The sequence below is a fragment of the Nanorana parkeri genome, unplaced genomic scaffold (assembly GCF_000935625.1).
Source record: "Nanorana parkeri isolate BGI_ZX_2015 unplaced genomic scaffold, ASM93562v1 scaffold1643, whole genome shotgun sequence".
Taxonomy (NCBI): Eukaryota; Metazoa; Chordata; class Amphibia; order Anura; family Dicroglossidae; genus Nanorana; species Nanorana parkeri.
Genome location: NW_017307911.1, coordinates 67040 through 120286, shown reverse-complemented (window position 1 = coordinate 120286; position 53247 = coordinate 67040). Strand labels below are relative to the sequence as shown.

Here is a 53247-nt window from a genome sequence, read left to right as displayed (position 1 = left end):
TATATATATATATACACACATACACACACACACACACACATATATACATTATACATTTCTATAGCTGGAGTTCAGCTTTAAATATACATACATATATACACACACACACCTCTGTATATTCCATTCCATCCTCCGGTTTGAATTACACCATCTTTGACCTCTATGTGTCCTCCATGATCTGATGCAAAATAAACCAAAGTACTGTTTTTCAGACCTGCATTATCAATAGCATCGATAACCGCACCTGAAATACAAACGCCCATAAAACAAAATCATTAATAATATTTAACAAGTAGATGGGACAATAAAATGCTGATGCTTTGACTTATCTCCACTGCAAGACTCATGAGTGCCTCTATACCTTCCTTCGAGATGTAGAATATCTTTGCAGATAACATGCTGACAAGACTCAAACTGGAAAGGCGCACTACTGAATATATTTGTTACTTACCAACCATAAAGTCCATCTCCTCAACATTATCCCCATAAATTCCATGTTTGCTTCTGCCAGTAAATGATTTGGTTGTAACCAAAGGTGTGTGAACGTGAAGAAACCCAATGACAAGCAGAAAAGGGTCATCTTTATGTCTGCAAAAGAAATTGATTTTTTAGCTCCAAGGTGCCCAACTTTTCAGTGTAGTGGCTTTGGCATCCTAAATTTTGGGACTCTGAATTTCAATTATTTTGGTGCCCTAAATTAGATTATTTTTTTTTGAAAGAACATCATGTCTAATAATTTGGTGGCTCTAAAGATGTATTGTGGGACGCAGTTAACATTCCTTGTCTACTCTCTACAAATCTTAAATCTAAGTTGTACATATTTGTGTTCTACAGTACCTCTATTTAGATGACATACTTAGGGGTGTATTTATGAGGTAGCAGTGACGGCTGGCTCCACCCAACTGTTTCCTATTGGCCGGAACCTGCTAGAGCAGTGATGGCGAACCTTGGCACTCCAGCTGTTTTGGAACTACAAGTCCCATGAGGCATTGCAAGGCTCTGACAGCCACAGACATAACTCCCAGAGGCAGATGCATCTTGGGATTTGTAGTTTTGGCACAGCTGGAGTGCCAAGGTTCGCCACCACTGTGCTAGAGTCTTCTAGCAGGTCCCGACCAACTGGGCAGAGCCGGCCATGACATCACGGCCATCTCCACCCAGTTGTTATTGTTTAATGACAGATCAGCATCCCCGGGTCATTTGGGGACGCTGATCTGTCATTACAACTGGGCAGAGAGAGACGCGAGATCACAGCTGGCTGCGCCCAGCTGTAATTTGTGGGGCGAATGGGTGGCCTTAAGCTGGCCGTTCTCCCCACTTTGGCTATCACTTCGGCTCCAACCCGTACAGCAGCCCTTCGGTTCCAGTCGAAGGATCAGCCGAAGCTACGACTGGGTTCAGCGGCTCTTAGTGAATAACCCCCTTATTTTTTCACTGCATTAACTCCACTAGATGGAGCCGAGAAGTAATTCCTGTGCTTTTCAGCTCCATCTAGTAATCATAATGCTGTTTGTTCTGCGTACATATGACTAAGATTCAAACACCTCTGCAAATGTTTTATAAAAACACCCCTTAGTGTTCTTCCCCAAAGTGCATTTGGAAAGGAAAGACCATATCTCAGGCTGACTTTTTTTGTTTTTGTTTACTTCATTAAGGTTCCACTCTTCTGAACAATTTTTTGCATACTCTCAAAAGAATAGTTCCACTTTTGCAAGCATATTTGAGAAAACCAATCTATTTGATTGGTTGTGTTCAGATTCACACAAAGAAAAAAAATCTAAATTATACATACATAATAATTGAGCCCCTAGACCAAAACAAACAAAGTGGAACTTGGGGATTTTAAACAGCTACACTGCAAGAACTAACTGATTTTGTCTAGGGAGTAAAAATATAAAATAAATCTTCACCCTGGTCCCTGCAGCCTCTTAAAGTCCCATGATGTCATCACATCCAGTACAGGTCTATTGGATGTGTAGATGCTGAGGTACATACCACAGCTGGAGTGTAGGGGGACAGAGGCGAGCCGTCACTGCCGCAGTACCAAGGATCAGGTGAGAAAAGCGAGCGTCTACCCCTTGCAGTGCGGGGGAAGCCCCACTGCAAGGGTTCATGAGTTCTACTTTAGATGTTTAAATGTTCCAAACAGGTCTGGGAGCATTTTTGGGGTTCAGCATTCTAGATCACAATAATGTGTACAAAGCATGTGTTGCTTAATAAAACACATTTCACAAAGTAGACATTAAGCCAATGTAAATTGACATTTCAACAAACATGATACACAGCAAACACACTGAAATGCAGAGTTTTGTCTGTACATACAAACTCTCAGATTTCACATAACACTATTTGTGCAAGGCTAAAGGATGGGCCAACAATGCCCTATAATGACGGACGTATTTCACATACCTTTCTATAAACTGCTTTGCCTCCCTTAGTATGCCAGCAGATGCTCTATGTATATTTATCGGTTGCTCCATGATTTCATGGTCCTTCATGAGTATGCAGCTCCAGTACTGGATGAAACCATATTTTATGTACCAAGCCATAAAAAACAAGATGCCAAACAATACACAGCCGAACACCACTTTCCCACTGATTGCCAGCAGATTGGTATATTTAGCAATCATTACTGTAAGCACAGAATAGCCGATAAGCTGCGTGAAAAACATCAGTTGGGCCCTAAATGGAACATCTATTTCCAGCAGGTGTCCAGGCTCACATTCATTTATCAGGCTAAGAGGTACTCCATAAAAATAGTTGAATCCATGGTTTAGAGGATGGTGACAGTAATCATTAAGGGATTCACAGTTCAGTCCTTGGTGCCATTTTCCTAAAACACAGAGCAAAATATTTTCCATTATTAATAGTAAAGACCATAACTATGTAAATACAAGAATTGGTGTCGGTGTGGGTTTCCATAGATTGCTGTGATCTACAGAGAAGTAATGACCAACATGACCATCCTCAACGTCTCCAAAGGCTTCCATATTTATTACCTGGAAGCTCTACCGGAACCTCTCTCTTTTCAACTTTTATTAGTAGAGTAGAGTTGGTCCCCTGTAACTGTTGTCCATCCCTCTACAACATTCAGGGTTCTACTGTGAACTAGACATCCAGAGGTGGATTAGCCGCTCGGATGGCCCCTATGCATGTTAAGAGAAGAGTTCCGGGGTGTGTGCCAGGTGATAGGTTAAGGGACAGGAAAAAAAGTCATTTTAGGGGGGACTGAAATGGAAGTGGTTAAGTATGATTATGACAAAATGCCTATCTCAATAGATCACTTGTAATATATATGTTATTTTGCTATTGCTCGTTTTCCTTACTCAAAATAGTTGCTTAAGCAACAACCCCCTCCCATCCGAAGTACGCACTAGAAATAGGAACCAAGATGGCGCCTCCTCTTCAGGACAACACCCAAGACGAAAGTCAAACATCCTGGAAGGAAGTTATGCATGAATGGATCTAACCAATTATAAGCTAGAACGCTTTTTGCAATGCTACTATTAAAACATACAAAACATACACGTGCAGCTGCCTATAAAAGACTGTTAAGCGGAAGAATAAAAGAAGAAGTATCTTACTCTGAACTAACGGTGTCTCAGCGTGGTTTCTTCTCTGAGTGTACACTCTATATATAATCAGGCCAGGCGGCAGATATAAGTACGGAACCTTTAATCCGGTCCAAATTTGTGATCAGGTCCAAAACACTTGTCCCTCTCTAAGTGGTGCATTCACCATTTTTGACCCCAGGTTCATTATTATGAAATGCAGCATTAAAGTTAAACACTAGCCAATACTTTTTTTTTGTTTTTGGATTAAGTTGTCAAAGTTAAGAACCACTTTCAAGTTTTATTTCTGTCTGTCCCTTTGCCTGGGAGACTCACCCTAACTAGTAGTTCTGGAGACCTGTGTCAGTAGGGAAGAAAATGAGGGGAGATGCCAAATATTAAATCGGAATGCCAGGATTTTGAAAAGTAAACCCTTGCAGTGAGGCTACACCTGCACCTGCGGAAATAAAGAAATGCACATCTTCGGTCCCATCTGGCTGCTAGACCGGTCCCTGTAGCTTTTTCTTCCCTGGGCTCAGGCAGTCTAAGGACCCCGTGATGTCATCAAATCCAATATCATACCAGAGCAGAGGGGGAGAGAGGTGATCGGTCACTGCCATAGCATTCAAACCTTGCAGTGTGGGGGTTGCCCCACCTTAATGGTAAACTTTTCAAAACCCTTTTTAAAATTACTATCATCATCAATAATTTAAAAACACTCAAACTGAAATTTTTGTCTGAACACAGAAACATGGCAGTAGTCGACTGAAACCTCAGTGTTGTTACAAACAGATCACAGTTGCGGAAGTCCTACATCTATGGTTAATTGCAAGAATGAGAGAATTTCATTAACTTTCAGATATAATGTGAAGCTTCCAGAATAGATACTAATATATATATATTCCACAGTCTAGGCTGGAGCTGGAATCATAGTAAGTGAAAGGCTAATGTATATTAAATGCTGGTAGGCTGTATTCCTTCATACATCCACTTCTTAGAATGGAATCCATCAACAAAAAATGTGCAGCTTATGAGTTGAACAAATGAGTATTGCCTTCACTGGGATCATTTATATTTACTTAAAGTGCAAGATTCTGTACAGCACTGGTATCTATAGTACTTTAGTTGACATCATATAACATTTTGATAACAAAAAGGATGAGAAGGCTCCTGGGTACTGTACCTAGAATGCCAGTGTAATAGCCTTGCTTCTGTAATATTTTAGCGAATGTGGTCTCATTAGGAGGAAGTCCACCGGATACACCGAGCCACTTTAGAGCACGACCTCCTCCATTTGTATCCATGCCTAGGAAAATGTATTGTTGTAATCATTTAATGTCATATTAGAGAATGTAACCTAAACAAAGATGTGCAGAATCACAACATTGTGAATAAATACAAAACATTAGTTTTCTTCTGAAACTCCAGGCTGAGCATTCTTGGCTCTCGGCCACCTTTAAAAAATAAATAAATGCACACCCATTATATGAAAAAGAATGTGTGGTTATTCATTTTTAGGATTGGAGCCTGCAAGGCACTGCAACTGCTATCAGTGGATCATGGGTGCAATGCAGACTTTTTCCCCAACCCTGTATGGAGCTATGGACCTTCAGTTATGGGATAGGAGGAAATAGTCAGTAGACTAAAAGAGCAGTAACATCACCACACATGCACTCCATTAAGGTCTACAAAACATGAAACATGGTCCAAAAGAAGGCGTATGATTTTAAAGAATAAATTGCAGAACTCCAGAAGAAAACCTTACTATAAACACTGAACAATGTTTTAAAAAAGTCCACCCAAAATCAATTACATGGTTTAAAGTGGACTTTGGCCACCAATATTACCCACCAAGCTTTTAACCAGCACTTGTGGTTAACAAGTAAAAGCATTGAAAGGACCACTAATGATATACAGTGACATGTTCTGTGAATTTACCATATTTGGTGTAATCCACCACAGAACAGGCACACCTATGTCTATATGGCATCAATAGTAGGAGTGAAGCTAGTGCCAAGTAACATCCTTTCTTACTGCTACCCGCATCACCAACCACATTCAAACCTTTTTTCTACTGCGAGTAAACAGATTTACAATCTATATGTGATCACCATGGCTGGCTGCCACATTGATCACCTGATCAGGAACTATGCTGATTAGGGATGCACAGATACTTTGAGTACCAGTGCAGATACTTGGCATTTTCATGAGAACTACCAGGGTTGCAGCGGTTGCAGCTGGGACCTGGTTGTGGCGATCCACCACTGTCCTGAAATCATTAGTCTGTATTGTTTTAGAAAAACTGTCACATGACAAACAAAAATGTATCAATACTCGTACTTGTAAGTACTCAAGTACCAGTACTCGCAAAACTGGTATCTGTGCATCCCATTTATATTTATAAAAACAAAATCATACATTAAAACAGAGATGTACAGATCCCAGGAGCTCCATGTGCTCCTTACAAATGACAGCAGTCTCCTAACTTTTAAATTTTTCTCTAGTGTAGTCTTGAAGCTCAAAAAGTATCGGTACATGTATTCGTACCGAGTACTGTACTTGGTATCTGTGCAACCCTACTCCTGATCATTAGTATAAGCCCTGTGGCTATCAATGACAGCAGAGTCTTTGAGCTAGACGAAATGTTATTTAACATTTTCTCTGCACAGGGAAACCCAAGAATGTTCATATTCAGAATGTAGTCACCAAGATCATAAACAAGGACAGTTATTACCTCCTCCATCAGGCATTTTTCCCCCATTCTGCACATACTTCAGCAAATAGACTTACACTTTACCATTTGTGTTCAGAAGGGTACTTTAAGTGGTTTGTGAAGAGTTATCAAAACTATGGAATATGTATAAATGTTTTACCTACCAGATCTGAAGGCATATCTTCCCGTCAAAAAAGCAGCTCTGCTCGGTGTACATATTGGTGCTGCTGCAATGTGTTGCGTTAATTTGACACCCTCTTTGGCAAGCCTGTCTATATTAGGTGTTCTGAAAAAGAATGCAACATTCTATACAGTGTTTTTTAAATTTAAACTCTTTATAAATAATAAAGAATAACTTTGGGAGGTCAACTCTTATTCAGAAGTTAAGTAGATGAGTAATTGCTTCAATTGTTCTAGATACTTTTTAGTGAAAGCAGACAGAATTTCCCAAGCAGGAGTTTGATGTTGATTTTGTTTCATCTCAGTATAGGTGATCTGCTGCAGCCTCTTTGCAACCACTTTATGTGTACATGCATGTGCTCCAGCAGTGGCTGCACATCATTGCTAAGGGCAAGTTTCCTGACATATATATGTGTTTAGAAATGAATTTTGGATTCAAATAAATGCATGTGTTCAATTTCCCAGGTGAATGAGGCCTTTTTAGATGCTGCTCCCTCAATGTCACTGGCTGGGAATAAAGAGGTGGCCTAGTTTTGTTACTGAATTGCCGTATAGAAAAGCCAGGTCTCACCAAGCTGATAGGCAAGCATCATTGGTTAATATGGTGTAGGTGGCTGAGCAAAAACAGCTGATCTGCATTGAGGATGAAGTGTCCAGTTGGCCTCATTGGCTGGTTGGGCTGTCAGGAATAAATGGACAGAAATATAAAATAATTTGGGAAGTAAAACAGCTCCCATATATGTATTATGAATGAGGATTTAGTGGTTTGCCTGGAATTCAGCTTCAAAGCAGGACACTAAAAAGTGTCCTAGAAGACTACACCAACCACAATCTGGCAATCTGCAAGAGAATAAAGCCAACTAGAATATGTTTGGTTATTACACGTTGCAGCTGAATTGAAAACTTTTATTTAAATAATTCCTTAATAGCCACTAAGGTTATAATCTACTAAACATCCAATGCCTTTGCAAACCCAATTATTACCTAGTAAAATGGCAGTGAAATCATCACTGCACTACACAAAATCTGTGCAGAGAGCAGAGCTGTGGGAGGGCCAGAAGGCTCCACCCACTACAGGCTGCCTGCAGAGAACTATAGGAAAGGGCGGAGACCAATCACTTTGCAGAAGGAGAGAGAACAGCAGTGACCGGTCTTTATTACATGAAGCGCCTGCACAACGCTAAATTCCAGGCTGTATTACTGCACAGATCTGAAAGAAACACACAAAGCCCATCAAGATTCAAGTATGATTACATATGGATCTTGTATGTAAACAATATTTGTCATCTTTGACACTTTAGTAAATGTTTGTATTTATATACAGACCAAAATGTTTTTCTTGCTTTCAAAACTCATAGCAGCATTGGAATGAAAGGAGGCCTTTTACAACAATGGAAGTCTTACCTTATTGTGTCATTCCCATAACAGCCAAGGTCACCGATGCCAAGATCATCAGCCAACATCAGCACATAGTTGGGTTTAGAATGTGTTGCCGTTATAAATATGTAACTGGATGACTGTAAGATTAACAGGAAAATCCTGCAACAGTGAAAACTCTGGTTATAGCAAATAATGGCAGCAAAGAAAACCTTTTTATTTTGCAGAAGTACATACATTTGTCTCTTGGATGCATGGCATAAATATTCATTATATACTGAATTAGAATAAATGTACCATGAGTGGAAATTTCCTGAACAAATAACTGAATACCTAGGGAGGTTCATCCTTCTACCAGGCACCACACATAGGTACTGGTAAAAATGAATGTACCTAAAAAAAAAAAAAAAAAAAGAAGAAGAAGGAGAACTCATGTCCCTTTTGAAATACAACACCGGGCAAATAAAATCTTAACCCTTGCAGTGGGGCTACCCCCACACTGCAAGGGTTAAGTGCTCATTTTGACTAGGGAGCTAAAATAATTAAAAAAAAGTTGTAGGGGAGGGGAGGCCAATAAGTTCTTACCTTTACCATGATCTAGGTGTGCTAGGGATCTGACATTTTGCAGGTTTATAGGTGGATATCTTAGTAATATGCATGCCAATTATTGTTTTTGTTGGTCGTGGTGAATTATAGTTAGAGCCAAGAGAAATGGAGTAGGTGTCATGCCAGACAAAGTTGAATATCGAGCCGTGTGTTGCTGCTAGCTGCACATCGAGCTGCAGAAACTGTCACTTTGGTTCGCGATTGTGGCTATGAATCTCTGCCCCATCCACCTTACTCACTTGACCCTGGCACCTTCAGACTTCTTCCGGTTTCCAAATCTGAAGAAACATTTATGGAGAAGACGTTTCCACAATGATGAGGCAATCATTACTGAAGTTGATAGCTGGTTTTCCTCCAAATCTGCATACTTCTACACAGATGGTATGAAAGGTCTGTTCCACAGATGTGAGTATGTAACCATAGGAGGTGGATATGTAGAGAAGGAAGTCAGTGGACTAAATTTCAGATCCCTAGCACATCTGGATCATGGTGAGGATAAGAACTTATTGGTCTCCCCTTGTACTTACCCAAACCTTGATCCTGGCTTGCTCATAGACTGTTGCGTTCAGCCGCGCTCACCCTCCGCTTCAGTGGTCTAAAGTCCTGTGAGTCATCACATTCTATATAGTGTATAGGGATGTAAGGATGCCAAGGGACATTCCATCACTGGAGTAGAATAGGAAACATGCTGCAGGAAGTGGTGTAGGAGCCAGCCGGGATTGTGGTTTGGGTGAGTATAACTTTGTTATTTTAACTCCCTAGACAAAATGAGCACGTAAAACTTGCAGTGTAGGGGTACTCCCACTTCAAGGGCCAAGATTTGTTTTTGCCCAGATTTCTGCCTTAGAAAATAAAACTGCAATACTAATAATACTATGGTATAACGAAGTGTACAGCGCTAAATGCCATTCAGGAAATTAGATAACTGTAGGGATCAGATGATGTCGCCTCCGTGTCAAGCAATCGTGAAAAAGTGTATATATAATAAATATTTGTGTAAATAATACTATACTTTGAGACCTGACAAGAGTAGTCAGTGGAGGGTCAGAACTCCTAATCTGCAGATTTGTTCCACGTCAGAGAGACTAAAGCTGGCCATATACTAAGCAAATTTCGGCCAATTTTTTGTTTAGCTTTAAATCCATCATTGTATAGCCATCTTTAGAATATACTGAAGCCATCGGATCAGTATGAGAGCCAGGGAACTGCTGTAGTTAGGGTCCCAAAATGATAAGAGTCCATAAACTAAGCACATCTGATCTTCCCCATGGGGCAGGGAATGTTTAGCAATAGTACAAGCCATGAGCCAATAGGTGGTCTCCCATGGAGTGAGTTATTCAATGCTCACTGCAGTCTCCAGATACTAATAACCAATGGCAAGGTGTAGGAGCGTAAGACCAAAGTGCGAGACTTATAGATTTAAAGCCGACCTTTAGTCCACAAAACCACTTTTCCTCCTAGAAGGAGCAGGGACAGATCGGGGTAGCGTAGGGCGGCGTACAACCACGTACTCCCATAGCGAGTGACAGGCTGCTGCGTACAAATCACACGCAGCACCTGTCCTAACCGGGAGTGGCCCGACACGGCCGTGCATGCAGCACGGATCTGTAGGGGCCGGCCGTTTCACGTGTGAATGAGCCTTAAGGGCAAAACATAGTAAACCTTATTTTTGGCAGGTTGACTAAGTGAAGTAAAAATATTTGGAAAGAAAGAACAGTAGTTAATTAGAAGGGACAGATATGTGGATGCTGCTGCAAGACTTATCTAGTTAGTGGCACCAGTGGATGTCAAGGATTTTCAGGACAAACAAGGAGATTGGTGGTTCTTGAGTTAACAAGCATATTTTTGAGATGTTGCATTGATGGCGAGATTTAGGGACATTTTCAAGATTTAGGGAGATTTAGACCACACGCCTTTGCACAATCCAAATATGTTCTCATTGAAACAGCTACAAAAACCAAACCACTGACACATTTTGGACAAAAGTCCTTAGTCATATCTATTTATAATAAAAACAATGTATGTGATGTCCTATTTTCACCCTGTGTCCGGTTTATGAATCATACCAGAATCCCAGAGAGGAACAGAAACAGTGAACATTGCAGTTAGGAAAAAGAAAACATATCTTTTGTTTGGCTCTAGACCCAGAACTATTATTTCACACAATGGTTTATTTTGCTGCCATCTAGTGTACATTTATTTAGTTTTTTATGTAATGCCATAATGGTAATGTCCATTGTTTGGAAATAAAAATAAAATGCACACTTCATAACAAGAAATTACAAGAAATGTACATTATTTTTTGCACTGGAGCCATTAAAGCATTGCAACTGTGATCAGTGGATCATGGATGCAATGCTTTGGCTCCTGCTGTTTTATCCTCCCATCCATGCAGAGCCGGTGCTAGGATCCTTGCCTACATAGGCAAGGTGCATTTTTGCGCCCCCCCCCACCCCCACCCCCTGTAAAAACAGGGCATTTTGACAAGTACTTGTCAAAATGCCCCGATATTTGCGCTATGTTTCTTTTTTTTTTTTCACTTACCTTCGGTACGGGAGAGCAGCGGCGAGTCAGCGCTGGTCCAGTGGGAGGAGCTCCAAGTGGGGTCCTAATTTAGCTGGCCGGTGACTGCCTGAGGTGCCGCGCGTGTTGGGATCCTCTGGCAGTAAAACAGTAGAAAGGCATCATGGCACACTCAAACCAGCATGTAAAACAAAAACATAGTGCAAACATCGGGGCATTTTGACAAGTACTTGTCAAAATGCCGTTTATTCCGCCCTCACCCCGCAGCGCCGTAAGGCAGCCGCCTGACTTGCCTTGCGGTAGCGCCGGGCCTGCATCCATGTCCCTACTGAGGTATTGACATTAAGTAGATATGAACAGGAGGAAGAATAAATGGACTACGTGTGGGTTGATGTCACCGCACTGGTCAGAACTACAAGTCCTCCTGCTGTGGTGGCTAATAGAACGTGTAGTTCTTCCATTCAGGTATCCTAGCAAAAGATCTGTGTATGGATATAGTGGCTTTGTGGGTAAAGCCATGTACAGCTGTGCCAAATTCAAAAGTCTACAAGTGCCTGCGGGAAAAAAACCTTGCAATGTATACAAGTGTGTGTAGGGAAGGGTTGCCATGTGACCATGTTTCCTGTTAGACCCCAAACATGAAACATGGTCCAAAAAGTAAACTAAGCCTTTAACACATGTTGCCATTTGTGTTGACTTGATGTGAATATGACTGATTTGTAATTCAGATTTTAGCTTTGATTATGTATTGACTGATACCAGTACAAAAACACTGCCTGTGTTAGCTTAGTATCTGCTGACATTATGAAATTAAGGCATATCTGGATTGAAGAATGTATTGCCGACTTTCTTTGAACCAATATTGAGCACACTAATGGAATTATCTAGCCGTTTATTGTCAGGTGAGCTCTGGGAGTGGGCAAATTATAAAGTGAAAAACCGATTGCTTTTTGCTTCAGAACTTAGAGATGTTAGAGAACCTTAATTGTTCTCAATGCTTAAAGTGGCACTAAACTCGAGTTAAATCTTAAAAATGCATTCAAGTACCTTAGCCATTAACATAAATTTATCTTATCTGTGTATAACTCAGCTGTAGATCCTCAAATAATATTTGAATTGGTGTTGTTTTTAAGTTGCATTAGTGAAATAAATGAACTTTTGCACGATATTCTAATTATTTGAGTTTCACCTGTATATGTTGTAAAGTAGTCACCGTTCCAAGCTCATGCCTGTGATGGACTACAATCTCACATTTAGTTTACTAATTTGTATTGAGATTGTAGTCCAGACCCCTAAAATTTTTCCCTTTTGAAAAAGGAAACGATTGAGCACAGAGTCCTCAATCTCCTTCTCTGCAGCCCCAGCAATCAGTGAACAGGAAGCATTCAGTACAGAGGCTTCCTGTTCATTCACAAACTGAGGAGATGGTAAGTATTTATTATGTCCCCAGTCATGAATGAACAGGAAGTGATGTGTAGTGCTTGTTGTTCATTCATAACTGGGGACATAAATAATTACCATCTCCTCAGTTTATGAACAAACACTGGAGTTATATACAAACACTTGGGACAGGGGGCTTTGATTTACAATATATAGCTGTTATTAGTGACTTAGCTGCTGGTGACAGCTATGCATTTGCAGACAGCAGTCAGGGGGACTCTTCTACTATAAGCTTATGGTTAGCTGAAGAGACCATGAGCTTATAGCAGAAGGGTGAACGCAGCCAACATAAGTCATACCGAACTGGCAATCTGAGAACATTTGTTCTGCCATATGCCTTACAATGGTGGCAGGAACGGGTTGAAGCAGAGAAGTTTTGAGGCAGGGAGATTGATGATCCTATTTGCAGTTAGAGCTGTCAGGGAGTTTTTTGAAAAGTTAAGAGGGAAAATGTTTAGCTTTGTCTTATTCAGGTAAGATTTACTGTAGGTATTTAGGTATATACGAGATGCATGCAAACAAAAATAAGGGGCAATGGGAAATATATTTACAGGGTATGACCGGAAGGCCTGGGTACCAACTGCTTGCATGTGGTGTTGGAGGCTAAAAGAAAAAAGAGGCGTTTACTACGAGTGATAATAAAAGGAGACAAGAACAAGATTGAGGCCAAAGCCCTAGGATACTTTGGCAGAGAAGGGTATGGGGAAGAAAGAGACATCACTGATGGGGAATATTCCCAAAAGGCAAAGAGTATGCAAGGTTTGGAGTGTCAGACGATGGCCAGCAATGTCAGATCAAGAGGGAAAGTCCACGATGGCCTGTTTTGAGTACAGTCAAAAAGGTATTTAAAGCAAAACCTTTTTTTTTTGTAGTTTTGGATATAGTAAAAAGGGTTAGTACCTCTGTCATGTATTTTTAGTGTGGTCCGTGTTCTGATCACCAATTTCACGGGACGAGAAGTGAGAGATATCAACTTCCCCCTCATTTTAGAGAGATTTCCTTTTACTTCCTGTTTTGTCTACAGAACAACTCCCCAGGGGAGAAAAAACACCTAATAAGGGTTTTAAAGAAGGATGCACCGATACTGAAGTCTTCCCTGCTAATAGAGAAAGCCGGGTGGTGAATCTTTACATGCCGCCTGGCTTCCCGGCTAATCAAGAAGCCAGGCGGCATTGGAGAGTACCAGAAAAAAAAAATATCGGTACTCGATACCGAAAAAACTGTATGGGTGCATCCCTAGTTTTAACCATTCCCTTATCTATGCAAAATAAAAAATTGTGGCATTAGATATACTTTCAGTCAGGGATTGTTAACCTTTTTGCAATTACTGACCACTAATGGATTGCCCAATGTAGCCCCCAGACTCTCAAAACCATCATCATCACTAATGTAGAGCCAAAGGAAATCTTACCGCTCCAATTCCTTAGCTGCCATCAGGACTCCCCAGGTGCTGGTCTAATAGACGAGTCTCCACCTTGGAATATAGTAGTATACGAACAGACTGCACTATCCAGAGAATTCCAATACTTCAGACTTTATTGAAATTCACAGCAAATCCAGTGTAACAGTAAATAAAAAAGTGTATAAAGCAGCAAATACCAGCACCGCAAACCCCCAACCAGCTACAACCTCTCACATGTTTCACCCGTAGACTTATTCATAGAGGTAGGCTTAGTCATAGAGGTAATTCACCTCTATGACTAAGCCTACGGGCCAAACATGTGAGAAGTTGTAACTGGTTGGGGGTGTGCGGTGTTGGTATTTGTTGCTTTATACACTTTTATTCACTGCTATACTGGATTTGCTGTGAATTTCAATAAATCCTACAGTATTGGAATTCTCTGGATAGTGCGGTCTGTTCGTATACTACCACATCATCACTAGTCATATTAGGTACCAGAATGGCTTCAAAAGATGTTAAAAGCTTAGTTTTACTTTACATATTAGATAGCTAGGTACATAACTATTGGAAGAAAAAAAGTGTGGAACTCATTAAGCTCTTTCACAAACACCTCTATAGTACTATAGTATCTGCTTTACAGCTACTGCTTTGGTTACATTGATGATGGTGAGCCAGCTTGTGTAGGAGTAGTGGGAAGCTTTACAAGAGTGACTACTCTCTGCCTGTACAGCCCTAAAGATGTCACAAACAAGATGGTGCTGCCCAGAAACAGTTGGACATCAGTTTCGAAGAAGAAGAATGCATGAAGACCTGTAAAGACACTCTCCTACCTAAACTAAAGTAAGTATGTCAACATAGGAGTCACAAGAACATAGTGGTGGCAGGATTTCTTCAAGCTGAATGAATAGGACAATGATCAGACTAAAGAAGGTGAAAAAGTGAGTTAGATGTGAGAATAGGCTGGTATGTTTAGAACACTAACAATCGCTTGTGGAATATGAAAGTACTTACCAGTGCTGTGTTATTAATGACATTATTAATGCTGAAATAAAGAAAAACATGTGTTATAACAATGTTCGTGTTAAGGCGCAACCTTGTTTTTTATTTTCGGATATGCAGGCTTTGAACCTCTGTCATGTACATTGTATTTATTGTTTGGGTCCACACTGGTGAACATTTCTCCTAAAGGTTATTAAACCTTCAAATACAAAATTGTTATGTTTAAGCATAATTCTCATATTTCTGATGGGTTTTTCTGTGCATCCTTTTTTTAAGCAGAATGACCCATCCACATTGAGGCTCTTCTTCCTGCCATTTGCGGTCTCCCTGGAGCCCTAGCTTAGCCACTCTAATGTGCATGCACCTGGCCAGGCTCACGCATGAGCAGCACCCAGGCCCTTGCTCTAAAGCTGCCCATACACGTTACAACCATCGCACGACTTTCGTTGTGCGATGGTTGTAAGATGATTAAAATTTCGTACAATCTGCCCATCTTGGACAGACAGATTGTACTTGCGATCATCGCAAGCCCTCCCTGCTGAGAGAGAGATAACAAAGCATCTGGATACTGCTAAAGAAATAAGTATGAGGGTCTAATTCTACTTGAAACTTTTGGGACACTTTTTCACACCCTGGCACACTCCTTCTCATTCTACTAAGCAAGTAATTTTTATTGCTATTTGTGTCGGCATCTGAGAGGGGTTTCCTAATAGTGATGTGCCCAAGTCTGTGCAAAACTGTCATTGACACACCCTCTCCTGGCCCAATCAGTTGGGTCAGGATCATTCCTGTTGTGAGCAAAGTGGGAATTCCCCTGTCACAACTGATTGGGCTAGGAGAGGAAAGTGTCAGTGCCAGTTTTGCTCCAAGCCCTCGGACATTGCTATTGCCTAACATACTGCTCTGGTACAAGCAAAAAGCTCCAGAGCAGGGACACAGACCGTAATCGAAAACAAAAAATAAAAACTGGCAGAGGTTCTAATCTTACTATACTCCATTTTAAAAATAAAAAATGTAATTGCCTGCAACTGGTTGCAAAACTGAACTGCAGTCAGATATCAGGCTGGGTTCACACCATTCTCCGGTCCAGATCTGGAACATAGTGCATTGCATTTCTACAGAGATTTTGCCACAATTGGAATTCTTTTTAAGCTTAAAATGGTTTTACAGGTGCGTTCCAGTGCGTTCCATACAGTGTTGATGCATTCCAGACCAGACAAAACTGGACAAGCAGTATTTTTCTGGTCTGGAGCAGACTGCGCTGGTGGGAACAGAGGCCAGAAATAGCATAGGGATGCATTTTGGGTCCGGAAACAGTCTGGTCTGGAGGTAAATCTGGATGTGGTGTGAATGGGCCCAAAGGGCAGGGAATCCCCCTGCCAGATATGATTTGGCTAGGGGGTGTCCATCACAATTTTGCATGGGCTTGGGTGAACTCAGACAAACTTGGGCTTGCACCAAGCCCCTGCACATCATTAGTGTTTATGTGCATGTAACCATGTTTTTGTAAAAACAAAAAACACAAAAGGTTCACTTCACAAAGCCAACACAACAGCACAAGGGTCCTTTTTCTTTTTTAACACAAGAAAGATACTTTTAGCCACATTTCAAAGACAGTCACATTTCTGAAAATCAAGATACTCAGAAGCCATTCACACTGAGCTACATCAGCTGATTTGAGCTGAGCGACATTGAGCTACAGTGCACATTTTGTCGCACTACGAAGCGCTTCTTTTGGCAGTCTATCAAAGCTTATTAGGGCCAAATCGCACAAAATCAGCTGGAAAAATAGGTCATGTTCGAGCGACAAGCTTGAGCTACAAAGCTACAGGCAACATTGAGCTGTCATATGTGAACAGCTCTATTGAAATGCATTGGTCGAGCTACATAGTGCTACAGTGTGCAATATTTGAGCGGAAATCGTGCTACAAATCGCTCAGTGTGAATGGGGTCTTATTCTTGTGTTAAACTTTGTGACCTGGCCATAGTCATAAAAAATGTAGGTTTCATAACTTTGACAACAATTCACATACAATCCAAGCATGCTGAATTAGAGCTCTGTGAATGTTTATGTGTTATAATGCTTGCTAAAGTAGATGCACACTGTTGTTTTTCTATCCTGAGAACAGCAGAAAAATCTGTGAACTCTTCTATCCATCTGGCACTCTTCTACAACAAATAGTAACTTTACATACGTATGCATCCATAGCGTGTTTGCTCTGCAGCTGAGTCTTTGCTTCCTGGATTCACAGTTTCAGGGATTTTATTGGTTCACACACCATTACCAGCTGACCAAAGTTCTGTGCTGAATACTTTCACTTTGCACTCTGAGTTTTCCACTCCCTTCACACCACTCAGCAAACCTTAGCTGTCTTTAGTACATTAGTGACATTTTAACCACTTCGGGACCAGAGCCATTTTTTTTGTTCATTTTCACACACATTTTAAAATCTAAATATATGGATAGAAATTACATTAATCCCCCAAACAATTTATATTTTCTGAAAGCAGAGACTCTGTACAATAAAAAAAATGGTATCTGCAGTTTTTTATGTTGGACAATATTCTCTCAAATATTTAACAAATCAATATTTTTAGGACAAAAATAATTTTAGTGTGCACAAACACAATATAATACATTTTTTTGGGGGCACAATATAAAAGATGGAGTCACGTTGAATAAATAGATACCAAACAAGCCTTAAAGTATAATTAAACCCTTTTTTGCATATATCTATTGCTTGCTAGCAATAGATATATGCAAAAACATAAAGAGAAAAAAAGTTACCAAAAGGGTTTTACTTAACTCTGTCCCCGCCGCTCGCTCCTGTCCACAGATCTGAAGATTCTCGAGAAGCCAAGCAACATTTATGGGGTGGGCGTTGCGCAGTAGAGATCTTCGACCGGGAGATAAGGAGCAACTTAGTGTAAGTCAATGCACATAGCCCGACAGCGTGCATGCGGACAGACTCCGTTGGACACAAAATACACGTTAAAGAAGAACTCCGCGCAAAAGAAACCTTAACCCAGACAGTGGGGCTACCCCTGCACTAACAGGGTTAAGTGCTCATTTTGGTCTAGGGTCTAAACAAACAAATAAATACTCACCCAAACCTCTGTCCCACATGGCTGCTAGACCAGTCCCCACAGCCTCTTCTCCCCTTCCACTCTGTCTTTGTTATTGTAGACCCTAGATGAAAATGAGCACTTAACCCTTGCAGTGTGCGGGGGTAGTCCTGCTGCAACGGTTACGTCTTTTACTTCTTTACAATCAAAATTTTTGGATAGAAAATTACTGGAAATCCCCAAACAATTATATGTCTTCTGAAAGCAGAGGCCCTGTAGAATAAAAATGATAGCTGCAATTTCTTTGTGTCAGACAAAGTTTGAGCAAATGTTTGTCAAATTGATATTTTTAGGAGAAGATACACTAAAATGAGTTTCAGCGCACATAAACACAATATAATACCCATTCATAGTCATCTCATGTAAATAGATTCCATGCTAAGCCTTAAAGTGAAATTAAAATCAGGAGTTAGGGCCCTGTCACACCATCAAGAGTGTGTTCCAGTGTGTTCGGTCTCTGGAACGCAATCCAGCTGGCTCACTTTGTTCACCCAGCTGGCTCATTTTGTTGGTCGCACCGCGGGTGGGGGGCATGGCTGTGGTGCCATTGAGTTCAATGCAGTTCAACGCCCCTTTCTGCCCCACAACAAAGTGAGCCGGCCAGGTTGTGTTCCAGTGCGTTTCAGAGGCCGAACGCACTCCTGATGGTGTGAATAGGCCCTTAAATCTTAAAAATACATTCAAGTACATTAACTATCAACAAAATGTATCTTATTTGTGTATCACTCGGCTGTAGATCCTCAAATCATCTCTGAATTCATGCTGACACTGTCCTTCCTTCTGGAGGGTGGCTACTTTTGTTCTCCCTGTGTGTGTTGTAGAGTAGCCACCTCTCCAAGCTCGCTCCTGTGATGGACTACAATCTCAGAACGAATTAGTAAACTAATCGAGCTTGGAGCAGTGGGTACTCTACAACATACATAGGGACCATGGGGAACAAAAATTGCCACCCTCCAGAAGGAAGGACAGTGTCAGCACCAATTCAGAAATTATTTGAGTTGAGTGATATATGAATAAGAAACATTTTTGTTTTTCCACTCTAACATAAAGGGCGATATCTAACATGGGTGGCACAATCACTGTTTACATACATGTGCATGCCCTACGTACGTGTTTATATTTGCATGTGTGTGTGTGTGTGTGTGTGTGTGGGTGGGTGACAGTGTTACAATGAATTTTTGTACATAGTATTTGAGGTAGAAAAAAGAAACAGGTCCATCAAGTTCAACCTTTGTGTGTGTGTGTTTGTATACACATCCCTGTGTGGTCAAGTATTTACGTGTACCTGCACACCTGTACGTTACGGTCTCTTAGGACAGTATCTAATTGATTTTTTAATGAATCAATATTCTTTGCAGATACCACTGCTTGTGGCTGAGAGTTCCAAAATGTAACAGCTCTAACTGAAAATAAGCACCTACACCCTTTGTGGATAAATCTTTTCTCCACCAGTTTTAGGTGGTGGCCTCTAGTCCTTGTCACAGAGTTTACAGTAAAATTTTAGTGCCGATGTTGCCATCACCACTGAACATTTTGTACAACAAAATCATATCCCCTCTTAATCTCCTCATTTCCTGCATGAACAAGTTTGAATTTAGCAACCTTGTCTCGTAGTCTTGATCCTTTAGCCCCCTTAATTAGCTTGCTTGCTCTTCTTTGGACCTTCTACAGCTCAGGGACATCCTTTCTGTAGACTGGTGACCAAACTGAACCGCATATTCAGGATGAGGCTGAACCAGCGATCTATAAAGTGTCAAAATTATTGCTTTGTACATTCCTTTATTGCAACAGTACATTCCCTTTTTTTTTTTTACTTTTCAAAGTCTTTTATTGGTTTTTAAGTTTTTTTTTTCACAAAAGAAAAATATAACATTGGTGCATATAGAGTTACATACATATACAATGGTAACATACAAGCGTATGGAGCATCGTGACAGAGTTAGCTGTCCCCGATCGTCCGTCTTCTTTATTGGCCGTGGAACATTTTTACATACAAAGTATAATCTGGAAGACCTTCCTCCAAAAGGCGGCTACAACTGGGCACGACCACCACATATGAAAATATGTACCACTGTCACCACACCCCTGGTACAAAGTCCGTCACTTTCCGGCACAAAGTGTACTGCCTGCGTGGGCACTATGTACCATCGAAGAAGTACTTTATAATTAGCCTCAAGAGTCAAGGCATTTCTGGAGCATGCTTTCGTGCTTTCCCATATTTGGGACCATGTGTCTTCGTCTATTGTGGTTTGGAGGTCTGTGTGCCAACGGTCCATATATAAGTGTTGGGGTGGACCCGTTCCAGTCAGCAATGAGGAGTATAATTGCGAAATTAAGCCTGGAGTGTGGGGGTCTTGACTACACACTCTCTCATATGATGTCATGCGTGAGGAGGCTGTGGAGAATGTTATTTGTGTTTGGATGAAGTGCTTAATTTGGAGGTATCTAAATAGTTCACGGGAAGGGAAGTTAAATTTAGATTGTATATCAGGGTATTGGATAACTCCGTTGGTATTGGTAAGTTCATTCAGGCGTGTCACGTACATTCCCTTTTTAATACAAGACAATACTCCGCTCTCTTTGTTTGCTGCTGCCTGGCATTACAAGCTATTATTCAATTTGCGGTCAATTATGACCCCCAAATGTGGAGTACCCAATAAGGTGTATTCCTCTTGCCTATTTTTAACCCCAAAATGCATTACTTTACATTTCATGACATTAAGCCTCATCTGCCATGTAGTTGCCCACTCCCCTATCTTATCCAGCTCCTCCTGTAATGTTATAATTTCTAAGCTCATATCTATTACCCTCCCAATTTTAGTATTATCTGCAAACACAGAAACATGGTTATTAACACCTTCCCCAATATCATTAATAAACAGGTTAAACAGTATTGGGCCTAGCACAGAACCCCACTCTCAACCTTGGACCAATGTGGAAAAGAGTCATTTATCAATACTCCCTGGACATGTTCCTGAAGCCAGTTCTCTATTCATGTACACACCATTTCATCTATTTCCATCAATTTAAGCTTGTGTATTAAGCATTTATGTGGTACGTTGTCAAATGCTTTTGCAAAATCCAGATACACAACATCCACTTATTTCATTTGTATTTAATTATTTTTTACTTTTTAAAAAAAACGTTGTTTCACTTAACTGTTTTGCTCCCTATGTGATAGCATAGCATTGGCAGATGACAGATTCTCTTTATGGAGACATCAGGGGTTTATTAGACTCCTAATTTCTCCCCTGCCCTGCACTGCAGCCAATCAAGCACAGGCTTGTGCTTGATCACCTGTTTACCTGGCATTTCAGCCAGGCTTTCGACAGCTCTGAAGCAGGAAATGCTGAGAGCACAGCTCTTCATACTTCAGTGTTTCACAGAGCAGGTCAGAGTATAGATGTTCCCTGATCTGCTTCCATTATTCATGCTGACTCCATTTGCCATGACCCCAGAGGGGCAAAAGAGCGTGGAAACCATGGCGGGGGGCAAGTGATCTACAGCTGCCCAGAATACTTGTACTCAAAAATTCTCCACATGCTCTAAAAAATGATACCATGCATAAGTAGCCATGATCCTGGTGTAACCACATAAGGTCCAGAATGTTTAGGTACATGCTATGGTCCTTAAAGAAGTCTCACCTTGTATTATTTTTCACAGCTCAGTCACCTAACTCCCTCGGTGTATGTTGCTCCTGTCACCCATCTTCATTCCCAACATGCTCTGTAAAGGAGACAATGTTTGATTGTTCCATGTTACACCCTGAATATGGGTATAACATGGAATGCGGTATGGAAGGTGGAATTAGTCTCCAGCTAAACTAATTTTCCATTTAACTAGCTTGCATGTAATCACTAACTGGTTTGTATTTTGATGAGGAATGTGAATGGGCACAGATTGGACAAACCAGGTATGGTCCTGTAATTATACCACAGCTTATTAACTATTATTTGGACTTGAAACTGGACTCTTGACTGCGGATTCCTGTGTTTAACTAGCTCCTATCTGGATTAAGACTAGACTACAGCATGCCTTGAGTTTATGATCTTCAGTTGTACTTTACACTGTATTATAAATGTGTTTGTAAAAGACAGCTTGTATATAGTTAAATCTGAGCTGCAGTCAAACAGCTAACTACAGATGAAATACATAATGAGCAACTATTTTACCTACCAAAGCATTTGTGTCTCTGTCCATTCAGTGCTGAGAGTAAAGAAGGAAAGGAAGGCAATAAAAAAAAAATACAACAATGAATTCAGATGGAATGAAAATGAGATACATGAGAAGGTAACCCAGTGGAAACCTAAGTAATATGATATCCAACAACTTAGTACAGGATAATGTAGCACCTCAGTTATGGCATATTGCAGGATTGCGTCCCACTTTTGCATGTGTCCTAGGGGCAGAAAGCGTTTCAGCAGACTAATAATGAGAAAAAATTCCCCGAAACAAATTTGGCCCCTAGGACACATATGCATAAGTGGGAGGTACAATTTAAAGCTCAGTATGTACTGCGGTTTGGACTGTTACTCCATAATGGACTGCTACTCCATACGTTTCCATTTCTAGATATTGGTGTTTTTCCCAACTTTATCACTTGCCACTGGTCACAAGAGTGAGTAGAGGAATGGGGATCAGTACATATCCAATAAGCTCCACATGCTTTTAGCTATGTCAGTGTAATATTTTTTTAAAATATATATATATATGTTAATTACTAAATTAGGCTGGTGCTCTTCTCTTATGTCTCCTCAGTACTAGGTAAAATCTTGGCATGAGAAGCTACAAAGCTTGATCTGTGTAACATCAATCTTCAAGGGGTTCGTTTATGGTTTTGACAGGTTTATTTGAGTACACAATTGGTCTTGTTTTATAAATGTATTCTTAGTTTAGCACTTTATTAGTATGTTTTGTGACACCAAAAGGAAGGTGTTTGTTGTTGACCAGTATAATGTTCAATAAATGCTGCTAGGCCATTATTTTTGTGAAGGAAAGTGTAAACAACTGTTGGAGCCAGCATTAACCTGAATCTGCTGCTTACCCTTGCATGGGAACCACATGTTCAGTTTAGTGTTGAAATCAGTCTAGGTATTTTCACATAACTTCAGCTGGGCAAAACCAGGAAATCCTGTGTTAGCAGAAGCCTTTTGTAAGGGGTTCAATAGAAATAGATCAGTTTGATTGTTTACAGCTTGGGTAATTTAGAATTGAAGATCTGGTTGTGTGGTTAGCCTCCGCGTAGGGATGGAAAGTTGTGGCAACAGAAGGAGTTTTGTGGAAGAGAGTAAAACCTGTATATAGGGGGCTAACAAGAGGAGCAGTTGGTGATTGTTCTAGACCAGAGAGAGAATGAGTTGTTGGGCAGCTGTGAAGTGTTGTGAGAGAAGAGGCCAGAGAGTACAGGCAGGACAAAGAGTGAGAGTGTGGAAAGACACTAACATCAGGAGCGACTGTAACACAGTGACAATGTGAAGATACCAGAAGAAACTTCTGCAGGTGCTGAGCTGAGAGGAGGCAACACATGGGAAGAAAATTCCAGCAGAGGAAGTGATGACATCAGAGAAAAGGTAGACAGTTGCAGTACTGGCTGTGTCTGTTGGACTAACAAGACATCTGGTGGATGGAATGTGCTGGAACTGACGCCTCAGAGGTAAAGGGACATTGTTAGACGGACTGCACAACATATATCCTCACCTCTCGCACCCATAGGGAAGCCTCTAAAACATAAGGGCAAATGAAAGAGACTGATAAGTGTAATTCTCTGCTGCAAAGACGTATTAACCACTGTATTGTGATTGGACTGATGGCTTGAGTTGTTTGCAAGATTAATTTGGTTAATTGGCTAAAATCTTTAACAAAATAATAATTTATTATATTGTGAGTGTTGAACTAATTGTTACCTGCCAAACCTCGGTTACACTATGAGAGAGCTATAGGGTTAGGATTGTGTTCTGTCAATAGCTGTTCTATTCCCACTGCTTTGTGTTATGCCATGTTATTAGGCAAAACACATTTTTAAACAATTCCAAACAATTTATAAAGGTGTCAAACACCACTCAAGCAATAATTTAAAAAAAACTATGGAATACAAATATTAAAGAAAGAAACACTTTAAAATTATATTTTTTCCAGTGGTTACACATTTAATATAAAATGTAGTTTATTCTGACCTTTTTGTCACCAAATTCATAATAAATTGGTCCCATTTTAAAATAATTTCTGCTGTTATATGACACAAGACTTGATATTTTTCACCAACATAGCAGAACATGAAACAACAACATATGACATAAACAGGAAAATACAAAAAAAGATCAAATACATATCACAGTTTTACACAAGTTATTGTTGCACCAGTTATGTAAATTACAGTGAGTATATTATTTTCGTAGCCAAGGAAATGACTTTATTCTAGATCTAACTACTACTTTCTTTGTTGCACCAACAGAATGGAAATGTCCTACAGCACAGTTGCAGCCTGGGGTCCCAAAGGTTTTTTGTCCAGTAGAGCTGTTGAGGCACTGGATGCAGTGTTGAGTTATGATGTGCTAAAGCCAGCTGAATTTTCTGTAACACTTCCTTATAGAACACTGAGTCATTGGGCAGAGGATTTGCTTCAAAAGGATCATTGGAAAGGTTGAAAAGTAATGGAGGAAGGTAGTATAGAGCATTCCCTCCACTGCAAGCACAAAGCTTTGAACCGTAACATGCATTTGCTCCTTCTGAGAATTTTGGAGACATATAGTGGACTTTCCAAGTAGTATTACCTGATGACAAACACAAAGAAACATTATACTGTATTGCACAGTAAATACAACATCACCAAATCAACCTAATTCTCCATGAAAGCTTTCCAAGTCCTTTGCAGCAGTTTGCTGTACACACTGCTTTTATTCAAGCCACAAGGCCTTACACAATTTCTATGTCATTAATATTGATCTCTTGGCCCCTCTGCAGCCCCTCTTCTCACCCCCCTTGCAGCCCAGAAAAAAAAATAGATTCCATTTTTATTTACAGAAAGCTGTAGTCACGTGGTGCACTAGTCCTGGGTCTTCTCTTCCATTTACAGGAGATGGGGTCCTCCTTCGGGTGTCTATGTCACGGCCTGTGACATGGACACTTTCTATTGATTAGCCATTGACAGAGTCCTCTTAGAATCCAGAAGAGGTGATGTCAGTTGAGGTAAAATATCAGGAACTGGCTAACACATGGACACATCTGCAGTGCTGGATTAGAGGTTCCACAAGCCCACAAATTACATGAGCGAGGAACCTAGACAGCAGACTTAGGTGAGTATATCACGTTTCACAAGGTTAAAAATGTAAAACAAAATGCAAGATGGGTTAGAGGGGGCTGGGAGGGGGAGATAATACTCAGGGGTTAAATCTTGAAAATATGTTCAAGTCCCCAACTTTTAAAATGTTTATGTTATTTGTGTATCACTTAGTTGTAGATTCTCAAATCATCTCTGAATTCATGTTGACACTGTCCTTCCTTCTGGAGGGTGGCTACTTGTAGACTGATGGACTACAATCTTAATTTTAGTTTACTAACTTGTATTGAGAATATGGTCTATTACTGGAGCGAGCCTGGAGCAGTGGATATTTTACAAAATGCACACATGATGCTCATTTGATGACATTAAATAATACTATTTTTATAATATTATTATTTTGTGTATTACTAAAATTGATTGAATCTAGTCATGTGTTAAAGTTGTACTAGTAATGTCTGGCAAAACACATTTGTTAGGTCGAGATAATTTGGATGTGGTACTGGGACCAACCGTTTAATATACAGGTGAAACTCGAATAATTAGAATATCGTGCAAAGTTCATTTATTTCACTAATGCAACTTAAAAGGTGAAACTAATATATGAGATAGACTCATTACATGCAAAGCAAGATAATTCAAGCCATGATTTGTCATAATTGTGATGATTATGGCTTACAGCTCATGAAAACCCCAAGAACCCCAAACCCACAACCTCAAAAAAGTAGATTATTACATGCAATCAATAAAACAAGGATTGTACATAGAACAATATCGGACCTCTGAAAAGTACAAGCATGCATATGTACTCAGTACTTGGTTTGGGCCCCTTTTGCAGCACTTACTGCAATTACTTTTGCACGATATTCTAATTATTCGAGTTTCACCTGTACACCTAATTATTGTGCCTATCATACACTTTTCACTTTCCCTTGCATAGCTATCACAAATTCATGCTTACTGCCAAATTGTTTTTGTTCTGTTATATCTCCTGTGTATCACATTGGACGCTCACTTGGATGTATACACAATTTACCAGAACCTACACATGGGTGCTACTCTCTTTTGTTTGGCTGCTAACAACTTGGGCTCCCCAAACCTTGGAGCCATTCTACTGCTGGATAACATTTTTAATAAGGCATTCTCCAAGAGACTATTAGTTATGTAAACATTTAGAGTTTGTGATGGAGTCAGTTAGATCTGCTCCTCTAGATTAATCAACATTTAGCACACACCTCTTTCTCTTCAATTTTATAGGTCAATTTGATAACCTCCAAACAATTCCTGCATCACATTTTTTATTAAAATGTTGTTAACCTGCTGTTAACACCATCCATAACCTGTCCAGTGAACCTTACATCACTGCCACCAGCACTTGATGGTCTGTTATTGTAGGGTTGTAGCACACAATGGTCTGTTATCTATCTATATCCCTCCAATAGGGCCAAACTGCTAAGTGTGATGAGTCCTGTAATACACATGCTTTCTACACTTGGCGCTTTCTCATGCCATGACCATGTGCACACCCCAAGAAAAAAGCTTAAAGAGTTTTGGTGCTGAAATGAGATCCATTCCAGCTCCTAAACTCCAAGAGCATTGATCCTGCATGCATTTACAGGACATGAGCCATAGGGTGGAGGGTACTTGAAGCTCCTCCTACTTGGCATAAGGGGGTAAAAATAAAACACTCTCCAGTGTGTAAGTTTGTAAAATAACAATTGCACTTTTTTAAACTTACTTCTTGTGTCTTGCCATCGCACTGCATGCAAATACTCCTCACAATAATGAAACATGAACTCATGTTCAGAATTAGATACAGTTCCTTGCACAAGAGGCATTAGATCCTTTCCATCAATGATCCTAGAACCAAGGAAACAATAACTCACTACACAAATGCTAAAAATTAGCAAGCACTGCCATAAATGAGATCATGACCTTAATGAGAGGCCTGGTCCCTTCCCCCCCCCCCCTTTTTTTACGCCCTCTGAGCTTTTGTGCAGCATTATCCTTAATTCACATATTCACCTGGCCAGCGAATCCAGCACTGTCCTACTGCAATTCGTTGTTCAGGTGATACAGCTCGAGTCCCACACTGCTATCTTGGTGCTCTTCAGTCATTAGGAGCTGGCTGCCTATTCCAGGTGATGGGGATATCCCAGGAGGCTGCGGGAGTAGGGCATGTCATTCTTGCCTAGGCGAGAATGGTGGCAGGGAGTGGGCGGCTTGGAAAAAAAATGTAAAACAGGAAAAAAAATAACATTCCTTTTCAAAAAAGTGACGGGGGAGGATTGCAGTGGGTTGTAGTAGCATTTCAGAGCGAATTTCAGATCAGGCTTTACGTAGAACCTCAACTTCTGTCTAAGTTGAGATTAAGCCTTCCCCCCCAATGCTAAGCCCCAACTCCATCCCCCCCCATAATTCGCCTGTCAAATGTCAGAACTTCAGTAAGGGCAGTAAAGACTCTGACAGATGAATAGCAAGGACAGAGTCCAGGGGGCTCTACAGGGACTAAGGAAATAATGTAAATAACACCACTTGTTGTAGGTTTTACAATATGCTGCACCTGAGCACTTTTGTTTTCTTAAAAATATTTTAGGTAGATCAGGTTCATATATGGTTTAAGATTTTGGAATGGAAGTGCAAAAATATGTTGCCAACAAAAAGATTGTTTATCAAAATTGTAATATTTTCTATCTTATCCTAAACTGTTGTAATGATATGTGGTTTTCCACTAAGACAGCATAAATCTTCAGCAACATTGTACTAAATACATATGCATTATCACTACTGAAGTGTAATAGTATTAAAAAAAGTTTATTGAAAAATCATACCTGTCATGAGGCAGAGTGCCTCCTCCAAGCTTGATTACAGTGGTGAATATATCCATTAGACTGGTCAGTTTATCAACAGAGGTATTTGCAGGAAGAATACCTGGCCAGCGAAGTATTCCTGGTACTCGTATTCCACCCTCCAGTCCACCCATACCTTTACCACCTGGAGTGTACAAATTAAAATAAGAGGTATAAAATATACATGGTAAATAAAAATATAGCTGTAGACAAAGTTGTCTTTTAGGGATGTTCAGATACTGTTTTCCTTGATGGAGAGAAACACGTAGCTGACGACCTGCAGTTCAAGAGTCTCCCAGCTTCTGTTTCATTCACTCTGTGCTTTTTGTATCTCTCTTGCTAATTCTATGTCATTATTCATCCTGTAAGGGGTCTTTAAGAGATATGTTTCTTCTCCCTAGGATATGCATAGCAATAGTCTTTGATTTGAGGAAAATGATCCTCGAAAAAGGGAGAAGGGGCATAGGACTGGGGGTCAGAGTGCTGCTGCAGAGCCTATGGGGGAAACAAGGATCAAAACCCACCCTGTGAGAGAAATTGTGATGACATTTCTGTGTCCTGGATGAACATGGCAATGCTGGCTGTGTTCCCCTAAGGCCAGTTGAGATTCTGCAGAGGCAGAGAAGGAAATAAGACGCTATATCAAACTCCCTCTTAAGGCCAAGTACAACTGAACAAGTGAGGGTGGACCTGGCTGCAAAGAGCTGGATGTGTCTGCCAAAGGTTCTGAGTGCTGATGGGGGGGAGCATGTTTGGCCTCCAAAAAGCATTGACTGTTGCATATCATTGTGAACTCTTTCACCATGAATTTGGCACTTGTCGTGTATGTACTTTTTTTATGGTTCTGAAGGACAACCCTCCCTCTGAAGGACAAACTTGTCATGTGAGCAGCCCTAGCAGATGTTGAAATCCTAGCACCATTTTGATTTGATTCTTAACATTTCTGTTAGAGACACACTATGAGAGCTGCTAAGTTATTGCTGCACATCCAATTTACAGTAATGGGTACATATTGTTTTGCTCATTTTGGAAATCTGATCTGATCAGGGCTGCTGTTATGTTAATGCATTACAAGAGTTCCAGTATATTTCTTTATCCATGATTTCCATGTCACCATAAATTGTGGGTACCTGTCCTTGGATCGGGCTACTTACTGTTCAACCCTTCGTAAAAAATTAATTTCTTTGACCCAATCTTTAATTTGAGGTGTATCTTGAGACCTCCAATAGCTATTACAGTTCTTGCAGCAAATTAAAAAAAAATCAGTAAAATGTTTATTGCATCCAGACATGGAAATGTATCCTGGTACTCCAGGTGCACTATCAGTAAAGAACCTGAGCATTGAGAGACTGTGTATGTTGGTAGAACAGCGTGAGGTGCGGGGGCGTATCTGCCGCGAGGCAAACAAGGTGTTTGCCTCGGGTGGGAAGATTCCGGCGGGGCGGCAAATGTACCGGCCCGCGGGCCAATTGCGGCCCACGAGCCGGTACTTTGTGGCCCGCAGCCAGCTCACAAGTCAGCTCTGTCAGATGCAGACCGTGTAGCCGAGTCTGCGCCGGCACCGGATCCTTTCGGCCAGCGCTCTTTCAGTGAACGCTGGCCGAAAGGATTGTGCAGGATCGATTGGTGAGGTCACCAATCGACCACCGATCACCGGGATCTTATTTTATATGCACAGGGGTTGTATTTTTTTTACGTGTACGGGGGGGAGTAGAAGTGTATTAGGCTACATTCACACCTCTATCTTTAGGCGCAATTAGGGATTTATGCGTGTAGGAACTTGCATTTTCCTGCAGCAGAAATCCCTAAATTGGCGTTTAAAAGTGGCAGCTGTCACCTAAGTTAATGATGTAATGTAAACGCCTGCACACCGCATGTAATGGTACGTGACATGATTACATTTCGGTTAGGAATCAATCACTCTCCCTGGGCGCAATGATTGTGCATTCAGAGAGAGTGTTTTCTAACCGCATGTAATCATATCACATACCATTACATGCGGTGTGCAGGCGTTTACATGGAGCTGCTGTCACCTAATCATTAACTTGAATAGGTGACAGCTGCCACTTGTAAATGCCAGATTAGGGATTCCTGATGCAGTAATTCGCAAGTTTCTGATGCAGGAATCCCTAATCGCACCTAAACCTACAGATATGAAAGGGGCCTTATTGTCAGTGTATATTAGTGTCTCAAGTACCAAACCGGATATAGTTACATTTTATTTTAAAGTATGAAATTTGGCAAGCGGCCCCCAAGAGAGAAAAAAATTTGTCGAGTGGCCCCTGAGACGAAAGATGTGGGAGGCTAAGATGGAGCTTCAGTCGGGCGGCGAAGATGACAAGGAGGCCGTGTCGGGCGCCAAGGATCTGGAGGCCGTGTTCCAAAGAGGTCAGGCCGTGCAAGGTAAGAGGACTGTGCTGTCAGAGTCCAGCATAGATTTTGCACAGCCCACCAAAGAGTCTCAGTTGTGTTGTGCAATACCCTTTGGTGGGCTCTGCAGGATCCGTAGGGGGCTCTGCAGTCTGCAAAGCTCACCACAGATCCTGCACAACCCGTCTGAGATCCTGCGGACTGCAGGGTGTCAGGGGGTCTCTGCAGGGTATGTGGGGGGGCTTTGCCAGGTCTCAGGGGGGCTTTGCAGGATCCATAGGGGGCTCTGCAGCCGGCAAAGCCCACCACAGATCCTGCACAACCCGTCTGAGATCCTGCGGACTGCAGGGTGTCAGGGGGTCTCTGCAGGGTATGTGGGGGGGCTTTGCCAGGTCTCAGGGGGGCTTTGCAGGATCCATAGGGGGCTCTGCAGCCGGCAAAGCCCACCACAGATCCTGCACAACCCCCCTGAGATGCTGCAGGATCTGTGGGGGGCTTTGTCAGGTCTCCGGGGGCTTTGCAGGATCTGTGGGGGGCTTTGCCGGGTCTCGGGGGATTTGCAGGATTCATAGGGGGCTCTGCAGCCTGCAAAGCCCACCACAGATCCTGCAGAGCCCCCTAAATTCCTGCAGGGTTTCCTGAGATCCTGCAGGGTCTCAGGGGGTCTCTGCAGGATCTGCGGGGGCCTTTGCTGGGTCCCAAGGGGGCTTTGCGTCACATAATAATGGTCACACCAAGAAAGGTTGATGTGTCTTCTGCCCCTGCATCTGCCTTGTGGGTACAGGAGTCTGAAGGGACTGGACTCTGGGATGGGGGTGCAGATGTGATTTGCCATCCAGAGTGAGCCTAGAGACTGAAAGGTGAATGTTGGTTTATCATGTTTTTCATGTGTCTTCTGGAGGGGGGAAGCTTTATTATGCTCAGAGAGCCCAAGTGTTGTATGTGTTGCTTGGGCAGACTGAATTGTGTGACCCTGGAGGCTTCAAGTGATGTTAAGTGTCTCAGCTCTGAAATGAAAGCAATGCCTCTAATTGCTCTGTAGTCACCACTGCTTACAAACAAGTCATCATTTTTGGTCACAGATTCCACCGTTCAAATCGTCTTTAATAGTGTATAGTAAATAGAAATATATTATAGATATAGGCCTGAATAGTTACAAGCTTTATCGTTACTTGGTAGTTTTAGTATCCTATTCAATACCAAAAAATAAATAAATAATGAAAATTATTATTCATGATGGTAAATGAGTCATTACCTCTGTAAACTCCATTGTAGCCTCTCAGATGAGGACTTCCATGCATTCCTTCCAAATATGCCCCATTGTCTGATCCAAAGTAGGTCAACGTATTATTCACTAAGTTTTCTTTATCAATGGCTTCTAGTATTTCCCCTTAAGTGAAAAAAAAAGGTTTATGGCGTTTGTATCCATATTTAGCTATTCAAGCCCCAAAACAACAATGTAATACAATGCAGCTTACCAGTCCTCACCAGATGTGGTGGCTGCTTTATTTTTTCTAGCTTGTTATCTTGCCTTTCATTTGCTGCTTCTGACGGTAACACATTTTCTGTCCTAGGGTGACAATGCTCACTTATCGTACTGTATCTATGGAGGAGCAGCATTGTCAGCTTAGGACAGGAAGTGTGTTAGGTCTACAGTGCGCTTTCCCATCTCCGTAAGACTGTGGAGGTCTTCTATAGTCCACAGAGAGACCTGGCAACAATGCTAACTAATAACAGTGCAGAATATACAGAGTGCACAGGGAGTTATCAGCTCATTTGGATCAATGTGTATTATTGTTTCACTTTTGCAGATATAAAAAAATGCTATGATATAATTCATAGACCAAAAGTTAGCAAATAAGAGAAGTTCACTGTTAGGGTTTTTACATAAGTATACTTCCTAAATCCTCATTTATGTTTGGAAGTGTAAAAACATACCTGCAAATTTGGATGTGAATGATTTTAATGTCCAAATAGGTCATGAAGTGAGTTGATAAATGGGATGACCCTAAACAGGTCTCTGACACAAAGGTTCAGGGGAAAGCAGCCAAACCAGTTTTAGTGCAGTTCTGAATAAAGCTTTAAGGTGGCCATACACTGTACAACCATCGCAAGACCTTAGTCTTGCGATGGTTGTAAAGTACTTAAAAAAACATACGATCTGCCCATCTTGGACAGGCAGATCGTACTCTCGATCATCGCAAGCCCTCCCCGCTGAGGGAGAGACAACAAAGCTTCTGGATACTGCTAAAGCAATAAGTATGAGGGCCTAATTCTACTTGAAACTTTTGGGAAACTTTTTCACACCCTGGCACACTCTTCTCATTCTACTAAGCTTACGATGACTGCAAATGGGCAATGTGCGCACACCGGTCCGTTCGGCAGTTGTCGAACCAGCAGGCCACTAACTCGCCGAGAATCGTACGATTCCCGGCGGGTTTTCTAGCATGCTGGTTCGACGGAAGACGTGCGACCGTACAGTAGAAACGGTTGCACGCCTTCCATACACTGCACGATTCTCGTACGATCGCGGGATTTCCCGCGATTCTCGTACGAGAATCGTGCAGTGTATGGGCACCTTTAGACTGGTCACAAAAAGACCTTCCATAACATCATGTGTGATGTACTGAATTACTTAAGCAGCAGCCTGCAAAATATGTAGCTTAGAGTGCCCAATCAGATTTCATATTTTAAAGATATGAAGTGTTGCTTACTATGCCATTTTACACCTTGTATAATATACCTAGAGATAAAACAAGCACAATCCGGTAAAGCCAGATTTTGATAATGTTCAGTTTTCTCTGATCATCACTGTTCTTTACACTGATTTATTCAGCATATCCTATAGTCCAATTATAGAAATGAATTATACTCAGTAATAATGATCTACATAGCAAGTTATAGTCAGGAGAGGACTGGGATCCTTGGGCCAGGGGAAGACCAAGACAAGTGGGTCTTTCATTGTAATCGATAATATAAAATCACCTGCACTCCATACAGCGTACAGACCTTGTTGAAAGGTTGGTGTTTTGAGTGACAACACGGATGGCGCTGTGTCGGATACAGTCCATAACAGAAGTCACCAGCACTCGATTATATGTGCAAGAAGTTAAGAACTTTTTATTACGTTGCCACAAGCGTCATACAGCCTATGTTTCGGGGCCAGGTGGGGTCACTATGGCGCCCAGAAGAAGGGACCCTGCGTGGCCCTGAAACATTGGCTGTATGACGCATGTGACAATTTAATAAAAAGTGCTTTACTTCTTGCACACATCATCGAGTGCTGGTGACTTATATTATGGTCTTTCACTGTAGGAATAGATTTCACTGGTCTACAAAAAGTGTTTCACAAAAAGGGTGCAATACTGCCATAGTGACTGGAGAGCATGGTGAATCATGGATGTTCCTAAGGCCTTGTTCACACCAAGCGCGGAGCAGGTGCAGAGCAGATCAGTTGCAGACTGGATACAAAACTGAGTCCAATGTATTCCAATGGTATTTTTTGCTCCAGTTCACATCGCAGCATGCAGTTCCAGAGCAGTTTCAGAGCAGGTGAAAAAACTGCAGCAGGCCCTATTTTACCTGCTCTGGATCTGCAAACGCATCAAAAACGCATGCAAATGCCTGGAACGCACTGAAAGCCCATTTTAAACTTACTTTTTTTTTTAGCCAAAAATGTGTCAAAAAACGCATCAAAAACGCATCTAAAAGACTAGCGTGCGTGTGCAGAAACCTGACCGTATCTGCTCTGCATTTGGTGAGAACAAAAGAACTAAGCTAAAGGAAATGGTTTATTGTGACACAACATTTCACATTTTCCAATATCAGCTTCATTACAGAGCCTCAAAGAAGATTGTTGCTGAAAGACTTTCATCTGCCAAAAGTTATGACCACAGATCTGAACAAGAAGCAGGCAGATATAAAATGCCCACAACGTGTGTCAATGAGTGCAGGTTCTGCTCTGATTGATATCTAAATGGTGAAGTATCTCTATTCAGGGCCACCAGCCCAACGTGTCTTATTAGTACTGGCTTCCCAGCCCAGTCTTACCCCAATGTAAGCTATGAGGGTGCATTGTAAGATGGAGCAGTAAAGCACACCCAAAGCACAGCCATTGTAGCAGAGCCACCAGCCCAACATGTCTTATTAGTACTGGCCTCCCAGCCCAGCCTTACCCCAATGTAAGCTATGAGGGTGCATTGTAAGATGGAGCAGTAAAGCACACCCAAGGCACAGCCATTGTAGCAGAGCCTGCATATGAAATAATAAAATATGACTGTCCCCATACCGAACATACAGAATGAAAAAGTATACATAGAAACATTGAGGGGAATCTATCAAAACTGGAGCAGACAAAATCTGGAGCAGCTGCGCATGGCAACCAATCAGTTTCTCTCTTTATTTTCCAATCTTAAATGAACAAACTGAAGAGAGAAGCCCTTGGCAACTGCTCCAGATTTTGTCTGCTCTAGTTTTGATAAGCAAGAAGGCTGGCTATTGGTCAGCCTGAATTTGTTGGAAAAGTCTGGCCGGTAAATATGGCTTCGGTTTCGTTATGCAGGGTTATGCATGATCATGTCTAGACTCTGACCACAAATTCCCTTCAATTTTTTTTTTCATTAACATATATTGATAACACTATTTAAATTATTTGGATTTATTTTATATGTCTATCTAAAAACACTAAAAATTGTATAAATTCACTTTATACAGTGCAAGAATTAACTTACCAACCATCCAGTCCATTTCCTCTATATTGTCTCCATACAAATCATGTTTGCTCCTTCCTCTAAACCTCTTAGTAGTATAAAAAGGGGTGTGGATATGCAGGAAAGATACAAATAGCAGAAAGGGCCCATTTTTATTCCTAAAAAGCAATTTAATTCCCAATTAAATTCGTCTATTTTACTTTTTGGACTTAAAGTGTACCTAAAGTAAACATGTGCAATTCGTTTTGTTCCGAATTGAAATTCGTACGAATGTCTGCAAATTCGGACATTCGGATGCATCTGAATTTCTGAATGACAGAAATAGCAAGGGGAGGCAGGTGAGGCAGAGCCTCACCTAGTATTCTGGAGGAAAAAAGGTGTCAGTTTCAATCCTGAAGCTGACAACTTCTTCTTCATTCAGACCAGCTTCTAACAGTTTACACAGAAGGGAAAGCCTCCCCGCTGTGTAACCTGTCATGGATGCAGCACTGCCTGTTAATTACACAACAACAATCTAAGGCCAGCAGACTGAGAGTGATCATCACTGGGGTGGATTAACTCCACAGTTAACCCTTAAACACCCAAACAATAGCAGTGTCTTAACAGGAACATGCGCCGTTCTCACAAATGCTGTGACAATTAAAAAAATGTAAACAATGCCTGCAATGCCACTATCTCTTCAGATAGACAAGGATACTTCTTATTTAGAGAGTAGAGATAATCTTAACAATTTTAAAAGATCATTTTTAATAAAAGGGATGGTGCAGACAATGTAACAGAAGAAAGATCTGGATGGGGCTCTTCCTCAAGTAAGGCTTGCAAAGGTTCCTTCAGGACGTTAAAGGGGAGCTCTTCTTTGATGATACACAAGACTCTTCTTTTCATGTTGCAACGAGAGCTTCTGTCTGCCTTGCAAAGCTTTTTTTGAGTTCTCTAGGAGGTTTCCCTGAGCCGGCCCCTAGTCCAATCAGCAAGACTCAGCAAGGTGAGCAGGAGGTCCGAGGCGTTTATGATCTGCTCTCCAGCCCCTCCCAACCCGTCAACTTTATATTAATACCCATCTGTCCATAGTTTCATAGTTTGCTATCAGATAAACCACAAATCACTGTGTATTGGGAAATTATATAAGCCTTTGTGCTTATATAAATCTCACTATCATCCTATTTTTCTAATTACTGTGATATTTCACATAATGCTGGCCCCTGGATATCTTACTTTCACCCCCACATCCAGTTCTCTCATTCCTCTGGCAGCAGCAAAAATCCACTCTAATTTTTATTTCCTTGGTTTCAAGAACCAGCTCCCCCTTCTTATCTGCTATCTAGAATGCCCACTCTGTCTGTAACAAGCTCACCTGTGAGCTTGAGTTTTTAAACTCCATGAGTTTTGTTTATCTCCAACTCCTTTAAAAGATAACTCTGGCCCAACCTTTTTTTGCCATAGTTTCCTTTAGGGTCACAGGAAGACATGTACTAATGTCGTCCTGTTACCTGCTATTGCCCGCTCTATGCTGATAGCGCAGAGCCTTGCTGCAGCCGGGATGGATCCTGACAATTTTGTTGGTATCCACCCGGCTACCTCTCTAGAGGCAAAGCCAGCTGTGCCCGCCCCATCCCCTGTCTGTCCCCCCCAGCCAGCGCTGGAGAAACAGAGAGGGGAGGGGGAATCCCTGTGGAGAGCGGTGACTGACAGTCACTGCTCTCTGCATGGAGATGATTGGGAACTGAGTGACCGGTGGCATATCATCGCTCAGTTCTCGATCAATATAGCCAATGTGTGATAGCTTCAGTGTTACACATCAGCTATAATTATGGGGATGAGTGTATCTCACTCTCTTAATAATTCTCCTTTAACTTATTTGCTGTTACTGACACTTGGCTTCAGGCATCTGATTCCTCTCTAGTTGCCTTCTCCCATGGTGGTCTCCACTAGACTTACTAACCCAGACCCAGTAGATGAAAGGAAGGTAAAGTTGGAATCCTTCCACTGTTCTACCAAACAGACCTATTTCATCACTCTCATCAATTCTTTTATACCCCTAACTCTACTTTGAACCTCAATGCCTCACCCACTAGCTCCTTCATTGCCCAGGAAATTGCCAATCATTTAAAAAACAAGATAGAGGCAGTTTGTGACAAGATCTCCACTGTCCAGATTTCTCTTCCACTTAATATACTACCACCACATTTAGTGCTTTTCTCTTTTGACCCTGTTACTACATAGGAGGTTACAAATCTTTTATCTGACATCCACCTAACCACCTGGACCCTGTGTTCCCTCACAACTACTCCGGTCACCATCTTCCTTTATTATACACTCTCTAATTTACATCTTTAATTGTTCTTTCTCTACTGACACCTGCCCTTCCCCTCTAACACTTGCACCAGTCTGAATAACTTAAGACCCATCTCCTTGTTCCCATTTTCCTACCAACCTTTGGAATGCCTAGTCTACAACCATCTGAGATAATAATAACAAACCTCCTGACCCCTTTCCATTTGTCTTTCACCCGAAACTGCCCTACTAAAACTCACTAAGGACCTACTGACTGCGAAACCCAGTGGCCGATACTCCATACTCATACTATTAGACCTTATCCTCTTGTATTGAATTGTATTGTAACTGTTACTTTCTCCCTTATATTGTTAAGCCCTGTTCACACTTTTGCTGAAAAATAAATCCTGTAAAATATTAATAATAACAATAATAATAATATTATTATTAATAAACAGGGCTAATGCTTTCTAACTCATAGCAGTTGAATAGAGCATGGGAAAGAAAGAAGCAAAAAGAAAAGGTATACTTGCAACCTGCATAAAGAAAACACAGGTTTGCTTTAAATATAAACCTATATACTGTTACAATATTATAAATATTAAATATTTATATCATATATTCTTACCTAATAATAAATGCCTTGGCCTCCTCAACTATCTGGCTAACTTTTAACTCCAGATCCATTGGTTGTTCGAAAATGTCAAAGTTTCTCATTAATATGCAGTTCCAGTGTGGTAAAAATGCAAGGGCTACATACCAATAAAGGAAGAAAATTGTGGCAAAAAGTGCAAAAACAAATATTTTCCAGGGAATAGCGATTAAATGTAATAGTTTGATAACTAGTAGTGTAAGCACAGTGACAACAAATACCTGTGCATAAAAAATCAATTCTTTCTTGGTATTCAGTAGGATTTCACTTGGTCTTGAGGCTTCACAATCATTAAAAAGAGAGAAAGGAATACCAAAAAAATAATCAAAGCCGTGGTTTAATGGATGGTGGCAAAAGTCATTCCTTGATTCACAATTTACACCTAAGTGCCATTTTCCTGTAAAACAAAAAAAGGACAAAACAAAAAAAAATTTAATGGTTGTTCAGGTAAAATAAATAATTATTAAAAAAAGAACAGGATACATCCCATACAGATATGTCCTGTTGCACTCCTTACCGAGTGAAAGAATAGACCTGTAAATCAGGCGGGTGCTTGAAATGACCACGGATGGCATCGTGAATATCACAAAGTCGAAAAAACGTCACCAGCACACCATTTAAATGTGAAGCAAATCCATTTAATTACACACTTGTCATTCAAATACCATTGACATACCATGTTTGAATGACAAGCATGTGTCATTAAATGGATTTGCTTCACATGTAAATGGTGTGCTGGTGACGTTTTTGGACTTCAGGATACATCCCAGACACCAGTGTGCCTCAAAATACTGCTGGGTCTAATGTTTGAAAACAATATATTTTCATGTTAGGATTAAAAGCAGTAGACTGCGAAAAATAAGTTGCCATTTGGGATGAGCAGAATGATTTTAGTAAAACGGCTGTCACAGAGAAATTAATGCCATGGGTAACATTTAGCAAAAGTAACAATTCTCATTTTTACTAACTAGTTGCTTGGGTGAAATATGCATAAAAACATTTATTTAGAGTGTTTTCGGGAGGTGCATTTTTGATTATTTGTGTACTATCAATTTAATTTTTAATCAATCAATTACATTTTTTATTTGACTTTTTTCCACTTTTTTCTTCGGTGAAAAAAAACATAAAGAAGAAACCTCAGCACTCTGGTTCAGAAATAGATGCACTTCATGGGTCTTCCATAACACATAATGCTCCCTGACATTAGAGAATCCCTCTCACGTGTTTCACTCATAACGTGTGAGAGGGATTCTCTTATGATGGGGAGCATTATGTTGTATATACCGGTTTGTGGATTACAATAAAGCTTGGAAATGTTATGGAAGACCCATGGAGTGCATCTATTTTTGATCTGGAGTAATTGCAGGGGAAGACGCACTTTTCAGCCAGCACCTGAGGGATCTCCACCACAGGAATCCAACCACAGAAATGAAGCAGTGAGAGTTTTTGTATTTATCATTTAAACAAACCTCAGTAGCTATTTAACTATTGTGTTGCTGCCAACATAATTATTACAACCACTATAGAAGGTTGGAATTCTTTTTACATTTTGTTTCTGTAAACTGCTGGCATTTTGAAGATAAGACTGCTGGGAAGGTGCCCCTTCCACTTTAACCCACGCCATGTGTCCCGGCCATACCTGTCCCTCTTGGTGCCGTGGACATTCATGGCAGGTGTCAGGATAGAGAGCGGTGGAAGATCAGTGAACATCTTTTTCCTGGTTTCCTCTGTGAAATATGACCCTGGAAGCACCCAGCTCTGACCACCTCAGGGTTCAGAGCTGACAAATCCCAGTGGCTCTGGCTGGGGAAGAAGCTGATCTGTACTTTATTGGCTTTAGTAGAGTGCATGGGTGACTTCAGGGGGTGGAAAAGACCCCAATGGCTCCTTAAAGAGGGCCTGCCACGTGCACTATGCTATCATATACTGTAATTATCAGCTCCCTTGTGATAGCAATAAAGTTAAGTTAAACAAATAAAGTTTAATAAAAGAAACACCAAAAAACACTTTTGAGAGTCCCCACCACCATGTACAGTAAATGAGTGCAAAAACAAGTGTTGGGTGTGCAGCTCTATGAAAACGAAGATTGCACAACACATATTAGTTATCGCTGTACATGCCAGAGTGAGAGCAATAATCCTAGTGCCATCATCCATGGTTAACCCTTAAATTCTGATCTGTAAAGGCTTCTTAAGTACCACCTTTGAACAGTTTTGGTTAGTCTTTTGCCATTTCACAGATGCAATTTTGAGCCTTTACATAAGTGGCAACTACTTGACTCATTGGGGAGATTTCCTTTCACTTTTTTTAAAAACAGGTAGTCATGAGACATAAACCTAGTGGGACTGCAATAAGAAAAACACTTATTTTCAGTAAAATATAAAGGGTTAGAAAAACCTCTATCAGCGTGTTACAATTTGCTGGCCCCATGAAAAAGTCTTACCTCATTTGTTATCCTGTTAGGATAGGTATAAAAAGTGATGTGAAATGCCCTCCCAAAAAGTCATCAATAAAAACATTAGTCTTAAAAATATGTTTGTCTGGAGTTAGGCATACATAAGCCCACTACCAATGTATTCCAATGTAATCTGCCGATTACTGTCTATAATTTATTATGATTATTTTCTGATTGCTTCTGTTAAAGGGATCATTTGGGTAAAACATGATTCTGGTGGGATGATTTCCCTGAAGTATATGAACCCAGTAAATAATTCACTCTGCTAGCTATATTCTATATACATGACTAAATTATGTGTGTCAATTTCCACATTAAAAGAACAGACAGTGTCTTCACATCAATCTCTCTCATTTAATTCGACTACAGATGTTAGATGAAGCAAGGCGGGCACTCTGAAATATTACATAGATGAAATATGAATACATCCCAGCAATACTCACCAAAAATTCCTGTGGAATAACCCTGTTGCTTTAATATCTTTGCAAATGTTGTTTCATTACTGGGCAGTCCACCAGATGCAGCATTCCACATCAAAACCTTATAACCACTGTTCCCTGTCATACCTAATAAAATAGAACATAAAAGAATAGGGAAAATAGAACAAGGAAGATAAGCATCATTGTTTATACTATAATAAATGTACAACTCTAATTACATTTAAAAAAGTTACATAGAGTACAAAACAGGGTGGATAAAACTTTTATGCAAACAGATAATTCTTTTTCACAACACCTTGCAACATCAATAGACGAAACTCCTGAATTGAAATTTCCACTTTATGTTTTAGACACATAGCCAATCAGAGAAGGAGCTAGGGGAGAGAATGCCTCAAAAAGTAGCTTTCGGAAAGAGTACTGGTTTGTCCAAAATAAAGGTAGAATTATTTTAAAACCTGTAACTATTCTAAAAAATGGTAATAGCAAATTTACAAAAAATAAACTATTGGGTAGACATCAGAGCATGTGAGGGGCCACATCTCAGGCCCCCTATATTTAGCAAGCGGACCCCTTTTGCCCTGGTGGATTCTTCAAAGGAATATATGAACTTAAGCAAGGGGGACAAAATTTTATTTCTCATGAGTGTTCTAATAACTGTACTGTGTTCCTTCCTTAAATCAAAGGTACCATCTGTCCGCTGCAGCTCAAACTTTTAATTGAGTATCAAATCAAAATAAAATCCCACTCCACATTCAATGACCACCAGCATGCAGGGGCGATCAGCGGCTCTTCAGGACTACACACAGGTAGGTCACATAGCACTAGCAGTATGTAGAAGCTCCTAATGAAGCCTGTATAGGACACAAAATGTTCAGCATTTACAAGTGGTACGCATTTATAGGACATTTTAATCAATGGTTTTTAAAAAATAGATTTTTATCTTATATGTGAATTGCTCTACGTACACCCCTGTGGAGGTGAAAGTAAGGAGTCTGTGAAGGTTCTCATTCATCCTTGTCATGGTATATCTGTAAAAAACATAAATCAAGGCAACTGGACTTGCTGTATTTTTCTAAAAGATGTTTCACTGATCATCCAAACAGCTTTCTCAATTCAGAATGACTTGTATGAAAATTCTCTGGGAATTAATATGGTGAATGAATGTTGCTGTAATCAACATAATCTGTTAATTATAACCAGCATAAGGTTAGAGACCTTTTTTTTGCTATAGCAGAAACTATCAAAAATAAAAAATCTTTCTTTTTTTTTTTTTTCTTTATTTAAACATGGGTTTTGTCATTTCTGATTTCTGAGCTGTCATTCACAGTGTCCATGGAAGAAGCCATGATCTGTACTTGATCAGCTTCATTAAGGTCCTAAAGGAAGGTTAGGGGTACGTCTACATATGAAAACAATGATTGGGCCGCATATCTTGGGTATTGTCACGTACACTGGAGTCAGGGCAATAATTCTAGGGCCATTGGTCATGGTTAACCCTAAAGCCTGTATAGGCTTTAGCATCACCTATGGACAACTTGGGTAGCCAAAGTTTATCACCATTTCACAAGCACACGCAATTTTGAGGCTTGACATGTTTGGTATCTATTCCATACTACCCCATCTTTTACATTTTAACAGAAAATGGGTATTATATTGCTTGTGAGAACAAAAATTAATTTTAATGCATTATATGCTGAAAATTTAGGTTGATAAGCTGTTAATATCTAATACCGCGTGACAAAAAAATTGCAACTGGCACAATTTTATTCTCTGATTTCAGAAAGTATATAATTTTGGGGGCTTGAAGCAATTTTCAGGCCTGAAATGGGCATCTTAACATGTGTGTAAAAAGGCAAAAACTGCACTGGCAGCATGTCATTTAAATATTGATTTACTTCCTACATGGCAGCGCCCAGCTCCCCTTCCCCATTTTTGACAATTCCCTTCCTATTAGCCTTGCAAACAGCCAGAATCCGCCCCCATAGAGTTCACAGGGATTTGGTTTCAAGCTCCCAATTTATGGACTTCACACTGGATTGAATGAATCCCTTGTGAACCAAACTCGGCTGCATTTACTGATCCTGATGTTTGTAGAAGACAAGGAAACATTATGAAAACTGCACTAGCATGTTTTCGTAATGTTTCCCACTGCATTCGCCTATTCTCTCCAATTTCACTGAGGATTGCTGTTATCTACCGGCCACCAGGACCATTATCTCGCTTTCTGGATGACTTCTCTGCCTGGCTACCCTACTTTCTCTCCTCAGAAATACCCACTATCATTCTTGGTGACTTTAACATTGCTAATAAAATTAACACCCCGGTTTCCACTCAATTTCTTAACCTAACCTCTTCTTTTGATCTAACACAATGGTCAAACACTCCTACTCAATCTGATGGTAACATACTAGATCTTGTTTTCTCCCACCTATGCACTCCTTTCAACCTCTCCAACACCCCTTTTCCCCTCTCAGACCACAACCTTGTCAGTTTCAACCTCATCCTATCCCCAACCCTGAATCCACCTACATGGCACACTGTCACCCGGAGAAACCTTCGCCACCTCGACACTTCTCTACTCTGCTACTGACTACCTCTATGACAAAATCTCACCCCTGTCCTGCCCTGACCTGGCTATTTCTGTCTTCAACAGCTCACTTTCATTCTCCCTAGACACCTTGGCTCCCCTCACCACACGCAGACTTAGACCACGTCCACTACAACCATGGAAAACAAAAGAAACCAGACATCTAAAAAGATATAGTCGCGCTCTTGAATGACTGCGGCGAAAAACTAGGCTTCTGCAAGATTTCACCTTGTATAAAGCTGCCCTCCTAAAATATAATTCCTTCCTCCTTGCTGCCAAACAGACTTATTTTGTTACTCTCATTAACACACTCTCATCCAAACCTCGTCAACTCTTTTCCACTTTTAACTCTCTACTATGTCCCCTACCGCCACCACCCACTAACTCACTCACTGCCCAGGACATTGCCACTCATCTCAAAAACAAAATAGATACAATTCGGAATCAGATCGCCACTGTGCAGTCATCTTCCCCTATTCATGTTCCAGACCCACCATCACACTTGTTACTCTCCTCTTTTGACCCGGTCACCACAGAGGAGGTTACAAAGCTTCTCTCTGACACCCACCTCACCACTTGCCCCCTGGATCCTGTTCCCTCACCACTACTTCAGTCACCCTCTTACTCTATGCTACACTCTCTTACTCAAATTTTCAATCTCTCACTCTCTACTGGAATCTTTACCTCCCCTCTAAAGCATGCCCTGGTCACCCCAATACCCCAAAAAACATCAATGGACCCTACCGACCTTAACAATCTCAGACCAATCTCCTTACTCCCATTCACCTCCAAACCCATAGAACGCCTTATCTACAACCGCTTGAGCCGCCAACCCCGCTGATAAATGCCCAAAGGATAAAATCCAAAATATTAACAACCGCTTACAAAGCCATCCACAACTCGAGCCCCGGCTATATCTCCAACCTGGTCTCAAAGTATTACCCTAACTGTCACCTACGCTCTTCACAAGACCGCCTGCTTTCCAGCTCCCTCATCAACTCCTCCCATGTTCGCCTCCAGGACTTCACTATAGTCTCTCCCATCCTATGGAACTCTCTACCCCAACCTGTCCGTCTATCTCCCACACTGACTGCATTTCGGCGATCCCTTAAGACTCATCTCTTCAGGGAAGCCTATCCCACCTCAACCTAACCACTGAACAATTACTTTCTCAAACAATCATCCCCGCACAGCTACCTCCTCATGTATCACTTGCCCCTCCCTTTTAGATTGTAAGCCCTCACGGGCAGGGCCCTCCTCACCATCTTGTCTTGAATTGTATTGCGACTGTAATGTCTTCCTTATACTGTAAAGCGCTGTGCAAACTATTGGCGCTATATAAATCCTGTATAATAATAATAATAATAATAATGTTTTAACAAGGTTCTTAATATGATATGCAGATCATTTCAATCTGCCATATTTACAGTTGGAGAAGGCTGTGGTTAAGGATAACCTCAAAACTGACAGTGGATGAAGAAGGAGGGATCTGTGAAAACAAACAGAGAAAGAGCAGCAACTGAAGCAAGAAAGTAAGAACAGTGTTGGTAGATAAGAGAGGCTGTCTGTGGATAAAGAAGTGGTTCAGCTTTAGCGGGTGCAACATGTGATGGGCCCGAGTGGACACATTGATGTACAGGCAAATAACATCCTTTTGTATTTAGAAATAATAAGATGACACATTTTCTGTCCAGTGTAATATGGTTCAGCCTCCCATGGCTTCCAATACCATCTTTATGCTGATGATACCCAAATCCATCTTTCCGCTCCTCAGCTCACCCCTCTGTCTCTTTACATATCACTAATCTAGTCACTGACATCTCAACATGGATGTCACACCACTACCTCAAACTTAATCTGTCCAAAACTGAGCTTATAATATTTCCTCCTCTCAGTGTTCCCTCCCTGTCTTCTCCATCACAATCAACAGCACTACAATCAACCCCCCCATCAAGCCAGGGTGCTCGGTATAATGCTAGATTCTGAACTCTCCTTTCAGCCCCACATCCAATCACTATCTAATCTTGCCGACTCAATCTCCGTAACAATTCTAAAATTTGCTTCTTTTTAACAAATGACAACGCAAAACTTCTAGATCACTCCCTTGTAATCTCTTGCCTCGACTACTGTAAATCCCTCCTTGTTGGCCTACCACTAAACAGGCTATCCTGAATGCTGCTGCCAGACTCATCCACCTTACCAACCGTTCAGTGTCTGCCGCCCCTCTCTGTCAATCTCTCCACTGGCTCCCAATTGCTCAACAAATAAAATAAAAAATACTAACAATAACATACAAAGCCATCTACAACTCTGCCCCCAACTACATCTCTAACCTCATCACAAAACATCACCCTAATCGTCCTCTCTGCTCCACTCAAGAACTTCTGCTCTCTATATCCGTGGAAGGTTATCATTTATCCAGGTCATTGTATACATGTCAAAAATAAATCAAGGCAACTGGACTTGCTGTATTTTTCTTGAAGAAGTCTTCAAGAAAAATACAGCAAGTCCAGTTGCCTTGATTTATTTTTTACAGATACTCCTGCTCTTTAGCTCTCTTCTCGCCTCCTCCCATGCTTGCCTTCAGGACTTTTCAAGAGTGTCTCCCATCCTCTGGAACTCCCTAACCCAATCGATCCACTTATCTCCAATGCTGTCCACCTTTAGGCAATCCTTAAAAACTCATCTCATCAGGGAAGCCTATCCCACTTCAACATAACTGCCCTTTTACATCTTCCACTAACTCAGTCTAAACAATTATTACCTTTTGTAACACTTGCCCCTCCTACTAGATTGTAAGCTCTCACGAGCAGGGCCCTCCTAACCCTATTGTACTGAAATTGTATTGTAACTGTACTGTGTCTCCTATTATGTAAACCGCTGCACAAACTGTTGGTGCTATATAAATCCTGAATAATAATAGTAATTATATATATATATATTACCGGTCCTTATAGGATATCGACCAGTCAGAAAGGCTGATCTACTTGGAGTGCATAAAGAAGCTGCAGAAATATGATGTGTAAGTTTCACACCTTCCTTTGCTAATCTGTCAATGTTAGGAGTCCTGAAAAAGATAATGCTTGAGAGTTAGTAAACAGATATCTGAAAATAAAAAAAGAAGGCACTTAAAGTGAACATGTGTTTGGCAGGTTTTCTTAAATGAGCTGCTTATTCTAATCTAACTTACTTTCCTGCTGTTCTGTTACCTAAGAGGGTGTAGAGCAGAAATGCAGTGTTAGCTCTGAAATGCTCTGGTTGGCGATTACACAGTGCTAAGGGCTTTTTCCCAACCCCCATACATCAGCCTTTGGGCCTGGCAAATGTCTGCTCAGGGACTCAGTCTTGTATTGTTGGAGGAAAAGGAGAGAGTCACATGATTCCTATACGAGTACTGGTATATAGTACTGGTATACAAGTATTTATTTTCACCAGAGGTATGTGGAGCAAAGAGATAGTGAGGGAAAACAAAAATAGTATATGTGGCCATTGAAGTGAGCCTGTTGATTTGCCCTGCATAGGCTATGCACAGCTTAGGTGCTAACAAATGTGCAGCATCTGAAAGCGGAAGCACAGAGTTGCAGGCTCTTAACACTGACCAGTTTCGGGAAGGCCACATTAGTGAGATGGGTGTTCTTGAGCATCTCAGTTCTATATTTACATTTCATTTTCTGAGGGCTAGAGGTGGGTTATGGGGGTGTAGTTACCCATGTGCCTATAACCTAAACAGGTTTAAAAGCATTTTTTTAGGTGCAATAATAGAAATTTGGTAGTATGCCCAAAAAATGGTATTTCCTTCTACATGAGAAAAAAAACAACATCACCATCCTAATAAATGCCCCAAAACGAATACCTTATTGTATTATTCCCAAAGCATCCAACATCTCCAATTCCAAGATCATCAGCCATGATCAGTAATATGTTTGGCTTCTGACCGTTTGTTGAACATGAACAAATAAGCAAAAGTAGAATCGTCAAAATGTCCATAATATTCCTGAAATAGAATACAAATTGCAAGTGTTACTCTATCACTGAGTTACTTAAAAGTGGGAGTCTAGGGGTGAGGGGTCTCGTCCATTCAGAGGTGGCTTGTGCATTGCATGTTAATGAACCTTATCAGATAAACACAACCCTCACATTTCACTTTCAAGACTTTCCATTGAGACAGGCCACTGTTGAAGGCCTAAGAAAAATCTGGAATCAGCCATCTTGCCTGATTTAACAAAACATCTAGGTAAGGTAAGATTTTTTTTTTTTTTTAAGTTATTTTTTAGTATGCTGTGTTAATAGCAACAAATAACAAACATGTTTTTTTTTCTAAATTTGCATGCAAAAGTGGAAATACATTTTAAGAATTGCTCCTTTCTAAAAACCTTAAGGAAAACCTGTCAGGTCAAAAAAAAAATGTGATCGCTGACATTACTGACTTTTTTTGAAGAAGCCAGCTCTGGAGATGTCAAATTGATCCTTCCTTCACTACTTTTATGAATCATTGACCCAGAACTAGTATGTGAATGTCACGTGTCCTGACATTTTATTGGTTCATGCTGCTTCTAGTTTAGTGACCTGTGAGTGGTAGCCGTACACACTTAAATTTCCCCAGTTGATTTCCCAATCCATGATAAACAGCAGAGATTGAGGAATCTTCTCTTTTGGCTATTATATTGAGACAGCCGGCACCTGCCAGTGTCTGTCTACTCAAACAGTGACTACATAGCATTTGTTTGACTGACAAATCTCTACCTGGCTCAAAGTGTGTTGGGCTGGGTTGTTTTCTTCTGGCCTAAGAGTCTTTCTAGGAGTCAGTTGTAGGACATCCATCCTACATGACATTTATGTGTCCTTCAACCAGTGCAATTCATAAATTAAATGATTTCACATCAGAGAGTATTGAAAAACTTAAAGGAGAACTATGAGGTGAGTGAAAATCCCTCATCCTCATAGTTTGAGCCGAAGTGTGACAATGAAACTGTCATACGTCGGCTCAATAGATCGGGAAGTGAGCGAACAAATATTGTCAGTGTTAAGAGCCTGCAACTCTGTGCTTCCGCTTTCAGATGCTTCCCGCTCCGATCCTTAAGTGCTGACTGGAGGAATGGACGGGGGAGGGGGCGGGTGCAGTTGGCTTTGCCTCTAGATAGGCAGAGCCAGCTGTCATTCACGCAGCTGGGTGGATCTTGCCAGCATTGTCGGGATCCGTCCCGGCTGCGCCGTTCCCAGTGTACCGCGAGCAGTAGCTCGCGATATACTGAGCTTTGGGTCATGGGAGGACGCTAGTATATGTCCTCCCATGACCCTTAAGACAACAATGGGGAAAACACTTACCCCATAGTTCTCTTTTAAATGCAACATGTCTTATCTTTACTTTACTACTTAAGGTAGCCATATACGGCTAGAATTTCGGCTAGTTCAGCAGGAATTATGCAATTCGACTACCTCCATACCCAGGACCACTGCAGGCCTTTAGGCCTGCCTGACATTTTGGGTATATTTGTGGCTATATCCCTTTTTTGTTGGATACTATTGTGATAGATGTTGCAGAGAATGAGTGGTGATAGTGTGAAGTGTTTTTGGTGCACACTGTCAACACTTTGTTTTTTTTGGGGCTTTTAAAATGATGTAGTAAGCAGCAATGAAAAAAGACCGCTCATAAAAGGACATTTAGGAACAAGTGCCTACGGTGCCTTAATTGCCCTAGTCTTAAAAGAAAACAAAAGTATCCTAATACCACAAATGACCCAATGAAAACCAAAACCAAAAAAGCAGTTCCAGAGCAAGCAATTACCGGTACTCACTGTTTTTCTGACATATATCAGCCCCTTAAAGCGGAACCAAAGTATTTTGTATAGGAAAAATTGCTAGTAGGTAAGTTTTTATGTCAGAAGAGACTTTGTATGTCTTTTTTACAATGTCTTCCTTGCCTGCTAGCATTTTTCTTCAAATTGTACGCTTAGTCACGCATTTGCAGCACAGTGTAGAAACTTACTCTTGAGTGAGGGGTGTTGCGAGGTCATCGATGAGGAGTAAGGACAGATGGTGCCACTTCTTCAGGAAAATCCTGACTCCCCATCACCTTCAATCAATAGAACTACAGACAAAAAGACTCTCTTAACAAAGATTCGCAGTCAGGATTTTCCTGAAGAAGTGGCACCATCTGTCCTTACTCCTCATCGATGACCTCGCAACACCCCTCACTCAAGAGTAAGTTTCTACATTTTTTTCTTTGATGATTTTTTTCTTTGATTTATTTCACACCGTATCCTCACCGTCGCAATTTATATTCATGTTCCCTGGGGATCATCTGAACAAATTGGATCGACCGCCGAACATATCACTCGGCCACAGAAATTAAGACTGCTCCTCCCAACCTTTTCCCATTCCCTCCTCTTATTTCCCTCCCTCCCCCTAAACCCCCCCCCCCGCCCCGCCTGTTTCCCTTGAGCGCTGTATTTTGGTACATTGTCCTTATAACTTTCCATGAGCCAAAATAAAGGCTGTCATTGCTGACGTTTTCTAAAAATGCTAGTTGCCTGCCTGTCATGCTGATCCAATGGCTTAGGTACTTTCTGAATAGAATTGAATATACATACTACAATTACTATGGAATGCAAATCTGCATATTTGTTCTGGAACAGTGACTTAAAAAAAAGTGTTGAGTCAATTTGTTTTAGACTTTAAAATATTCCAAAATTAAAATGTTTAAAAATTTTTTTATTAAGTGGGGGAAAAACATTTTTTTGTCCATATTTGTATAATTGGGAACATTCCCTTCTACTTTCTGTCCAGGAAGCACAACAGTAAATAATAGGAAACATCTCTACAGTGAGGGAAAGGATTTCCCCCTCTTCTCCTGTTGTGGTAACAACTGTAAGATTTTTGATTTTTTTACTACACTTTTGTGCAAAGGGTCACTGGGATAAACACAATGTGAATCACCCCAGCGTTCACACAAAACCAAAATGAAAGCTTTGGCTTTAGATACAATTTATGTTAATGGAGGCTCTGTACCTATAGTTATCAGATCTATATGCAGCTCTAATCATAGATTATAGGAATGAGAGGTACATTGTACTTACCAGGTGCCTGAAGGCTGCCAGTCTGCTCGTCTCGGCTTTGTTTAGCCTGGGTGGGGTTTCAGATATAGATTTCAGTATAGGTCTATGATCATTATATGAAAGAATATAAATTGTCCAACGTGGAACCAGCAGGACTGTAATAGGTGACTATGAAAAGGGGAAGCTCCCCTGGCATGTAAATTGTTGGAAATTGTTTAACTATAGTTGAACAAGGCTACTGTTCTCTGACCATGTGGATCAAAGTTTAAAATGAAACTGTTAGCCAAACACAAAAGTTTTGTGTGTGAAAGGGCACTTTGAACACCTTTGAGTTCTAAGCAGAGATATAAACAGCCTAAACATTCCACAGCTGAACACATAATATTACAGGATTACTGGTATATACAGTAACCTGCACAAAAGTTTGAATTTTATTGTGCTTATATTATATGGCCATTAAGGGATAATATTAGTAGACATGCATTGCAGAAGACATATAGAGGAGCTGGAAGTTTCACCCCCCAGGTTTCAAATGCAAAAAAAAAAAAGGGTATTTCCACAGTGGGGTGTGCGAGGACCCAGAGGGGAAAAGAAAAAAAGGGGGCTTTTAAGAAACAAGTCCAGACCTCTGAGGTCTGGACTTGTTTCTTAAAAGCCCCCTTTTTTTCTTTTCCCCTCTGGGTCCTCGCACACCCCACTGTGGAAATACCCTTTTTTTTTTCTTGCATATATTATATGGCCAATATTGTGGTATCCTTGTTTCCTTTTACCTTAAATTTGTATTCATTGTTTTATATACTGTATATCTCCATTCACAAAGCTTTAACACAGCTTTATTTTAGCTATGTGATTGCAATTTTTAAAACTGTTTTGTCATTTTTGACAGTAAGGATCATTATCCTGTTATTCTGGCTGTGTGATTGGAGTCTAGTGTATTCTATTCCATTTAACTGTGTTATGAAAATATAACTACCACTATTTCATTATGATACAGAACATGAGGAATATTTAAAAAAAAATCAAAACCAGGTCTCTGATCTCATTTGCTGTCCTTGACCCATCCTATTCTCAAGATTTATACGTTTCTTTCTTTGCTACATGAAAACTGTAAATATTTTAAAGCAGTCGGGGCAAATGAATGTAAAGCTGGCCACAGGCCTTACAACCATCGCAAGACTTTTGTCTTGCGATGGTTGTAAGGTAATTAAAAAGATGTACGATCTGCCCATCTTGGACATCGTACTTGCAATAATCGCAAACCCGCTTGGCTGAGGGGCGGGCTTCCGATGACCGCAATGCTGAACGGGCAGTGTGCGCTTGCGCACACCGGCCCGTGCGGCATTTATCTTACGAACATGCCACACACCCTCCGACAATCGTACGATTCTCTGCGGGTTTTCGAACATGTTCCTAAGATAAAAGTTGTGCGACCATACAGTAAAAACGGTAGAAAGGTATCATGGCACACTCACAAACCAGCATGTAAAACAACTTGTCTCACCACTAAGGTTAATAACAGAGGTTTGGATACACGTCTTCTGCAGAAAATGTGAAAGCCGCACAGCCACGCCAAGGCACCTCTTACAGTGCGGTCCTAACTCTAAACTATGAGAGTCTCCATCTTGGAGCACATGGGGGCAGAAGATTTCAAATTGGGTGCAGGTTTGTCAGGAGGAAGCCCAGCCTCCTTAAAGGCACAGAAACACACAAGGGATCCCGCACATCCCAATGGCAGCTGAGAACCCCCATGCGTTACTGCACCAAATCGGTCAAGCAAAACAAATAACAAACGCACTCAACAATTCGTCACCAGTCATACATTCGTCACCAATGCACCTTACTGTATGACTGGTGACGAATTGTTGAGTGCGTTTGTCATTTTGTTTTGGTTTGTCATTTGTTTTGCTCATACAGTAAAAATACTTGCGATAATCGTACGATTTCCTGCGACAATCGTACGATTCTCGGCGGGTTTTCGAACATGTTCCTAACGTAAAAGTCGTGCGACCGTACAGTAAAAACGGTCGCACATCTTCCACACACCTTGCCATAATCGTACGATTTCCTGCGACAATCGTACAATTCTCGGCGGTTTTCGAACATGTTCCTAAGATAAAAGTCGTGCGACCGTACAGTAAAAACAGTCGCACGCCTTCCACACGCCTTGCAATAATCGTACGATTTCCCGCGATTATCGAACGATTATCGCAAGGTGTGTGGGCACCTTAAGACTGACCTATATTAAATATGGGCAAATGATGGGGAAAGAGTTTAAATCAGGTGCAACAAGGCAGGTAAGCATGTGGCGAATCTTCCATACAGGGTTCATCAGTGAACAATCAGCAAAATGAGAATTGATTTTTAAATCTGCCTTATAACGTTGAACAACTAACTGAAATGACAAATCTTGCATTCTTTTTTATTTTTTTAAATTCTTTCTGGTATGATTTTTTTTTTAAATGTGAATTACACTTTTTTTTTAAATATACAAATGCTATATATACGCTGCCTGCCAAAAAAAAGTCACACACTCTAATATTTTCTTGGACCACCCTTAGCTTTGATTACAACATGTAATCACTGTGGCATCATTTTGATGAGCTTATGCAATGTCACAACATTTATTTTCATCCAGAGTTACATTCATTTTCCATTTTATATAT

At 40.8% G+C, this 53247-nt stretch overlaps 2 protein-coding genes across 4 annotated transcripts in view; both read right to left on the bottom strand.

Moving 5' to 3' along the window:
• LOC108799148 (arylsulfatase D-like) overlaps nt 1–14836 on the bottom strand; it is a 27744-nt gene extending 12908 nt beyond the window's left edge. For both annotated transcript variants that reach the window (XM_018570965.1, XM_018570966.1), the window contains exons 1-7: nt 14804–14836; nt 7849–7983; nt 6429–6550; nt 4735–4857; nt 2410–2833; nt 452–588; nt 110–244 (exon numbers count right to left, since the gene is read on the bottom strand). In XM_018570965.1, coding sequence (XP_018426467.1) covers nt 110–244; nt 452–588; nt 2410–2833; nt 4735–4857; nt 6429–6550; nt 7849–7983; nt 14804–14826 — 1099 coding nt within the window. In that variant the 5' untranslated portion in view covers nt 14827–14836. The remainder of the gene's footprint in view (nt 1–109; nt 245–451; nt 589–2409; nt 2834–4734; nt 4858–6428; nt 6551–7848; nt 7984–14803) is intronic.
• Nucleotides 14837–24266: 9430 nt separating this feature from the next.
• LOC108799149 (arylsulfatase E-like) lies at nt 24267–50680 on the bottom strand. 2 transcript variants are annotated; one of them, XM_018570967.1, is made up of 10 exons: nt 50606–50680; nt 47383–47523; nt 46475–46596; nt 40946–41068; nt 38024–38444; nt 35143–35279; nt 31668–31802; nt 28025–28187; nt 26932–27053; nt 24267–24687 (listed from the first exon to the last, which is right to left on the bottom strand). In XM_018570967.1, the coding sequence occupies exons 2-10, from the start codon at nt 47514–47516 to the stop codon at nt 24338–24340; spliced, it is 1707 nt and encodes a 568-aa protein (XP_018426469.1). In that variant the 5' UTR covers nt 47517–47523; nt 50606–50680; the 3' UTR covers nt 24267–24337. The 2 variants fall into 2 exon arrangements, with proteins under 2 accessions (XP_018426469.1, XP_018426470.1); XM_018570968.1 differs by lacking the exons at nt 46475–46596; nt 50606–50680 and having other exon boundaries at nt 47383–47468.
• Between the last annotated feature and the right edge of the window lie 2567 nt (nt 50681–53247).

Bases quoted from the DNA above. Each gene is read 5' to 3' on its own strand.
- LOC108799149 (XM_018570967.1), bottom strand. From the start codon at position 47,516: ATGGACATTTTGACGATTCTACTTTTGCTTATTTGTTCATGTTCAACA. The intron at 35,280-38,023 runs GTAAGAATATAT...ATTGCTTTTTAG, and splicing joins GCCAAGGCATTTATTATTAG to GAATAAAAATGGGCCCTTTC. The intron at 28,188-31,667 runs GTAATGACTCAT...TGTACACTCCAG, and splicing joins CTACAATGGAGTTTACAGAG to GTGGTAAAGGTATGGGTGGA.